Source organism: Myxocyprinus asiaticus, chromosome 1 (genome assembly GCF_019703515.2).
Source record: "Myxocyprinus asiaticus isolate MX2 ecotype Aquarium Trade chromosome 1, UBuf_Myxa_2, whole genome shotgun sequence".
Taxonomy (NCBI): Eukaryota; Metazoa; Chordata; class Actinopteri; order Cypriniformes; family Catostomidae; genus Myxocyprinus; species Myxocyprinus asiaticus.
In genome coordinates this window covers 14,520,719-14,592,807 of record NC_059344.1, presented here as the reverse complement: position 1 = coordinate 14,592,807, position 72,089 = coordinate 14,520,719, and the positions used below count along the sequence as shown (strand labels likewise).

At 37.4% G+C, this 72,089-nt stretch overlaps 3 protein-coding genes across 4 annotated transcripts; 2 read left to right on the top strand and 1 right to left on the bottom strand.

The window, feature by feature from the left end:
* Positions 1 to 8,482: 8,482 nt before the first annotated feature.
* On the top strand, positions 8,483 to 25,423 carry e2f8 (E2F transcription factor 8). 2 transcript variants are annotated; one of them, XM_051704334.1, is made up of 14 exons: positions 8,483 to 8,766; positions 9,788 to 9,857; positions 10,095 to 10,346; positions 11,252 to 11,408; positions 11,502 to 11,813; positions 12,653 to 12,814; positions 13,761 to 13,898; positions 14,079 to 14,282; positions 16,583 to 16,667; positions 16,752 to 17,211; positions 18,846 to 19,163; positions 19,313 to 19,448; positions 19,867 to 20,189; positions 24,418 to 25,423. In XM_051704334.1, the coding sequence occupies exons 2-14, from the start codon at positions 9,795 to 9,797 to the stop codon at positions 24,577 to 24,579; spliced, it is 2,772 nt and encodes a 923-aa protein (XP_051560294.1). In that variant the 5' UTR covers positions 8,483 to 8,766; positions 9,788 to 9,794; the 3' UTR covers positions 24,580 to 25,423. The 2 variants fall into 2 exon arrangements, with proteins under 2 accessions (XP_051560294.1, XP_051560289.1); XM_051704329.1 differs by having other exon boundaries at positions 9,788 to 9,878.
* A 1,570-nt stretch (positions 25,424 to 26,993) lies between these two features.
* On the top strand, positions 26,994 to 38,436 carry LOC127444924 (cysteine and glycine-rich protein 3-like). Its single transcript, XM_051704592.1, has 6 exons — positions 26,994 to 27,117; positions 28,028 to 28,159; positions 30,706 to 30,874; positions 32,834 to 32,966; positions 36,460 to 36,553; positions 38,295 to 38,436. The coding sequence occupies exons 2-6, from the start codon at positions 28,048 to 28,050 to the stop codon at positions 38,363 to 38,365; spliced, it is 579 nt and encodes a 192-aa protein (XP_051560552.1). The 5' UTR covers positions 26,994 to 27,117; positions 28,028 to 28,047; the 3' UTR covers positions 38,366 to 38,436.
* A 144-nt stretch (positions 38,437 to 38,580) lies between these two features.
* Positions 38,581 to 63,942, bottom strand: LOC127444948 (putative palmitoyltransferase ZDHHC13). The gene is made up of 17 exons (XM_051704631.1): positions 63,807 to 63,942; positions 62,895 to 63,091; positions 61,589 to 61,711; positions 61,061 to 61,138; positions 60,590 to 60,734; positions 57,694 to 57,758; positions 56,675 to 56,837; positions 54,484 to 54,609; positions 52,302 to 52,435; positions 48,873 to 48,973; positions 48,138 to 48,262; positions 45,750 to 45,812; positions 45,560 to 45,653; positions 45,387 to 45,470; positions 45,115 to 45,272; positions 44,288 to 44,385; positions 38,581 to 39,805 (listed from the first exon to the last, which is right to left on the bottom strand). The coding sequence occupies exons 1-17, from the start codon at positions 63,828 to 63,830 to the stop codon at positions 39,661 to 39,663; spliced, it is 1,923 nt and encodes a 640-aa protein (XP_051560591.1). The 5' UTR covers positions 63,831 to 63,942; the 3' UTR covers positions 38,581 to 39,660.
* Positions 63,943 to 72,089: the final 8,147 nt, after the last annotated feature.

Sequence of the window (72,089 nt, the reverse complement as noted above, 5' to 3'; positions counted from 1 at the left end):
CATATGACATACAAAACATACAATAGTGCAACATAACAGTGCAGTGCAACAGTAAACTGTCTGGTATATTTCGGTTGTATGTAGCTGTATGTGTGTATCAGTATGCTATGTTAGCTGATAACTAAGTAGTTTTAGTTTAGTCTCAAAGTCTGTAGTAAAACAATCATTACTGTGTAATTTTAATTAAGCTACCTCATCTGTCAGCATGATGCCAGTGAATCACGTTCAGTCTCTTTGTACGTTATTGTTTTGGATGCTCGCTCGCTCGCGTCCCTGTGGAGTGTGTGCACGAGTACGAGCATGAGCAACAGGTAGCTGGCTACAGTTCACTTAACGGCCACAGGTGTCATTAATAACAAGGGTTTCTGAATCTTACACACTACACCTTTAAGTACACAGTTGATAAAGATGCCTAATATACAGTGGGTCCCAAACATCTGTTTATAGAAGATATAAGATATGGATTCATCTAATCCAATAATCCAGTATGATGGGGACTTCCCTGATTTTGTGCTGCGTGAGTTGAGCGCATTGAACACTGGCAAAATTAACCGCTTTAAAATGGGTTACTTACCTGACTCAAATACATTCTATTTATACATGAGATTAATCAAGCGTAAGACATAGAAGACATAGAAGTGAATTAACAGGTGAACTTCAACTAAATAACACGCTCGTCATAATATATGTAAATTGTGCTGCACAATTTATGTTGTGAATATGCTGATTCGATAAAATAAGTGCTTCATGCAATGCAATATCCTAAACTGGCTAAACTAGGAAAATCAATAAGAGTATCTAGAACATGAAGAATTCAGAATACAGTAGGTTAACTTCTAAAGAGTAGCTAATTTTAATAGACATCTGTCAAAAGATGAGTGTAGAACTCATCTATTCATTGGTAAAATACACTATTCTATCCTAGCTAAATATGCAGAGACAAAAAACTATAAGAAAGTCATTAATTCGTAGGCTGATTCCCTCGAAAGAGTAAACACAATGGCTCTGTGGGATCAACATGATTTCGAAAGTTCTGGTACCCTAGGATCGGTGACAGAATCACTGATATGCGACACTTCCAACCAGACATTTTTGCATCGGTTTCAGTGCGTTTACCCATGCGGCTTGACCGGCAGCGCATTGTGTCAGCAGCATTACAAAAATCGAGAGTTAATAGCAAATTTGCTGCAAATTCGCCACTGATCATTTTCACATGCAAATGAGCTTTGCAGTACACTTGCAGCAAACTGTCCATTGTTGCCAAAGGTTTGTTGCAGGTTCACCAGTACCGGTGAAGAGCTGCAAACTTCTGGAAAACATTTGTGGTGAATCACAAGCTCATTTGCATGTGAAACTGAGTGGCAAGTTTGCAGCTATTTTTCCATGTATTCTCGATTTTTTTAAGGGAGACCCGGGTTCGTAGCCACGTTGAAACCAGGAAGTGATTGCGTTCGCTTAATTATTAATGAGCGTGATTCGGAGGATGCACTTTCCCCCCTAACATTAAATATTTACTCCACTAATGGTTAGGTTTAGGTTTGGGTATGGGTTGGGGGATAGAGCCCATAAAATATGCATTCCTCTTCACTGTATTACATCCTGCACATCTGAAAGGAACTTGCCTCACAAATAGCTTTTGGCGACCTCTCCTGGACATAAATGTAGCTCACACGTGCCACTATGCCCAACAACACTTACCGCTTTGGCCTGTGGGGGAAGTGTTTTAAATTTCGGTAAGCAAATACCGATTTTTGCTAAAAACAAAGTCGACCTACTCTTTCCGATCTCACAGTGAATTGGTCTGTGCTTACTGAAATTCAAACCCACTGCCCCCAGTGACTGAAACTGGAACTGTTATTGAATGCATGTGTGAGCTCCAGTTTCCGGGTGAAATGTCCAGAGCGTGGTGCCAAAGCGAGTTATAATTTTAGTCTTAAATGATGTAATAGAGTCAACAGGCATGAGCATTTTATTAACTTTACACCCGAACCAAAACCTCAACCCTAAACCTAACCGTCAGTGGAGAAAATTTGTCATTTTAAAGAGAAATTGCAATCTCAGAATGACGCTCATCATTGTTTATAAGAACATGATTACTTCTGGTTCCCACAGGCCCAGAACCCGTGTCTCGAAAGCTTGCTTACACAACACCCTATCAGTAGCACTAGAGGGAAAGGTGATCACATCTGAATTGATGCAAAAATGTCTGATGGGGTATGCCGCTTGTCAGAAAATGGCAAATGTTTTCGATTTCATGGTACACAGGAACTCTCGGAAGATTCATTTTGGTTCAGAACACCTGTTCGAAACATCTATTTCGGAACACCTATTTTTGCGATACCGTTTGATGACGCTTGTGGCACAGAAATTACAAACCTTCCCTTAAACAAAACACTGAAGAACTCATATGAATCTACAATACAAAAGAAAGGAAGCTTTCACACCAATGCTACTCAGTATGAGCCATTATACCTTTTCAATTGTACCGATATCATTAATGTACTTTGATTCATCCTTTCTTCTGTCAATGATTGGAGGACTATGGAGGTTCACCAGGTCACTGTCATTACAAGGCCCTAATCTAAAATTCATTGCATCAGATTGAAAAAGATATGTGGGTTTCACCTCAATTAGCAATTCCATGATGAAATGCATTAGCCTACCTATATTTCTGCATCTCTCCCAGGAAATGTCATTTGATGAACACATATAATAAAACAAATCTGTGGCAATAATAGAGAGAAAATCCAATTACCCAACACAAAGACAACTCTCTGGAAAACCTTTATACTGTAGCAAGAGGTTATTGGGAAACATCTAGTGTTAGTTCCAGGGAGACCCCCGTTATTCCAAAAACAATGATCCCAATGCTAAAGCAGCTGGTTGGACCAATTCAAAACCACTGGTGTCAAATAACAGAGAATTTTGTGCAATACTGTTCACAGTGTCACATGCATATTGTGCAAATTTCTGATGTATAAACCCTTTAGAAAACTCAAACATGTAATTAATTACTTCCTTTTTGATTGTGCCCTCTTTATGCCAACAATCTTCTTTATGTCAGGGATTGTGTTCATCACAGCAAAGGCATAGCGTTCAAACAAGAGTTCATCATGCTGGAAAATTGGAAAACAGCAGCTGTATTTTTTGCTACTTTAATTAATTCATGTTCTTCTAGAATCCCAGGTGATCTATTTAGCATATATAATCAAGACAAACCAAAAGGATGGTAAAAAAAAAAAAGAGCTATCCACCCAATGGGGTTTTTCAGCAATTTCAGTGTTCAAAATGGTTGTGGCATTTAATAGTCCTCCAAGGCTTTTCTTTAAGTCTGTCACAATCCAAATGCCCCTGAAGAATCCAGCCGGGCACCAGACAGCACAAAGCTAGTCTCCTTTCTTCATGCTGGGATTTACAGCAAGCAAAGCATGTCATACTTGGAGAGGCAAGCAAATGGATATCCGTTTACATGAAAAATCAGATTCCCAAAGACGGAAGTGAAACGAAGGCCTTGAGAAATCTCTAAGCCAATTAGTTTGGCTTTTGAGAAAATGATCCGCTATTTCTGAGGGGGGAAATTCGATCAGATGCAAAGAAGGAAGAAAAAAAAACAGGTTTGTGATGCCTGTTCATAAGTTATTGTAAGTAATTGCCAATATAATTCTTGACCTCTTTACAAACAGTTTCTCCAGGAAATCACACCTCAAACTGCTTCCATTCAAGATTGTTCAACTACTTCCCTCTATTCATGACAGCACACATTGAAGCTAAATGTGTCAATTACTGCTGCTGATGGCTTTACGGAAACTGACCATTTCTGGCTCTTAATAAACCATAATAATCTCTTTAAAGAGGCTTAGAAAGCCAAGATTTCTTTTTTTAAATACCTCAATACATCAAACTGCAATCTCACTCAACTATGATAATAAATTCTTACATGCTTCACTTTTATGAAGTCTAACATTATCATCAGTACTGTGGTCACTGCATGCATACAAGCTGTCATAAAGAAGACGCACAAATTTCAGCACAAGTCAATTAAGCAGCCTTTGCACCTGGTGCATTGCTATTAGGCCATATGCCAAGAGACGAACATGGCCTCAGCTGACCATAAATCATTGGATAATGTGCAGCATGGCCAAGGTGATAGTGTTCCAAGTTTCTCCTTCAGCATGAAAGCAAAACTGAATGCATTTAAATATATAAATTGGACATTTCAATTAGTGATTCGAGAATCAAATCCAGCTACAGCACATAGTTTACTTCAGAGATTTGTATAAAATTTAGGGGAAATGTTAAAAAGCAATTTGGAAGCATTTGGGAACATGCTTTCCTCGAAATATCACACCATCCAGTCTGAAAAGAAACAAAGCGGCACAACTCACCTTTTTCTGATCTTCCAGACCATGAATCACCTGCTTCCTCTTCTGAGGCTGTGATGTAGACGCCTCGGCTCCAGGCTCAGACATCTTCCAGACAAACTCCTCAAAGTATCCACTGCACTTCTTCAAATACAAATCCAACTACCTGTTCTGGTCTCCCCAAATCCAAAGTCCCTTCTTCTCACTTTGCCATCAGAGCAATGCAACCGAGCTAATTCCCTTTGCCCTAGTAATGTCCATTCATTCGTGTGAACCATTGAGTCTGGGGTAAGACAGATGTGTGATCACACCATGGTGCTTTCCTTCAGATAAAGCCCAGCACGGCTGCTCTGTGGCAGGCATCACGAAGGGGGTAAGGGCCTCTGTGACCAGCGACCCCAACTTCATAATTACACATTTTTTATTCACACTGCCATTTGCCTGGTGATTGGAAAACTTTTAAATGACATGGCTGCATGTGTTAGCAACATTAAATCGCAGTTGTCTCATGCTTTATCCTCAAAAAGTAGAAGTCCAGTGATTATTTTTATTCCGGAACTGGTCTTCTTTCCATAAGCAGGTGCATGTCTGTCAGGAGGAAACAAAATACAAAGCAAATGATCTTTCATTGTCATAGAAAAGAGACTAATTAAGAGCAAAATAAAGCCTCTTAGGATTTAACTTTAAGCAAAATAGAGCAAACTTTTTCTAATACTGTCACATGTAAGTGCATTACATTTTGCTCTAGCTGCATACTACTTTCATAAGAAACTTGAGACTGGGGTGCTGTTAAACAATGTTTGAATACACCTGCCTTAAGCCATCCAGCATGTTACATATGGGACATTCAATAAACAAACAGTCTTAAGCCACATGCATATAAATAAACTTTCACCCCTTAAACACAAATACCAGATCTGACACATTGTAATTAATGCATTATGAGCCCAACTTTGATTTTTGGCTTCTGACTTCTGTTTGCATGCATATAGATAAATACTCTTTTCAAAATAATTGAACACATTTATTCTGACTTCTGTTTGCATGCACATAGACAAATACTCTTTTCAAAATACTTGAACTAATTTATTGCTACTTCTGTTTGCATGCACATAGATAAATGCTCTTTTTAAATAGGTAATCACATCTCTGGCAACCAGCCCCTCCTTCATCATATTCACACGTATTGTAGTCGAGGTCCCCTGATTCTTAAGTGATTCAATTAAAAAAAAATCTCACATTGCACCACAATTCTGACCCCGACGCTTATAAATAAGGAGTGATAAAACAGATTAAACTGCGAGCACCTATTGAAGACGATTAACAAGAAAATAAAAGAAACAACTCACCTTAAACAGGAGCGCCGAGTCTCCGCTGAAGGATGCGGGCTGTGTTCCCCTGTCTGCGCGAGAGGAGCAGCAGTTGCAGACAGTGCACGCGGGACCAGCTTCAATCCATCACATTACGTCATTCCGCGCACACTAGTCTTTTCTCGTCTGTTTCATACCACCAAACGTCTCCAAGACAACGCGCGCAGCGAATGCGCACGCTGCCATCTAGCGGCAGACATTGGCAGTGCATGTAGCGCTATAATATAAAAAAGATATACAATGCTGCAGGAATAAGATAAAGAGCCTAGATATTTTTCTTATAATTTTTAAAGGTGAATTCAGTATTTTTTTTTTCCTTTACTAAAAATGTTACTTTAAAAAAAATATTAGTAATTTTGAAACATGTATAAAATCATGAAGACTCACACAAGAGGAAGACTTCAGTCATACCAATAACATAGACCTTTTTCACAGACTGTGATGACACGTTTCCACCTTATTTAGCAGTGTAAATCTAGTAAACTTTTTCTAGAATGATAATTAAAAAATATCTAAAATGACAAAAAAAAATTATATATATATATATATATATATATATATATATATATATATATATATATATATATATATATATATATATTGGGTGTAAGTAATTATTATTAAGTTGTTACACTATGCTTTGTGTTATAGTACCCTGAAATTAGTTTTAAAAAAATGAATTACCACAGCTGCGAGGGGGTTTCTATTGCAGCTGCTGAGAGAGTGACAGTAAATTTGGCATCTTCTCCCATTTTACTGTCTTAATCCACCGCTCTCTATTTTTTTTCCTCTTCTGGAAAGTCATTCAAACGTAAGAGTGGATTTTTTTCTTTTGGCCTTGGAGCAAATGTGTAAGTGAAAATAATATTTGCTGTGATCTCCCATTCACTGCTGTCGAAGTTTACCCTGCAATCGTTTACTTCCGCGTTCCAAAACCCAGAGTGTGAAAAAGGTCTGTTTTAAAAGCTATTTTATACACAGTTTTCCTGAGCAACCACTGTGTGGTGCCATGGTGATTATAATAGCCTCTTTTCTGTTGCTGGTCTTGAGAACAACAGATGGAGAACAACAACAATTTAAGTGTTATTTGGAGTAAAAATGAACTTCAGGCTCAGCTTCTGTTGGCTGTCATAATAACTCAAAGTAGTTCATAATATCAACGTAACTAACCTCGGACCATCACTTCATGATTTCTACGCAATCAGTTGAGGCACTGTCAAATAAGTAAAATGGTCAGAGTGAAAATACTGGAGACCGAAAACTGAAAACAGGTGAAAAGGCGTTCAGGAAAAAGGTGGATTCTACCTGGAGAAGGTCCCCACATGGGGGCTGCCATCTTAGGATCACATGACCAGGCAGAAACTACTAGCTTAATTTCAGTAATCGCCCTGTTATTGGATACTTTCACTCATGGATTAAATTCATTATGGCTGGATGTGAATAGTGAATTTCTACAATGACATCAGTAACTAACAAACCATTGTGTTTGAATGATGCTGCACCCATGCCACAGTGTCAGAGTAAGTCCAAGACAACATACCTAAAGTATTGAGTGCACCATTAATAGTTGTTAGTTATATCATGCACAGTTTAGTGCCTTTTCTTTTCTTGGCCGAGTAGAACTGTGTCAGCAGCTCCTGTGGCTGGTTGAACTTCCTCAGCTGGCAAAGGAAGTACAACCTCTGCTGAGCTTTCGACACCCACATAGACATTGTGAAGAAGGCTCAGCAGAGCTTGTACTTCCTTCGCCAGCTGAGGAAGTTCAACTAGCCACAGGATCTGCTGACACAGTCCTACTCAGCAGTCATTGAGCCTGTCCTGTGTACATCTATAAATGTCTGGTTTGGTTCAGCCACCAAATCAGACATAAGGAAACTACAATGGACAGTCAGGACTGCTGAAAGGATTATTGGTGCCCCCCTGCAAACCCTCCAAGATCTGTACATCTCCAGAGTGAAGAATAATGCAGGTAGAATCACTCTTGACCCCACACATCCTGCCCACTCCTTCTTTGAACTGTTGCCCTCTGGCCGGCACTACAGAGCATTGAGCGCCAGGACACCCAGGCACAAGAACAGTTTTTACCCTAAGGCCATTTACCACATGAACAATTAAACTGCCTCAGGGCTCCCCCATAGTGCAATAATGTAAATAAATATCTCATGTACACATGTAAATTCACTCATATTTAATTCAATAAATGTATATACCCTTACCTTGCACACACATTACCACTTGCACATGTACATATGCCATTCTATTTATATGACCTATTATTTGTGTCTATTTATACTCTAAACTTGTTTTATATTCTGTGTCTCACTGTAATGTTCTGTGTGCATTTGTTTCTCCTATCACCCCAAAAAATTCCTTGTATATGTGAGAACACTTGGCAATAAAGCTCATTCTGATTCTGTAGGATTTGTGATATATATATAGCACAAACATTACATTGTCAATATCAGCAATTACTTCTGTATGTCGTTTTGTTGTGCATTTGAAAAATAACCTTTAAAATAAACTTGATAAGTACTAAATCCTTTTCTTTCATGAGAGTATATGTACCCTTTGAAACTAGAGGGGGGTCGTTAAACAGATGTTTACTGATGCATCCAGGACCACGTACACCCTGGATCACCTTTAGGTTTTTACCTCCCAGCCAGACTGTCCTAAGTCTAACTCCTCCCTCAGTCTGGGTTCCGCCAGCTGTGATTGGTGAAGAGACGTACGGGGGCGTGGCGTGAAGTAGCGCGCTGTGTCCAGTAACTTGGCGGGACAAATGGTCAGACTGATCAAATTAACTTTTTTACTACTTTAAGTTGGTCGCATAAAACTTTTCGTCAGCTATGCCTCGATAGCAGCCTCTTATTCATTCACGTCTACGTTGATGTGACGAGTTAATTCACGGTGGTAGTGTTTAATCCGTTTTTCTCTGTAGAATTGTGAAATATTTATCTATGAGGAAATCCTACGGATATATACAAGCACGTCTGGATTTGAGCTGAGTAGTATGTGAAAGTGGCACATTTCTCTGGGTGAGTAGTGTTTTATATTTTGTCATGTTTGTAGTTTTAGTACATGGAGGCAAATGTTATTTAGGATGGGATGTTATTTAGGTAGCTGTGAGACTTGCTGGTGTCATGCGTGTTTGACTTAAAAAAATAAAAATACTGTGTGTTTGGCTAAATTCATCATAAGCAAACATTTCCCCTTTATTATGTATTTTACTTGAATCAATATGATAAATTTAAGCCACAGACCGAGTTGGCGGCTGTTGGAGGACTTGAACCCGCGCTAACAAGCTATGAAACTACCAGTTTTCGTGTTATGAACAAATATGGCTGTATTCTTTGTCTAAATACACTCGAATATTCCGATATAAGCACATGTTTGGACAATTATGTAGTAATGCTTCTACAAATTGTATTATTAAGCATGTAAGCAAATGTTAACTGTAGCTGCCGGTTGGTGCTCTAGTAATATTTATGTGTGACTTGAAACTGAGATGTTGAAACTGGTTTCAGTAAATAGTGTATTTATTTTAACTTTAAGTTATACTAAAGGTGGACCACTGTTAGATTGTTTTGGGGGCTTTTGTCAGTTTCATTAGTCTAGTAAGTTCCGGGTTGAATCATCTGCAGTCGAGATTCCGCGCCAAGATTTAAAAAAGTGTGGAGGCGCGCGGGACACGGTGAAGTCCCGCCTCCAAGCGCCGTGCTCATTGGTCACTGTCCGTTAGGGGCGTGTTGTTTTAGAAATTCTCCGTCAGGATTCGATGGAACGCTTGTCAGTTATCGCTAAGCGCACAAACGCAATACTGGAATTTTAAATCAAAATACTTTTTTTGATTTATGCAGATGTATAAAAATCTGTTAAATGACAAAATTCAGTTTTAGCTGAGCCAGACGTTGTTTAGAGTTACAACTGAAACAAATATTCACGATGCTGTCTCCAAGATTGTATAATGCTGTTAAGAAACGGTAGGGCTCGTTAGTTCATTGTAAATATTATTGCAGATGGACGTTGTAACGTTGCATTGTGTGTTTGATTCTTTAGGTGGAAGATGAACAGCACATTACCAGACGAACATAAGGTGGTCAAGAAACCTTTAAAAAGCCCACTCAAGGCAAGATCAACAAATGAAAATGTCAGTTATGTATATTTTTGCGTAAACAAATGTCACCTTGTTGGTTATCTTACCAAAGTAAATAGGATGTGTTTACTTTGAAAAACATACAGTACGTCAGTGCTGTAATAATCTAGCTACCTGCAATCATTTTGACAGAAATCTGCACTGTCTTCGAAGAAATAGTTTTTATTATGAGCATGCAAATCTAATATCCATGTCTTTTCTGTGAAATAGGGGCATGTTTTTGTGGAGCCACAAACACCATTAAAAAACTCAGGGAAAGCTTCAATATCTGAAGCTGCATTATTGGAGAGCCATAAGATCATGGGACCTCTGACAACACCCACTAAGGGCCATGAGGCCCCATCCAGTGAGCCTTGGACGCCCACTTCCAATTTGAAAATGCTCATCAGCGCAGCCAGCCCTGAAATTCGCATCCGTGAAAAAGAGCGTGCTGTGGACAGCGGCGAATCTGAAAACTCACAGGTATCAGTAAAAGACAGCAGAAGAGATTTAATTACACTTCAGTAGCAAATCAGTACTAATTGCTGGGTGAGTCCCACTGGACCAACCTAAGGTTAAAGCAACAATTCACCCAAAAATGAAAATTCTCTCACCCTCATGCCATCCCAGGTGTGTGTGACTTTATTTCTTCTGCAGAACACAAATGAAGATTTTTAGAAGAATATCTCAGCTCTGTAGTTCATTTCAGTGCAAGTGAATGGTGACCAAAACTTTGAAGCTCCAGAAAGGCAGCATAAAAGTAATCCATAAGACTTCAGTGGTTTAATCCATGTCTTCTGAAGTGATCCAATCAGTTTTGGGTGATAACAGACCAAAATATAACTTGTTTTTCACAAAAAACCTGTAATAGACTCTTTTTCAAGAATGAGTACACTTCCTAGCACCATCTCGTGCTCTGTGCATGCATCAAGCACTAGGAAAGTGTAATCGAGCTTGAAATCATGATTGTGCGTAGAGATTTCAATGGCACGATGTACAGTGAACATTGGTCTGTTTTCACCCAAAATTGGTTGGATCGCTTCAGAAGACATTGATTAAAACACTGGAGTTGTTGGAATTACTTTTATGCTGCTTTTATGTGCTTTAAGAAGCTTCAAGGTTTTGGTCAACATTCGCTTGCATTGTATGGATCTACAGAGCTGAGATATTCTTTTAAAAATCTTCGTTTGTGTTCTGCTGAAGAGAGAAAGTTATACACATCTGGGATGGCATGAGGGTGAGTAAATGATGAGAGAATTTTCATTTTTGGGTGAACTATCCCTTTAACCATGTGGCTACCACTGTTTCCTGGATTAAATCTACAATCAAGCAAACCAATGCTCATTTGCCTGTCAGTGTTCATATATTTGTTTTCCTTTCTCACACAGGAGCTTGAGCAAGGGGAGGAGGTCGAAAAGCTTCAAATAAGTCGTAAAGACAAAAGCCTGGGTTTGCTGTGTTTCAAATTTCTGGCAAGGTATCCAAATTACCCCAATCCTGCTGTGAACAACGACATCTGCCTCGACGATGTGGCAACAGAACTGAGTAAGTTGCTCATAACACAACTACAGTTCTTTCAGTCATGAAATCAAATTATGTTTTGTTTGATCAGTCCTAATTGTTGCTATTGTCTCCAAGATGTGGAACGTCGTCGCATCTACGATATTATGAATGTCCTTGAAAGCCTTAGCATGGTCAGCCGATTGGCTAAGAACCGCTACACCTGGCATGGGCGGGCAAAACTCGCACAGACACTTTCTGTCCTCAGACAAGCCGGCAAAGACAACCGCTACGAACAATTGATGCAACAGATCCGTCAAAGGAGCCTAGAGCGAGAAGAGAGAGAGTTCGACTTGGATGGAGAGGAAAAGGAGAATGAAGAATTGGCCAGTTTTGATATGGATGGAGACTCTGGTCAAGCAGAGCTTTTGGGAACAGATCCTAAAACAGGTGTGTGAATGTGACATGTCTGGCACTCTGCTTAAAGGAATACTTCACCCAAAAATGAAAATTCTCTCATCATTTACTCACTCTCAAGTTATCCCAGATGTGTATGACTTACTTTCTTCTGCAAAACACAAACAAAGATTTTTAGAAGAATATCTCAGCTCTGTAGGTCCATACAATGCAAGTGAATGGGTGCTAAAATGTTGAAGCTCCAAAAATCACATAAGTCAGCGTGAAAGTAATCCCTAAGACTCCAGTGGTTAAATCCATGTCTTCAGAAGCGATATAATAGGTGTGGGTGAGAAACAGAACAATATTTGTCTTTTTTTTTTTTTTTACTCTAAATCTCCACTTTAACTTTCACTTTCAGATATGAAAGTGAAACTAAACAGGCTCCACATGAGATGTTCAGATGTGAAAGTGGAGATTTAGAGTAAAAAAAAGACAAATATTGATCTGTTTCTCACCCACACCTATTGCTTATGAAGATACGGATTTAACTACTGGCGTCATATGGATTACTTTTATGTTTCCTTTATGTGCTTTTTGGAGCAACGAATGTCTGATCACCATTCACTTGCATTTTACAGAGCCGAAATATTCTTCCGAAAAAATATGAATTTGTACTCTGCAAAAGAACAAAAGCAATGTTTCTGGGATGAAATGAGGGTGAGTAAATGATGAGAGAATTTTCAATTTTGGGTGAACTATCCCTTTAAAGCAGTCAGTACTGTACTGTATTGTGTTAGTAATGTGATATAAAAGATAGTAGTAAAATTTCCTATTTTGTGGTGTGAGTGAAGCACAGAACACAGATGTATTGACCTTGCCCTTTTCTGTAGCTGCAGCAAACAGTCGAAAGGACAAGTCTCTGAGAGTGATGAGTCAGAAGTTCGTCATGTTGTTCCTGGTGTCCAGCCCTCCTGTGGTTAGTCTGGAGATTGCTGCCAAGATCCTCATCGGAGAGGACCAGGTGGTGGATCAGGACAAAAACAAGTTCAAAAGTGAGTGCCCTATGTATTAAAGGGGTCATGACGTGCCTTTTTTTATTATTATTTTAATGTGTTCCTTGAGGTTCACTTACAATATTACTAAAGTTTTTTGCCACAAAAAAACTGTCAAATATTTGTAAAACATGATATGTGTTTGACCCTCTGTCAGAAACGCTCAGTTTTGGTGCTGTGTCACCTTTAAAGGAATAGTTCACTCAAAAATGAAAATTCTCTCATCATTTACTCACCCTCATTTCATCCCAGATGTGTATGACTTTCTTTCTTCTGCAGAACACAAATTAAGATTTTTCAGCTCTGTAGGTCCATATAATACAAGTGAATGGTGACAAAAAATTTACACTTCAAGAATCACAAATCAAAATGATGAGAGAATTTTCATTTTTGGGTGAACTATTCCTTTAAGGCTTGACAGTAAACACCCACTGATATGATTGGCTCTCTGCTCTTGACCTTGAATTGACCTGCTCTCTTCTTGTTATCTCACTGCTCACCAATACTGGGCAGGGCTATGGAAGTAATAAGGTAAAGTAGGCATTGATGTTTTGTTGTGGAGGTGGTCAGATGCAAATGCCTACCACAGAGTGACATCACAATGTAGAGGAAGTAGAGAACAGGTCATTTTGGCAGCTTGGTTTCAACAAATGCTCTTTTTGCAGTGAGGAGGAAGTTTTGAGTTCTGAAACTTACAGTATGTTTTTATAGTTCAATGAACACTTACATGTCAAAAGATCAATTCCTCATGTCATGACCCCTTTAAAGTTCTACCCTAAATAACAGTTTGGAATTTGTGATTATGGTGACGTTATTATATTATTTTAGTTGGTGGTTAAAAATCAGTTACAAATGAAGCACATAAGTGAAGTCGATCTGTAAAAACTAACTAAAACACATCTGTATTTTTACTGAAAGCCTCATTCTTGTCTTTTTCTGTTGCCAGCTAAGATCCGCAGACTTTATGACATCGCAAATGTTTTGAGCAGCCTAGAGCTGATAAAGAAAGTGCATGTGACTGAGGATAGAGGTAGAAAGCCTGCTTTCAAGTGGACCGGGCCGAATGACTTGCCATCTCCAAAAAGTTAGTGTTCCTTACACCATTGTAATCTTTCACTGTTGTGCATGAAATTTGTTCTGATCACAATCAAAAATATTTTGCTTTAATTTAAGCATTGTATCTTTATTCCTGTATCAAAAAAACATTTGTGTTTGAAGTTGATGTTTCATCATTTACTGTATGTGTTTATGTGTGTTCTCACAGATCTGGAGGTCTCCACTTCATCATCAGCATCAAGGCCTCTGGAGTCTCGGTCCTCCATAGACAATTGTGCTAAAAATCTATTTTCCTCCCCTGGAACAAAACGAGGTTTTACTCGCCATCGTTCCTTGGTCAAGCTGGTCAAGAGCATACAGGACGACCGCAGAAAAATCAATTCTGCGCCATCTAGTCCCATTAAAATGACAGGTGAGCCAACGGGTGAACCAGTTGCTAGTTCTATGTCGATGTCTCTTTAAAGAGCAGTGAAAAAGGATGGGTATCTATGATGATCTGTGTTCAGTAAGTAATATTAAATTGTTTGCAGCTTGTTGTCAATATATTTAGCTGCATGTTATACACTGCATTGCTAGCATTTGTCAAGAACTAAACATTACAGAGGTCCGAAATCATTTAACGGTCATCATCTTCTAGTAATATTTTTTAACTTGTACATAAAATTAGCTAAACATTTACATAAAGTAAAAATGTAACGTTTTTAACTAAAATGAACCTTCAAAAGCACAAAGCACTCAGCACTAACAATTTAAAGTAAAAACATTCCTAGACTTTTTTGCTTTTACTGCAAAAATTAAAAGTTTTTACTAGGGATGGGCATTTTCATAAACTCTGAGTTCACATAAAGTTATCACAGTTTTATCATTTTACATGTTATTATTCAGAGGAAGAACAAACTAGTGGTGAAAGTTTGCTTTTTAAGAGATTTAACACACATTCTTGCCTTTTACCGTATTTTCCGGAATATAAGTAAAAAAAAAATTATATATATCAGCATCTGAAAGGTCCTACAACTTATAGTCTAAAGCGTCTTATATACATTTTTATACGTAATTGATGTCAGCCGAACAAACGCACGCACACCAAAACACAAATGCTTACCTATAAACAGAAGAAAACAGTCGTAGTGACGGTAAAAGCGGTTTAAACAGGGTTCCCGCAGGTCCTTAAAGTCTTAAAATGTCTTAAATTCAGTTTTCCAAAATTTAAGGTCATAAAAAGTTTTAATATGTTAAATCATACAACAGAAGTCTTAATTTATTATTTAAAGAGGTCTTAAATTTGGGAGAGGACAGGAATGGTGATATGACCTAATGTATCAAACTTAAAAAGAATACGATTTTGTGAAATAAATGCATACACTGCGTCCTTCAAAGTGAAAACAGGACTGTTGTATTTTCTCCAAGCACGTGGAGGCTTGTGAGTGTTTTCAGCTGTTGTGGAGCACTTCATAATCATTTAGCCATATCGGAAATTTATGAAAAGCGATTACTAATGATCAACTGTTGATGATGATGATATAGTGTTGAGGAAATATGACAATGTATACTTTTGTTTATACAGGGCTCCAGAATGCGACCAAAAATGATTGATTGCGACAATATTTTAAAATCTAGTCGCCATTGACGACAGTCGGGTTGTGTGCGTTCATATGCGGTTTCCTCAGATATCATCTTGTGAGTTATTGAATACATCTTTAGAGCGCGCACCAGCGTGTCTCGCGCCGCTTTTCACCCGTTCTGTTGTGATGAAGAGCTCGCTGTACCGCATGCAACAACAAACCCAGCGCGAGAGTGTCGTGAACAAATGACTCTATTGAACCAGGTCTTTTTCATGAATCACCCGAAAAGAACCGAGGGTTTTAACTCAGTAGCTCAGGTTAGCAATTTGAATTGATTCACTTTCTCAGTGAATCAGCCATTAGTGAGCTTGCAGACATTTCAAAATAAGAGTCCCATGTGTATTTCGGGCTTCTTTATAATTAAAAGTCCCGTATTGCGTAGCACTTTTTTCTTCTTCTGGTAATTATTGATTAGGATTGGAGTAGCACAATAAACTGCATCTGGGATTTCATTCAAAGTCTCTGGCCATCCGGTAACAGTGAGGCATTATTTTAAAACAATATATATATATTTATATATATAACTTTTGACACTTAGGACAATTGAGGGACTTGTACACAGCTATTACACAAGGTGCAAGCTTTCATTGAGGCTCAAGAAGACAACATACTACTATATGCATACTATACTTTATGTAAATATGTGTAATGCAGTTCTAAATAAAAAAATCTTATCTCTTATATTTGTATAAATTAGGAAAGTGGTGTGAACATTTATGAGACAAAAGGGAATGCAGTCTTATCTTCTCAACTATATATATACTATTTATTAAACCTCAGATTAATGAGTTATCAGCTGTCTTCCTTTTCTTCTGCTTTCTATCTTGTTTCTGAACAGCAATCTAAATCAAGCAATTCTGTGATTTGGCTACTAAAAACATCCATTTGGCTCCTTAATGCCTTAATTTGGTGAAAGATTCAGAGGGAAAGTACAGCATGATCCAGCAATTCCTTTGGCAGGCAAATGCGCAAAGGAAAAATGTATTTGTGATATTCCAGTAGTGTTTTTAATGGTCGACTAGCTGGTGCAGAATGAGATTAGTCATTTACTCGTGCACATCCCTAGTTTTTACCTTCTCTTGTTTAATAGGTGATTCTGCAAATGGTGAGTTCTATGCAAGCAAAATGGCCCACCTTGCTGCCATCTGCAAAAGGCAACTAGATGAGCAGTCCATGTAAGTAAACTTGTGTTCCTTAGAGAAGATCAAAGGACAATGATATATCTGTCTGAGTGATTAACACTTTTACATTGATTATAGGCAACCAAAAAGAGAGGTGTCAGAGTCTCAGAATGGAAGCCCTTCAGTATCATCTGTACTATCTGAATCCACTTCTGCTAGCGATCATCAGCATAATGGGCCTTCAGGAATGCAGATCCCAGTTCTGCCTGCAGGGGCGATCTCGTACCTTCCGACCAAGTGTTCCAACGTCATCCCTGTTCTGATACCTCAGCATCAGACTGGCGGATCGTATGCTGTTTACATGCACCCCACCTCTCTCAGACCACCGCCCACCAGCCTAGCAGTGCGTTCAATGACGTTTGAGAGCCCAGGGAGCGCAAACACAAAAACATCACCCCCTGCCATGTGTAGTGCTAATAAAACCCTCCACCCATCATCACAAGGTCAAGAGCCAACAAGTCCCCAGAACCTTAAACGAGCATGTGGAGAAAAGAGCTTAGAGGGGAGTCCGTCCAAAGTCCAACGGACAGAGCCAAAGGTGAGTGTATATCTGTAAGAATATATCAGAAATGTAATGGTACAGTGTTAAACAAAGTGAAGCTGTTGACTGAACAATGGCAAACAGTGAAACTGGTGGTAGAAGTGTTTGGATAACCTGTTTGGATACAATCATTATTTTTGCAAATAATGTTTGGCAACACAGAAATGACACACTTCACATAAAACATAGTTTTAAAGTCCTTCAATGGGAAAATAAGTAATCATATGAACCAGCATTTAAGCCAGATTGCTAGTTTACTTTGCCCAAACAAATTGGCAGAAACTGACATCATTCAGGGTGTTAAATTGACACCAAATATCTGTACTTTTTGTGCATTGCTTATCTACTAGCCAATGTGGGGGGTAACCTGTAAGACATTTTGGATTTCCATTTGACAAGAAATGCAATGTTGAAAAAAACATTTACAAAAAAACAACAAGTTTTTACATTGGGTCAGTATGAATGCAAAGAGACCTCCATGTTTTTGGTCCATCACAGTTCATTTTGTTGTTGTGTGTCATTGTGTATCCACAATAATAGACTGGCGTGCAGCAACATCTCAGTTTAAAGTATCTACCATTTAAAACACATGAAATCGTATATTTTTTTTAAATGTTTGTGTAAAATTGAGTAAATATAGTGTTTAATAAAAGTTCATTCTTTATTTTTTTATAGCAATTTTATGTGTATGGTATTTACCATAGCTATTGAATTGTGTGATATATCGGCATTGTATCAGTCACCCTGCTCCCTGGATATTGATATTGGCCATTAAAGGGATAGTTCACCCAAAAATGAAACTTTTCTCATCATTTACTCAACCTCATGCCATCCCAGATGTGTTTGACTTTCTTTCTTCTGGAGAACACAAATGAAGATTTTTAGAAGAATATCTCAGCTCTGTAGGTCCATACAATCCAAGTGAATGGTGACCAAAACTTTGAAGCACCAAAAAGCACATAAAGGCAGCATAAAAGTAATCCATAAGACTCCGTTGGTTTAATTCCTATCTTCAGAAGCGATCCAGTTGGTTTTGGGTGAGAAACAGATCAGAATGTAACTCCTTTTTCACATCAGTAATCTCTAGGCATGATAATGATTTCAAACTTCCTGGTGTTGACGTATGCGCAGAGAGCTAGTTGGCACAATAGGAAGTGTAATTGAGCTGGAAATCATGATCACCAAGGAGATTGCTGATGTCAAGATTTATAGTGACGATTTAGTTATATTTTGGTCTGTTCTCAACCAAAATTGGTTAGATCGCTTCAGAAGACAAGGATTAAATTACTTTTATGCTGCGTTTATGTGCTTTTTGGAGCTTAAAAGTTCTGATCACCATTCACTTACATTGTATGGACCTACAGAGCTGAGATATTCTTCTAAAAATCTCAGTTTTTTGTTCTGTATATGAAAAGAGAATTTTCTTTTTCTGGTGTACTGTCCCTTTAAAAACCCAGTGTCGGTCGACTACTGTATAGTGAATTGTGTTATATTGTATGTTATATGAAATAATGAAAAAAAAATTATAATTGGGTAAAAAATATTTCCCACCCTGCCTGAACTTCTTAGCTATGCATTTTATAGCCTATACCAGCAAGGTTGACCCTTTCTGCTGTTGTGTCCTTCTAAAGAGCGCTTCTCCAAAGCTGTGTGAGATTCTCCAAGCTCGTCTTAAGGCCCGTAGAGGGGCTTTTCTCTCTAACCGCCCTTCCGCGAGAGCCCTGCATCTGGAGTTCTCCCAGCCCTCTGAGAGCCAGCCTTCGTCATTGCCCGTCAGCACAGCACCTCTGGAGCACAGCGTGGAAACCTTCCTGGAGAAGGAGGACAAGGTTCAGACCTCAGACAATGAGGCAGGACTGACTCCAGTCAGAACACCACAATCACAGGCCCAGAAACTCAGCGTTCCGATGCAGGATGTGGTGCTGCCCTCTGGACCCATACATACTGAGGCAGGAAAAACACTGCATGTTTTCGTATACAGAAAAACTGTACAGCACCATGTCCAATTAATCTTTAGAATACTTATGTAAGATTGATATAAAACTCAGTGGTTTAGATGTGATTTGTGTTTTCGTAATTCTTCTTGTTTGTTTTTCAGACTTTGATCCCTGCAGGTTATTTGATCCCAATCCCCCAGCAGTCTCTCGTGAGCTTCAGAGATGCACAATGCTCCACTGCAGAGAGCTCCAATGTCTCCACTCCAACTTATAATGTCTACCACACCCCAACAGCAGGTATGCTAGGGCCATTTTGCTTTCTGCCCATTGATGGTGTCTCAAATCAGTTTGGTTCCAGAGACAAATCTTGAGTCAATCACCTGAGCCATAAATGCAATGTGCACTGATCACTCCATTTTGAAAATCAGGGGGGGAACAGTTTAACGTTGTTCAGAGTCCTCCAAACTGGCAAAACATTTATCATAAAATCATGAATTATTTGCAATTTATATTTTGCTTGAAAAAATTCATTTTGCCAGAATAAACGGCTATTTTTATTAGCGGTCAACAGAGAAACTGTTTGCTTGCATAATAAAAGAACTGATCTTTTTTCCCTTTCTTCCTCACTCTTTCTTTCCCCTTTAGTTTTGGTTTATTTGTACAAGACCTTTTCATTAATGGATCAAACGATTACCCGTATTTCGTTCCTTCATAGGTTCCAGACCCGTTTTTCCTCAAGAAGTCACCCCCACCCGCCTCCCTCTCCATCGAATACCTCCTTTCTCTCCATTCCCTCCTCACGGCCATCGTATCCACAGCCCCAGTCCTGCCATTCTCAACTTCACCCTGCAAAACCTAGGTCTTATCCCTGGCACAACCACACCAAACTCTACTCCAGAGCAGGCCAGCCCCTTGCCATCCCCTTACCCAGGCCTGCCGCCACGGGGCATGATCTTTGTGAAGCCCCTCTCTCCTGCTCGAGCTCTGCAACCAGCCTCAATACACGGGCAACCCGTCACCCTCATCAGCATACCCCAGGTAAGTTCACTGAATGCTAGGGAGGTGCTAATAAGGAAAATTGGTGGGGGGCCTGGGTAGCTCAGCAAGTATTGACGCTGACTACCACCCCTGGAGTCACGAGTTCGAGTGACTCCAGCCAGGTCTCCTAAGCAACCAGATTGGTCCGGTTGCTAGGGAGGGTAGAGTCACATGGGGTAACCTCCTCGTGGTCGCTATAATATGTGGTTCTCGCTCTCGGTGGGGCGCGTGATAAGTTCCGGCCTCCACACGCGCTACGTCTCCGCAATAATGCGCTCAACAAGCCACGTGATAAGATGCGTGGATTGACGGTCTCAGATGCGGAGGCAACTGATTGAGGCGGGTCACTACGCCACCATGAGGACTTAGAGCACATTGGGAATTGGGCATTCCAAATTGGGGAGAAAAGGAGAGAAAAAACTAATTGGTACCATAATGATAACGAATAAGTGGGATGATATATAGTAAGCCAGTCATTATTGTGAAAAAAGAAAACAACAGTCTGATCGTACATTATTGCTGTTATTACATGGCTACTTGACAAATAAATGAATAAGCAAACATAGAAATATTGATTTGAGATGAAGAAATGTGATATGAGAGACTTGTAGGAAATCTGTTGCCTGAGACAATAGTCAATTATACAGTGTAGTGGTCATTATACAAAAATATTCAACTTCGACTGCAAATTTTTAGTCTAAATAGGAAAAAAAACGATTTTTTTCGCAATCTTCGTTTGCACAATCTCGATATCAACTCTTAAATCCCAAGAACGATCATTCACTCTATGTGAAACCCTCTACAATGCGTAAATCACACATGTTCGACCAAATTTCACGTAGTTGAAAATGGCAAGTGGAGAAAACGAGCCGTTGATAGAGAATCCCCCTGCGTTATTCAGGTCTCCTGTCTAGAAACATTATCTTTTTGCAGTCAAATACAACAGCGATGGTTAAAAAATCATTTACAAAACAGGCACTGTTTGCAGACATCGCTCGACATGAGTGCTGTATACTTGTAATACATCGACATATGATTATTTATGCAGAAATCACTGGGGAAAGATAGCGCACAGAGCCACAGATGAGCCGAAACTGCACACACTCCCTTTGTTTTTAAGCAGGCACTCAGTGATGATTCAGACAGGCATAAAACAATAACTTTTAAAGCGATTGGGGTGTTCATTGCCAATGATATGTTTCCGCATAAGATTAAAACACTTGAGCCGCGTCACAACATCCCTTGTATCCATTTTAATAGCAAAGTTCCTTCTATAGTGATGTACAGCTTCTGAATATTAAATATATGTGCAGTAGAGTTTGAAATGCATTTTATGTCAATGCATGTAGCATAATATTGTAGTAACCATGACTGCTGTCACCATGGTTTTCTTTGCAGAAATCATGGTTTTGATACAGTTAACTATGGTTTTACAACAGTAATACTGTAGTTTCCATATAGTAACCGTGATTACATTATATTGTAAACATGACAGAAACCATGTTGATTTGTGGTTACTATGTTTTTACTACAAATACCATAGTTAAACTATGATTACTGTAAAACAATGATTTTTATTCAGGGCAAACCTGTTGAAGTGTTTGTTACCAAATAGAGTATTCTTACTTTGGATTTGGCAGTAATATTTTTTAGTTCTTTTTTTGAAAAGTCCTTGTGGTGGCGTAGTGACTCGCCTCAATCCGGGTGGCAGAGGACAAATCTCATTTGCCTCTGTGTCCGAGACGTCAATCCGCGCATCTTATAACGTGGTTTGTTGAACGCGTTATCGCGGAGACGTATCACGTGTGGAGGCCCGCGCTATTCTCCGCGGCATTCACGCACAACTCACCACGTGCCCCACTGAGAGCGCGAACTACACATTATAGCAACCACGAGGAGGTTACCCCATGTGACTCTACCCTCCCTAGCAACCGGGCCAATTTGGTTGCTTTGGAGACCTGCCTGGAGTCACTCAGCATGCCCTGGGTTCGAACTCGCGACTCCAGGGGTGGTAGTCAGTGTCAATACTCGCTGAGATACCCAGGCCCCCTCTTTTTTCTGTACATTGCAAATAACGAACCATACCGAAACAGTGACCCTAAAACTGTGATACAAACCAAAACGTGAGAAATTTGAACCATTACACCCCTAATATTCATACAGTATATATACTGTAACACAGTATATGCATTAATATATATAATATTAAAAAATACATATTTATGGATGGAACACATAGATTTATACATTTTTAAAAAGATGAAATGTGACCACTATGATGAAAAACTAATGATAAAATATAATTTGTAAAATTAATATTTTCGTAATGTACCTAGTAAGAAGGTCCCCAGTAAAATGTAACAACACAATAGACATTATAAATGAAATATACCCAAATGAATCAATATTGAATCAAATCGAGAGCTTGTGAATCCCAATCGAATTGGATTACAATTTCTACACTTTTAATAAAATTATTAATTACATGATATGTCGATTAATTAGTCAAATTAATCCCAATTGAATCTCAACATATATAAATATTAGCAAAAATGTATATAAATATTTTTAAAATAAACATTATATATATTCTCTAATAACAATAATTAAATATATATAATGATTAAACAAGTTTAGTTATACTGTTTATAAATAAATATAATATATATATTATATAAATTCAGATAATTAAAATGCATAAAAAAATTTTGTGGCAGACAATCACAAAAGGTGACGTTAGAAGGCAATACATTGTCACAAATCATTGACCTACAGTCCACAGAAATTCATTTTGAAATTGTATTTGTCAGTCTGTCCATGATAGATTTATTATAAGGGCTTTTCTAAAGATGCATCAAAGCAGACATGCCTCAGACAGATGCTCTTGGAGCGTTTCTCTTTGGTTGCATTGCATCATAAACAAAGTTTTTAGGTCCTCGTGTCAAGTTAAACGTTCTGAAGTCCTTGCATTTGGAATTGAGCGCCGTCCATTTTTTATTTTTATGTAGAAACGCATCCTCATCTTGTGCTGTCGCTAGTGTCAAGCAAACCTGAGTGTGGCCAGAACCCTTCTACCAAGGGGGAGCCTAAACGGTTAGGAAAACAAAGCATAACGCAGGAGTTACACTAGCGAGGAGACCAGAGTCTTTGGAGGAGATGCATGAGTTCACTGAATAAACTGATTTTGTGAAAAAAAGAGCTTGTTTCTGTATCAACTGTCCACCAATCTTCAATATGTCTTACACTAAAGAATCCTTGTGGAGTGAACCATGTGCAGAGTTTACTTCCATAAAATGTTTGTTATTTTAAGAGAAGTCACGGACAATTGTGCGACAGTTATGTATCAGTTTACGGCTCAACCCATTCATTTGAATGGTATCTGCAAACTGTGATTTACTGGCATAACACTCTGAACACCGTTCATTGACGTCATGGCTATTATATAATTGGCTTAGAACACTCACGTGATCCAAGTTGACCGTTTTACTCTCTCCTATGGTAAAGCCGTGGAGGTTGATATCTCCAGGTAAAAGAATCTCTGGTGTGGTTTGCTGTCTGTACAGCTGCGCATTGCCTATACAGCTGGAGTTTCACTTACTGCCCCCTGTTGAAAACAGTTTGTACTTCAAGCTTGAATTGCTCTGATTGTAGGAATGTTCGTTATAATGGTCCGAGGACACGATGAATAGTGTTATTTTTTTTATATAATTAATAGCACCAAATTATTGAGTTTATTATTTCTATGTTCGGAATAGAACAACAAAATGTCCACTATAGGCATGCATTAATAAAGAACTTTTGGCGGATACCAATAATTATTTTTATGTTAAGGCAAATAACAATAAAATGGCCTTTATTTTATATATATGGATGTCTAGATTAATTATATTAATCTAGAATCTCACATTGTTTTAAATAAGGCTGAATCTGGGCATTCAATGTTTAAAAAAAAAATCATCAAAATGTCAAGCAGTCATATGTATCAGGGATGGCATGAGGGTGAATAAATGATGAGAGTATGTAGTATGTACCTATGTCATACTTTGACATTTAAAATGAGTTTTTCTATTGCTTAATAAGAATTCAGTTAATCTGTGATTGGTAAACAAAACAAAGTCTGGCCTAATTTCCAGGTCAGTTTCTCAGACCCTCCCTGAGTTTGTGTGAAAAGCCCTTTTGTTTTGTTTTGTTTAAGCAGTCATTTACATACTTATTCTCCTTCCTCCAGGCTTTAGTAACCACACCCAAAGGCAGTCAACCCCTCCAGCAGAGTTTCTTCCACACCCCCATCTCCTTCTCTACTGTAACCAACACCACAGCACCTCAAAATATCTACATCCCTCAGAGAAAGCTCAATATAAGTCCAGAAGACATACGAGGAGATTACTGAGGACAACCACGCCTGCAGTCCTTATGCTGCTAAAAATCACAGTTCATCTGTTTGAGCCATTGTGTGTGTGAGTGAGTGAGTGTGTGTGTGAGTGTGTGTGAGTGAGTGAGTGTGTCTTTTGATCAGTGTTTTATGTTTCCCCTTTTTCTATTATTTTACTATAGGGTCTGCATTAACTTCATGTGTATCTGTGGTTCTCAATGCTTTTCTCAGTGTTGAGACTTCGATGAAGGCAGGACAGCATGCAAACATGGTGCTATTCTTTAGCAGGAAGGCAGTTCAGGGTTTATCTAAAAATAAAAGCACAATCCAGGTGGCCTTTCAAAATGAGGTATTGCCTCAAAAATGCTGTAAATGCATGGTTAGAAAAAGACGAATGAACAAAAAAATGGTGCAAAGAATTGTATTAAATAGAAATCTAATTTCAGGGATTCTAGGAATTGCCAAACCTTTAATTGTTTATAAGAACCACAGAATATTAAATTGCCATACTTTGGTATTGTTATGATATATTAATATGAGAGAATGTTGTTAGATCTAGGGTGTTATGAAATATTGTAGATGTATTTTATGTTAATGAAATGTAGTAATATTTCAATCTGCACATCATTTATATAAGCTGTCTCCAGTACAATCTGGTTTCTATGTAATAAAGATAAATGAATGTGCACTAAAGATGCATTTACTTTTGTCTGTCACTGTTTACAGTTAATTGAATAAATAAGGGAATTTATTTCCCTATTATGTATTCCCTAAATTTTCCTGATATTCACAAACAAGTTAGCACTAGCATTGAGAAGTCTGATTCATTTTAATGATACAGTTCCAAAGAGAACCGGTTTAAGAACTGATTCATTTGAATCGTTCAGGAGTCACCATTGTTGTAAAATAAATGCAATACTGTTGTTTAATTAACTTTTTTTTAATTTTTATGTTCTTTATTGCTACATGTCTCCCAACTCAACTTTGTTCTACTTAATATTTGAATAATTGACAATAGTTTTGCCTGTTTCAAAAGAGCGATTTGTTTATGAATCAGACATTAGACCACACAATATGCTTGAGCTGTTGCCCGACTACTCCTTACACTTCACATTTACCGTCAGCTAGACAAATGTGTTTTTGTTTGTAATGTAGTTATTTGTGAAAAAAAAAGACAATTGTCATATTGAAGTTGTTGGAGAGCAGAAGAGAGCTTAAAGGGATAGTTCACCCATAAATGAAAATTCTCTCATCATTTACTTGCACTCATGCCATCTCAGATGTGTATGACTTTCTTTCATCTGCAGAACACAAATGAAGATTTTTAGAAGAATATCTCAGCTCTGTAGGTCCATACAATGCAAGTGAATGGTGACCAAAACTTTGACGGTCCAAAAAGAATATAAAGGCAGCATAAAAGTAATCCATATGACTCCAGTGGTTTAGTCAATTTAAAAGATCAATATTTAAGCCATTTTTACTGAAAATCTACAGTTTCACTTTCACATTCAGCCTCCTGCTGGTCAAAGATAAAGATTGATAGGAAAAAAGGACTTAAATATTGATGTTTCTCACCCACACCTATCATATGGCTTCTGAAGACATGGATTAAACCACTGGAGCCTTATGGATAGCTTTCATGCCGCTTTTATGTGATTTTAGAGCTTCAGAGTTCTGGTTACCATTCACTTGCATTGAATGGACCTACAGAGTGACTCACAAATGAAGGTTGGCAACATTTTAATTGGTGTGGGTTAAACACCATTATTCGGCCACCTTTATATTCTTAGTCTTGAAAGCCAATAGTTTCAGTTTTGAAAGACATTCATATCCACAAGTTAAATGCTTACACAAAGTAAAGTATAACAATGTTTCTAAAGATGTGACCCCAATCTTCTGATTGGAAATCAGACACCTTATCCATTAGGCCACGAGATCGGACGTTTTTCAATCGTTCTTCAATTGGTTTGTGCTTGTATCCCTTTGGGCAGCCTAATCATCTAAAACTTGATTTAATAATTGCTATCTTGATGTAATAACTGCTAAAGGCATATACATACTATATATACATTATATATATATATATATATGTCTATAAATGGAGTTAAAGTGTGTTTTTACAGTTAAACAGAATTTAGTTTAATTATGAATTTTCATAAAATTAGGGAAAGTATCGACCTGTTCCATCACTGTTTAGTGGCGTATATTTTTCAGTCTATTAAAATGGCCTTGCGGTCTGTCAACCCCTAAACAGAAAATGAGAGTTAAACTCACTGGAACACTCAAGCATTTAAAGAGCTGAAGAAATGTTTTGGAGCTTGAAGTATAACTCACCTCTGGATAGAAGACCACTATAACTGTATTTCATTTGTGTATTATCAGCATCTAATTTAAGAGGATGGCTTCACTTGAGAGTCGGCACGGCCCCCTGCTCCTTTCCAGTATATAAAGACCAACCAAAGAGGCTCAAAAATGGGCATTGTTAGGTACCTTTGCTTGAGCTTCAAAGAGGTGAAAGATTATTTCCAAAAGATTTTTTACTTACTCTGGGACTGAGTAAGTAGAATATAAATCTTTCATTTTAATGTCTTTCCATGGCTTGTTAGTTTGTGATTTATTGCAATTGCAAATATTTTTCATATTAGTTGTAAAGTCATTTTTTTTTTTTTTTTTAGTGATGAGAAATAGAGAATTTGAAGTTTTATTTGAGTAATGATAATTGGGTAACATAATTTTAGAATTATATAATGTAATTAATAGATCAACAGTTAATGACCATTCTACTGTAATAGATAAAATATCACAGAACTTTGATTTATACATATTCATTTATAATTTTATTGAGATACATGCTAATGATTTGTTTTGCATCAGATTTGTTTTTCTTTTTTAAATGTTATATATTATATAATGTTTTATGAGAAGGTGTTACTGATTATTGTTTACTAGCAATCTTGACATTGACATCTTATTTTATCCATACAAAACAGAGAAAATCAGCAGATTAATTTCAACATAGTAATAAAATGCATAAGAATATCAAGTTAATATTTAGATTTATTTTTGTATTATTATTTTGTATAACATTCTTTGAATGACAAAGCATACACTTATGTACTTGCATACGTGTGACCCAGTTGCAGTGGCATCAATAAAAGACCTATTTCTGGACTCTTATCATTACATTCCACACTAGTGAGGTGATACTCTGCCTGCTCAAAGAGAAGAGATAGAAAGAGACAAAATTGACTCGTTACTTTGAGATAGGATACTTCTATTCTTATATCTGACCTTAAGATATCACATAAAGCAAGGTAGTCAGCATTTCTCCAAAGTATTTCAAGAATTTCAAATCCCCCCCAGTAGGCATTGTTAATGAACTGATTCGAACAGTGATCCCATCAGGTCAATGTTTTTAGCATTTCATCTTGCTTAACTGTCTTCCTACCATCCCTGTACATTTCAGATTCATTCCCCCAGCCAAGGATGCCAAATTGGGGTGGAGGAGCCAAATGTGCAGCCTGTGAGAAGACGGTGTACCATGCTGAGGAAATTCAGTGCAATAGCCGGTGCTTCCACAAAACCTGCTTCATTTGCAGTAAGTCCACAAGAGGTTCCAGGTGCTATTGAGGAACATAACTGTGAAAGACAAACCATTTGCTCAGCATTGGACAGTGTGTTGAGTCTCTCTGCTGCAACATAACAGTAAAGGGTATACACAACATTCCCAACAACTTCATCACACCGGAAGTCGGCATGTTGTTTCCCAAAGTTCCAGTAGATTTAAACTAAAGTACTAATTCTTGTCAGATCACAAGAGAACATATATTGATTGGAGTTAAAGGTTCAGTGAATTGGGTCTAACCAGATGTCAAACATTCACATTCTCTTCCTGTGGGTCCATTAGTATCTTTCTTCTGCTGAACACAATCAAAGATTTTTAGAAGAATATCTCAGCTCTGTAGGTCCATACAATGCAAGTGAATGGTGACCAGAACTTTTAAGGTCCAAAAAGCACATAAAGGCAGGATAAAAGTAATCCATACAACTCCATGGCTTAAATCCATGTCTTCCGAAGCGATGTGATAGGTGTGGATGAGAAGCAGATAAATATTTAAGTCCTTTATTTTGTACTATAAATCTCCACTTTCACTTTCACCGTCTTTTGTTTTTGAGGATTCACATTCTTTGTTCATATCGCCACCTAATGGGCAGGGAAAATAATTTATAGTAAAAAATGGACTTAAATATAGTTCTATTTCTCACCCACACCTATCATATCACTTCTGAAGACATGGATTTAACCACTGGAGTCGTATGGATAACTTTTATGCTGGCTTTATGTGCTTTTTTGAGCTTCAAAGTTCTGGCCACCATTCACTTGCATTGAATGCACCTAAAGTGCTGAGATATACTTAAAAAAATCTTCATTTGTGTTCTGCAGAAGAAAGAAAGTCATACACATCAGGGATGGCATGAGGGTGAGTAAATGATGAGAGAATTTTCATTTTGGGGTGAACTATCCTTTCAAAGGTTTGGATCGTGCCAGTTTTTTTGAGACTGGTAACACTCTGGATGAGTTAACTCCGCTACAGATAGCTGTCATTCAGTGATCCCTTTCCATCTGATGCAGATGACATCGGACAAAAGTACTTTGGCCTCCCAGAGCCTCTTGTCCATCCAGCCCAAAATTAGACTCTAACTGAGCTCCCGTGAGCCTCTTGAGCTGCTCTGACAGCAGAGCAGCTGGCAAACACAGACAGGAGATGACAGCCCTCTGGAGAAGTTGTGAGATCATCACCCATATCTAGACTCCCTCTATCTCTAACAGTAGATTAAAGACTTTGCTTTTTGAGTTTTGTTTTTTTGTTTTTTTGTAAGTTTAAGGTGCACTTAGTCATTGTTGTTTAAAGGGGTCATGACATGAGGAATTGATCTTTTGACATGTAATAGTTCATTGTTCTATTAAACATACTGTATGTTTCAGAACTCAAAACTTCCTCCTCACTGTGAAAAAAGCATTTGTTGAAACCAAGCTGCCAAAATGACTTGTTCTCTACTTCCTCTACATTGTGATATCACACTGTGGTAGGCATTTGCATCTGACCACCTCCACAATAACACATTAACGCCTACTTATTACCTCCACAGCCCCGCCCAGTAGCGGTGAGCAGTGAGATGGCAAGGAGAGAGCAGGCCAGTCAAGAGCAGAGACTTCACCCAGAATCACTAACAACTGCATAGCAACACCCTGATGACCCTAGTAACCACAAAGCAACACCCTAGCAACTGCAAAGCAATACCCAAACAACCAAGGGCGTCTTTTATGTCCCACCCACCTTTGGCAATTTTGTCCCCACCACTTTTTGAAATAGCTTTCATCAGGAAAGTGTCTAATGTGGAAGTATCTCCAGTTCTTGAGCAGGAGTTTCCATTTCATTCATGTGTATTATAATAAGTGACAATTCAGCACTGGAGTTTGTTATAATGAGCACTAGTTGCAGCTGTTATCAATGACGTTGATTGACAGCTGGCAATGTTCTTGTGCAGCAATGCGCATTTGATTTTGAAACCACCTACTGTTCACCTATATGTTCACACATTATTTTTTCTGCCAGTGAAAGTGTTTGATAATTATGGGATTTGATCTCAACATGGGGGCCACCATGTGGAAGCAACCCACCCCATGTAATATAAAATAAGCAGAATAGCATACTACCATACTACTCAAAGCTCTGCAGTATATATTATATATAGTGCATAGTATGCTAATTGAATATGTGAATGGAATATCCAGACGATCTTCTAAATTTGATAGTATGTATAATATATACAATGTATAACAGAGCACACTGCGCTGGAGTAATATATCCCACAATGTAATGCACTTGACTTGAAAGTATTATCAGCCTCGATTTTCTGGAATGAATCATGCACGTAATGGCATCATGTGACAACACCTGTAGCATACTGCTCAGGGATGTAGATTCCAGGGGGGCAGGAACATGATTTACTGTTGCCATGTCAATTTCTTATGAATACTTTTTTCTTATGAACAAGTATGTGATCGTTTAAAGTCATGTCTTTTCAGTCATACTTTGTATGTGCGATTAATGTCCAGTCTAAACCTTTTCTATTTTGTAGTGGTTTGTCGTAAAAGTCTGGACAGCACAACAGTTGCAGCACACGAGTCTGAGATTTACTGCAAATCCTGCTACGGCAAGAAATACGGCCCCAAAGGCTACGGGTACGGCCAGGGTGCTGGAGCGTTGAGTTCTGACCCGGTGGATAATGAAGAACCCCAGCCTAAAGAGTATGTCGCAGAGAAAGTACCAGTGCCATATTCTTCTATGACTTACCATTTCATGCTAAATAAGGTCAGATCAATAGGCAGACATGCACACAGAGAAATATTTATTCAAAAATCATTACTGATGATATACTGTTGGTTGAAGTTACACATAGAATAGACATTTTCATTTCAAATAAGTGTACAAAACAATTTTAGTGAATACATGTTCTGAGATGATTAACACACAAAAAATAAAAAAAATACAGCATATACAGGTGCATCTCAATAAATTAGAATGTTGTGGAAAAGTTCATTTATTTCAGTAATTCAACTCAAATTGTGAAACTCATGTTTTAAATAAATACAATGCACACAGACTGAAGTAGTTTAAGTCTTTGGTTCTTTTAATTGTGATGATTTTGGCTCACATTTAACAAAAACCCACCAATTCACTATCTCAGAAAATTAGAATATGGTGACATGCCAATCAGCTAATCAACTCAAAATACCTGCAAAGATTTCCTGAGCCTTCAAAATGGTCTCTCAGTTTGGTTCACTAGGCTACACAGTCATGGGGAAGACTGCTGATCTGACAGTTGTCCAGAAGACAATCATTGACACCCTTCACAAGGAGGGTAAGCCACAAACATTCATTGCCAAAGAAGCTGGCTGTTCACAGAGTGCTGTATCCAAGCATGTTAACAGAAAGTTGAGTGGAAGAAAAAGATGCACAACCAACCGAGAGAACCGCAGCCTTATGAGGATTGTCAAGCAAAATCAATTCAAGAATTTGGGTGAACTTCACAAGGAATGGACTGAGGCTGGGGTCAAGGCATCAAGAGCCACCACACACAGACATGTCAAGGAATTTGGCTACAGTTGTCGTATTCCTCTTGTCAAGCCACTCCTGAACCACAGACAATGTCAGAGGCGTCTTACCTGGGCTAAGGAGAAGAAGAACTGGACTGTTGCCCAGTGGTCCAAAGTCCTCTTTTCAGATGAGAGCAAGTTTTGTATTTCATTTGGAAACCAAGGTCCTAGAGTCTGGAGGAAGGGTGGAGAAGCTCATAGCCCAAGTTGCTTGAAGTCCAGTGTTAAGTTTCCACAGTCTGTGATGATTTGGGGTGCAATGTCATCTGCTGGTGTTGGTCCATTGTGTTTTTTGAAAACCAAAGTCACTGCACCCGTTTACCAAGAAATTTTGGAGCACTTCATGCTTCCTTCTGCTGACCAGCTTTTTAAAGATGCTGATTTCATTTTCCAGCAGGATTTGGCACCTGCCCACACTGCCAAAAGCACCAAAAGTTGGTTAAATGACCATGGTGTTGGTGTGCTTGACTGGCCAGCAAACTCACCAGACCTGAACCCCATAGAGAATCTATGGGGTATTGTCAAGAGGAAAATGAGAAACAAGAGACCAAAAAATGCAGATGAGCTGAAGGCCACTGTCAAAGAAACCTGGGCTTCCATACCACCTTGCAGTGCCACAAACTGATCACCTCCATGCCACGCCAAATTGAGGCAGTAATTAAAGCAAAAGGAGCCCCTACCAAGTATTGAGTACATACACAGTAAATGAACATACTTTCCAGAAGGCCAACAATTCACTAAAAATGTTTTTTTTATTGGTCTTATGATGTATTCTGATTTTTTGAGATAGTGAATTGGTGGGTTTTTGTTAAATGTGAGCCAAAATCATCACAATTAAAAGAACCAAAGACTTAAACTACTTCAGTCTGTGTGCATTGAATTTATTTAATACACGAGTTTCACAATTTGAGTTGAATTACTGAAATAAATGAACTTTTCCACGACATTCTAATTCATTGAGATGCACCTGTATTTTAGTTCAAAACATTTTGACCAGTCAAACTTTCAAGAAAATGTATTCTTCTGTTGATTAAATTAATGATTGAGTTTTTGTAAGAACACAGTCAGTTATGTTATTGTTGGTTTATTGTTGTTTTGTGTTTTTTGAAGACCGAGACCACCTCGTCCCTCGTCCGCTAACTCAAACCCAAACAAGTTTGGACAGAAGTTTGGGAGCACAGATCGCTGTCCACGCTGTTCCAAAGCTGTATATGCAGCAGAGAAGATCATTGGTGCTGGAAAGGTAACAACAAGATCCAGAAAGCTTGCTCAGAGTGTTTGGTGACATGCAAGAAAAGCCCTGCTTTCCCTGCAATATACTGGGATATATATATGAACCCTTTTTCAGGACACTGTATTTTAAAGATAATTTTGTAAAAATCCAAATAACTTTACAGATCTTTATTGTAAAGGGTTTAAACAAAGTTTTCCATGCTTGTTCAATGAACCATAAACAATTAATGAACATGCACCTGTGGAATGGTCGTTAAGACACTAACAGCTTACAGACGGTAGGCAATTAAGGTCACAGTTATAAAAACTTAGGACACTAAAGAGTCCTTTCTACTGACTCTGAAAAACACCAAAATTAAGCTACCCAGGGTCCCTGCTCATCTGCGTGAACGTGCCTTAGGCATGCTGCATGGAGGCATGAGGACTGTAGATGTGGCCAGGGCAATAAATTGCAATGTCCATACTGTGAGACGCCTAAGACAGCATTACAGGGAGACAGGAAGCACAGCTGATCGTCCTTGCAGTGGCAGACCACGTGTAACAACACCTGCACAGGATCTGTACATCCGAATATCACACCTGCGGGACAGGTACAGGATGGCAACAACAACTGCCTGATTTACACCAGGTATGCACAATCCCTCCATCAGTGCTCAGACTGTCCGCAATAGACTGAGAGAGGCTGGACTGAGGGCTTGTAGGCCTGTTGTAAGGCAGGTCCTTACCAGACATCACCGGCAACAACGTTGCCTGTGGGCACAAACCCACCTTCGCTGGACCAGACAGGACTGGCAAAAAGTGCTCTTCACTGACGAGTCGCGGTTTTGTCTCACAAGGGGTGATGGTCGGACTCGCGTTTATCATCGAAGGATTGAGTGTTACACCGAGGCCTGTACTCTGGAGTGGGGTTGATTTGGAGGTGGAGGGTCCGTCATGGTCTGGGGTGGGTGTCACAGCATCATCGGACTGAGCTTGTTGTCATTGCAGGCAATCTCAATGCTATGCGTTACAGGGAAGACATCCTCCTCCCTCATGTGGTTCCCTTCCTGCAGGCTCATCCTGACATGAGCCGTACTGCTCGTTCTGTGTGTGATTTCCTGCAATACAGGAATGTCAGTGTTCTGCCATGGCCAGCGAAGAGCCCAGATCTCAATCCCATTGAGCACGTCTGAGACCTGTTGGATCAGAGGGTGAGGGCTAGGGCCATTCCCTAGATGTCTTCTAGCAACACAACTGATAAACAATGCTGCAGCGCTAGCATTTGTGCTTCAGGTGTACGATTATCAAAAGAGATTATAATGTTTTATACACCTGTTTCTGCAGGTGTTTGTTAAACAAGCTTTAATATCATGTAATGTGGAAATGAACTCATTTATTGATATTACTTAATAAAGTGAATGTTTATCACTTTGTATATCTCCCTGAGTGTCGACATGTTTGTGTGACATCATGCACCTGCATTTCGGCAGTTGAGAATTACTGCACGAGCCTGCAAGTTGTAATTCTGACTTCAAGATGCATTCCATTGCACTTTTCCTAGTAGGAAGTTGTAAAATCCGACTTTCTGCGTTGAATGGAAGGCAGCACTACTTTTCAAAACTTGATCTGACACTGAATGCTCAAGCAGCCTAATTTACACTTAGAAAACTCCTGATGTTGCTATAACAATGCAAAAAGCACTTACCAAATTACTTGAAGTGAAAATCAGTCCTCCTTTCCTGTTTAATTAATCAATCACACGATCATGCAGACCATCTCAGGTTTTTAAATCCATAAGGATCTCTTTCTCAACAGCAATACCAGCAGTGATGACAGCCGACTCGTTAGCTAGATCTCACGCTTTTCACTTTCAAATTACGTCACTTTAATCAGCTAGAAGGCCTCGACTGGAACATATCCTAAAGATCACACCCACCAAGAACAAATAAATCAATCTGATTGGCTGATGAATCTGACAATCTGACTTTAGTTGCTCATTCATTTGCACTGTTGAGTGATTCTGAAGAAATTCTGAAGGACTGAGGGGGTGGAGCTCAGACTCACGCACTGCTTCGTGCATGCCATTTGTGAAACAGTTGTCATGCTTCACTTGTAAGCATCAAGGAATAGATTCTGATTGGATAAACTTTAAATTTTTCGCTATTTGTTTGTAGATTAATTAAGAGTGGAAAGCGATTAAAAATACATAGGCAAAAATGTGATTGAGAATGAAAGGATGAAAAAGATTTATTTATTTGGCATGTCAGGCCAGCAGAGAAGGCTTTGCTGGCCCTGAGAATTCGCCACTGCAGTATAAATACATACATATATGTGTGTATGTATGTATATATATATATATATATATATATATATATATATATATATATATATTATTATTATTATTATTATTATTATTGTTGTTGTTGATGTTGTTAATATTACTATTACATAAGAAGATCAAACTAAATGTTATATGAGCTTTTATATTACATTTGTTTTAAATGAGGTGTGGAATTTTTACAACCCTGTTACCAAACTTTAGGACATTAAGGTTTAAAAACTATGCTTTGCCTGATTTGGTTATTTTCTAGCAAAACACATTAAATGAACATCAATATCAAACAAACAAAATGTATTTCATTGTAAAATAAAATAAAATATAATAATGACACCAGGATGGATAACAGTTGCAAAATCAGTCAGTAGTGGTCAGCTAGTTTGGGACCAAATGTTAATTGATATTTATTGATAAATGTATATTGTATTTCCCTTAAAGACAAATATTTGTTTAATAATGTTTTTACAAAACCTTTTGTATATTAAATAAACATTAATATTAAACTAAATGTACTTAATTGTAAAATAAAATAAAATAAAATAAAATAATGACACCAGGATGTGTAACGTGGTTGCAAAATGACTAAGTAGAGGCCAGCTAGTTTGGGATCTAATGTTGGTTTACAGTTATTGATAAATGTATATTTCACATAAATTAATGAAAAATATTTGTATAATATTTTTACAATAACTTTTGTAAAATGGCTGAAAGGTTTAACTTGACGAATGCAGTCAACATTATTGTAAAAACTGAGAAAATGGAATGAGATTTTTGTCTTTGTACCATGCTGTAGAAAGGGTCCAGATGATGTTACTTTTCGGGTGTCACAATTTTAAGGAATATTACATTTTTGCAAGGGGTCGGATGCATTTAAATCGACCTGATGGTATGTTAATTTTATGTTAGACAATTGTTCATACAGTATTAAATATTTGATGATTCTCACCTCAAAAGATATAGGATTTGTGCCTCTAAAGTTGTAAAAAAAAAAATAAAATATGGGAAACCAAATTGTGCCCTATTTGTAGGAAGTGCCTCATTAAACACTCAATATAAGCAGATTTTGAGAGAAATTAATTCCTCATTCTCAGCACTCCTGCAATATGCTGCTGTCACAGGTCAGTGCTGTGTAAAGCATATTTTACAGTAGTGATTTATCAATCTGTGACTGGTTCTGATTCAACAGGCCTGGCACAAAACCTGCTTCCGTTGTTTATTGTGTGGGAAAAGCCTGGAGTCCACCACAGTGACTGATAAAGATGGAGAGCTCTACTGCAAAGGTACCATTAATCACATCAGTCTGTGCCACCTCAATGCAAAGTCTCATAAATATAACTTAACCAATCAATAGACCATCTGTTTTAGATAAACAATTAAGCAGTAAATTGGCCTATCTGCCATTATAGTCTTAAGTCACTTAATGCAATCAACAACTCATATACTGTAGCCGTGATTAGAGCCTGAATGATGCTTATTACATTTATTGCATGTAGCAGAAGCAGCATGCTTACTGCTTTTGATATTGCCAACACCAATTAGCATTAAAGGGATAATTCACCCAAAAATTCTCTCATCATTTACTCACCCTCATGCCATCTCAGATGTGTATGACTTTCTTTCTTCAGCAGAACACAATGAAGATTTTTAAAAGAATATCTCAGCTCTGTAGGTAAATAGCTACAATGCTAGTGAATGGTGACCAAAACTTTGAAGCTCAAAAAAAGCACATAAAGGCAGCATAAAAAGTGATCCATAAGACTTCAGTGGTTTAATCCATGTCTTCTGAAGTGATTCAAATGATTTTGGGTGAGATCAGCCCAACATATAACAAAATTTCACATTACATCTTGCCATTGCAGTCTCTTGGCATGATCATGATTTCAAATTCGATTACACTTCCTAGTGCTTGATGCATTGGCAAAGCACTAGATGGCACTATAGGAAGTGCAATCGAGCTTCAAATCATGATCACCAAGGAGACTGCTGATGTCAAGGCTAATAGTGGAAGTTATATTTTTGACTATTCTCACCCAAAATCGATTGGATCGCTTCAGAAGACATGGATTAAACCACTGGAGGATGGATTCAAATATGGATTAAACCACACTTTTTTGCTGCCTTTATGTGCTTTTTGGAGCTACAAAGTTTTGGTCACCATTCACTTACATTGTATGGACCTACAGAGCTGAGATTTTCTTCTAAAAATCTTCATTTGTGTTCTACTGAAGAAAAGTCATACACATCTGGGATGGCATGAGGGTGAGTAAATGATGAGAGAATTTTCATTCTATCCCTTTAATTACAACCCCAATTCTGAAAAAGTTGGGACAGTATGAACAATGCTAATAAAAACAAAAAAGAGTGATTTCATCCGTCTCAACTTTGCCCCTGGTTTGAAATTATTGTACATTTTTGAAACAAACAAACAATGAAATTCAAAAGGTAAAACATCATATAATGTGTAGTTGTAGTGTTTTTAATATAGCAAAGGGTGAATATAATTTACAAATCACTCCTTTTTGTTTTTATTAGCATTTTTCATACTGTCCCAACTTTTTGGAATTGGGGTTGTAGCATTCATAATTAAGATGTGGTGGATGAAGAGTTATATTCAGGTTTCCCACACCTTTAGACCAATGAATTTCCCTGACTTTTCTTGTCATTCCTTATTACCGGAAGAGGATTATTAAATAGCATTTTATAGAGATTGCTCTCACAAAGAGCTGAGCATAACTGGAAATATATATATATATATTCATATTAATTAGTATAGAAATGTCTATGACTTCTAAAACTTTCCAGGCCTGAGTATCAGAATTTTAGCCTGATACACTCTGATATGTTCAGGTTTTCCATGACCATAGGAATCTTAATATACTTACATATATACTACTAGTCAAACTTTAGTCATTTTTTACTTTCTCATTTAAAACGTCTAAAATAACATTTATGGATTGGAAAGACAACATTTGAAACTTTTTTAAATTGATCTCTTTCTTTCTATAATTTTTTTTTCTTCAGTTTGCTATGCCAAAAACTTTGGACCAAAGGGGCGGGGCCTAGGGAACCTGGGCGTGGCCGAAGAGAGTTAATGACATGTTCAGACCAGCATGGGCAGTTTTCATTTGCTGTTGTTTTGTTATTAAACTTGTTCTGGTGGTGATGCTATGTACTGAGTGATGCATAAAACTAATAAGTTACACATTTATTAATGCAGTTTTAACTACACATTTGTCATAGCATAAAAGCGTAATGATGACATTAAGAATTAAAGACTTATTGATTCAAAGACCATCTGAAAAGGGTGAAAAAGTTGTTTCTAAGGAAGACCCTGAAGACTTTTATACTCACCCAGACAAAGTACATTCACACGCTAAAAAACATCTTTCAGTTTTAATTATTTATATATATTTGTGTGCACTAAATTTATTACAAGCCACTTTTTTTTTTTTTTTTTTTTTTGCCCATTAAGGATTCATAGATATTGTAATGTTTGAGGTCATGTTTGGCCTGTGCAGAACAAAAATTGGCAACAATAGCCAATGAATCTGACCAACATAAATACAAAAAAAGCCTGATTTATTCCAAATCACAGAACAGGTTTAAAGAACATTTCCCTTATGATGAAATATTAAGTAATAAAAGAAAGGATGAGGAATGTTATTAAGAATTACTTCAACGTAGATGCAATCAAACACGGTCATGTACTATACAGTGGTTAAATAATAATAATATCAAAATTGCTATTGAAAATCAACCTGATTGCTCAGGATAGATATGGTGGGCTATCGTTATACAAATAGCTAAGAAATTATTGTTTTTATTAATTATTCAAATTGTTCCATACAGCTGACGTGTCTTGACTAATGGCATCAACGTTTTGGTAGCTCTGCAGTGTGAAGATACATCTGATTATTAAAGTTTGATGTAATTTCAAATGTATCTTGATTCATCCTGTAGCAAAGAGATGTACGTTTCTCAAAACAAGTCAAGGAAATATGCTTTTCAGCTACTTACATTTTGTAATTCAGCATTTTTGTGTATTTGCCATTTCCAGTAGTTTTTATATCAACAAATTCACAGATTTTAAAAAAAGGGGCCATACAAAAAATTTCAATTCAAAATATACCAGTATACATATAAACATGTATTCATCCTCTTGTATAACATAAACGTTGTAAGGCAAAATCTAACCTTCATCAGCGTAATATACATTACATATATACTATATTTCAGATGAATATAAAAAGTTGATGCTCTTGCAAAAAAGAACAAGTGATCAGTCGAATCTTCATCTCCGTCATTTAAAAAGGTATTAAAATCACGTCAATGGCTCTATGGCTGGGTCAAAGTGTCCTGAAGGAGAAGTGTGCTCTCCCTGAGTGGGTCAAACAGCATCCGGGCCACTGAACATGGGATGTTCTCTGCTGAGACCCATAGGATACTGCTGAGTCCAGTCCAGCACCACTGGCTTACACAGGCCACAGCATCGACACTGGAAGAAGTTCACCAGGTTCCTCACCACTCCCAGACTACAAGAGAAAAAACAAGAGAGGAATGTTATGGCTGAAGAGCCCCTGTGAATAAATGATCAGATAGAATAAGAGTAACTTATTAAATGAATGATGAATGTCATAAAATGACCTATTGTTTTATTTTTTGCCCTCAAAAGTGAACAAAAGTTGAGGACCTGTGTATTTCTTTGAAACTTTTGGGGAGAGGTGACAACGTTATAATTCAATACAGCCTTTCCTGTTCTAACCAAATTCCTTAGGTGAAAAAAAAATACTGTAGTTGAGTGGAGATTACGTGTACATGTACAAGAGAGCATGCTGGTCTACAATATAACACGGTTTCATTAAATAAAATAGAACATTTTCAAGAAACAACTCCAACACTGGAAAAATTGCAAATTTTTTACATTTGTTAAAACATTTTTTTTTTTTTTTTTTAATGGGCCATTATCTAAAAAATGGAGACAAACATGTCCCTTGATTTTTAAGTCATGAAAAAGGTTTCAAATTAGGGATGCATCTTTATAAAATTTTGGGCCGATACCGATTTTAACAAAAAAACTATAGGTCGATACCAATACCAATATTTTGCCGCTTACCTCATTTTGTCATCAGATCACTAATATGTTGGAATTATGCTTTAAAAATGTACAAAGAGGTACAAAACTTTTTTACTGTTCTAACAATAAATAATTTCCACTGAACATGGATTGGATCTGTTGAACACCTGACAGGCAAAATGTTTAAGAGAGACACAATAAAAGATGAACAGAAGATAAAGAGCCAAAAAAGATGCAAAAAAATTACTAAATATGATAAAATGATGACTGATATCACAAAAGGTTATTTTGTACTTCTAAAACATTTTTGCATTTCTATTTTTGCAGTTTAAATCAACAGAACTCAGATTTTACATGCATGTACTGTAGATGATAAATCATTACAAATTCCTACTATGCATGTTGGGCAATTCCACAGAAATGTCAACTACATCATGGAAAACTAAAAGTTGTTACCAAAAGAACAAAACCCCCTTTTAAATTCTGTAATATATTGGTATCATGGATAATGCCGTCCAGACCGCTAGAGGGCGCCACTTGATCACACAGTGCTGACTGAAGTGCTGAATGATATTTTCAAATGCAGCCTTATAAGGTTGAGTTATCGCACAAGGCCATACTGCGATTTCAATTTTAATTCCATTAACTGTGCTGCATTAATGGATATATCATACTGATTTCTCAGATGTCAAAGTCTGCTGGTTTTAAAGCATTTTGAATGGTTTCCCTCATCATGTAGCCAACAGCTAAGTGACGCTTTCACATCTGTCATGTCCATATGACGGTTTTTAAGTATTAGTGTACAACCCCAATTCCAAAAAGTTGGGACAGTATGAAAATGCTAATAAAAACAAAAAGTAGTAATTTGTAAATTATATTCACCCTTTGCTATATTGAAAGCACTACAACTACACATTATATGATGTTTTAACCTGTGAATTTCACTGTTTGTTTTTTTTTTTTGTGAAAATGTACAGTAATTTCAAATTAGATGATTGCAACATGCTCCAAAAAAAGTTGAGATGGGCAATTTAAGACTAATAACAATTTGAGGAGTTGAAATAACAAGGCAATGTGAAACAGGAGATGTTAAACAGGTGAGGCAATCGTGTCATAATATATAAGGAGCCTCCAAAAACAGCCTAGTCCTTCAAGAGCAAGGATCATTCGAGACTTGTCAATTTGCCAACAGATGCTTCAGCAAATAATCCAGCACTTTGAGAACAATGTTCCCTAAAGACAAATTGGAAGGATTTTGGGCATTTCACCCTCTACAGTGCACAATATAGTTAAAAGATTCAAAGAATCTGGTGCGTAAAGGGCAAGACAAAGACCACTTCTGAATGTGCGTGATCTCTGATCCCTCAGACGTCACTGTCTTAAAAAACGTCATTCATCTGTAATGGATATCATGAACATGGACTTGGGATTACTTTAGTAAACCTTTGTTAATCAACACCATTCACTGCTGCATCCACAGATGCAAGTTAAGACTTTATTATGCAAAGCAGAAGCCATACATCAACACTGTCCAGAAGCTCTGCCGACTTCTCTGGGCTCAGTCTCATCTTAGATGGAAAGTAGAACAGTGGAACCGTGTTTTTTTGGTCCAACGAGTCCAAGTTTCAAATAGTTTTTGAAAAACACAACCATCGTGTTCTCCGGGTCAAAGAGGAAAAGGACCATCCAAGCTGTTATCAGCATCAGTCCAAAAGCCAGTGTCTGTATGGAACAGGGATGTGTCAGTGACCATGGCATGGGCAACTCGCACATCTGTGAGGGCACCATAAATGCAGACAGATATATAAACATTTTGGAGCAACAAATACTGCTATCCAGCATGTCTTTTCCAGGGATGTCCCTGCATTTTCCAGCAGGACAACACCAAACCACATCCAGCCCGGATTACAAGTGTGTGAGCAGAGAGTGAGGATGCTAGATTGGCCTGCCTGCAGTCCTGACCATATCCAATTGAGAATGTGTGGTGCATTATGAAGCACACAATATGGCAGTAGTGTAAGAGAACAGCGCAGATATGTAAAAGAGCTAGATGTGTCACTTTAAATTTATTTTTGTGACATCGTAGATTTTGGTTAGTGATAAAAGACTATTTTTGTGTGTAATATGAGCCAGTTGAAGTGACGTGCATTAAGTCAGTGTCAGTCAGTCAGTCAGTGATTTCATTCATCTACACACTATGATCACTGTTATTGCTACTACACTACTAAAGCTGGGAAAAAGCTTTAAACAGCTTTTAACTGACAACTTCAGCATTAAGGCTCATTACAGCTGAGAGACACAACAGACTGATTAATTACACAAACTCAAGGAGCTTACCTCTTACCAGAGTTTACACATTGGAGAGGACATACTGTTCAAAATGGCGGAGGACATTGAGGTTTCTATAGTGAGTGACTCTTGTGGCATGGCTACCGCAAAATAGGGAGAAATACCCCTGCTCAGACAGCTATTTTTCCACAGAGAAAATAGCATGCATTTGACCAAAATGACATTATCTTCAGAAAGCTGACTAACACACTACAGCATCTCTGTTTTAGTGTCGAGACAGACTAAGGTAATCGCACACACTCTCTCTCTCTCTCTCTCTCTCTCTCTCTCTCTCTCTCTCTCACACACACACACACACACACACACACACACTTGTTCTCCAATAACTTGTTAGAAACAGCCCAAGCCGTGATACTAGTTCTAATGTGACATTTTTGAGAGGCTTGGACGCATCATTTGGTTTGAACCAGCAACGGCAAATTCTGATCCGTCATTTAAGAAAGTAGTTCCATGCACAAATGCATTTTTTGTGACCATACTCAGTTTTTCCTCTTATTTTATTTTTTTTTACTAGTCCATTAAACTGTTGTATATAAGCAATATCACACTTGCAATATTGCTCGTGTGATATTGCTTAAATAAACCATTGTTTTTCATATCGGCATGCTTATTACCGATATACCGATTGGTTTCAATTTGGTCAATAATTGGCCGATAAATATCGGCAGCCGATATATCGGTTCATCCTTATTTCAAATAGTCAAGTAACCCCATTTAAGGCATCATTCTATAACCTAAACATTTTAAAATTAAATTAAATGCTCTGACTCTGTACTTAACACATTTTTAGAAAATATAATAATAATAATAATAAAATAATAAATAAAAAAACTCACCTCATCTGGTACACCATTTCTATGACATTTACAGTTATTTATGTGTTTATTTTGTTTTCTTATGTCAAACTTTAGTGCAAGGCATAACACGTGTGCAAAAGAGAAAAAAAAAAAAAAAAAAATAATTCATAATTTAAAAAGAATGTTTGTCCCTTGATTTCATGTCAGTGGTGTTGTCAATGATAAAAACTTGTATTTTGAAAATACCAAAAGTTGTGGAGAAGAACTTCCAAGGTCAAAGTTCAGAGGTCAAGTTGTTCTTTATGATTAACAATAATGTCAAGATGTTAAAAATGTTTTACCCTCAGCTTTTATGCGTGAAATCTAATCTGAACTAAATTGAAAATATCAATATTTTGTAAGTCAGAAAGACAAATGTTTTTGAGATTGACCAAAATATGTTTAAAAATGGTGTACACTCACATTAGATGAAGACTCTTGTCATATCAGTCTTAGAAAAAAAAAAAAGCAACTGTATTGTACACATGGTACTGGGCGCACATTCATGAGTGCCACCATGTTAAGATAATATGTCCAGCCAAATATTACTTGCTTTATCTCGATGATAGAATGCTTTTAGTAGCAGAATAAATAATGGCTGACTTCAAATAGGACATTGAGTGATGCTGAATTTACACCACTAGGTGTCAGGGCAACAAAATAATTACTGAGTGTAGCTTTAATTAAGTTCTTATTTAGCAGCATTGTTATAAACCTTCATTAGTTTCAACTAGGTAAGAAATTCTTCAGCTTACTTGAATGGGTTTTGTCTGAGGGAGAAGGCTTGAGGGAGCTTCCTCTGTCTGAGCGTCAGGTTCACTCTCTCGGCTGTCGTCAGACCCAGATAAGCAATCTGAAAGGAAAGAAAGCCAGTATGTTTAGTCTGAGCTACTGTCTAATTTATCCGCACATTAATACTTTTTATGTGTAACCACATGAAAACAACTTGAGAAATTTGGTCTCCTCCTGAAGTGCTTCAGGTGACTGAGTTTAAATCCTTCCTGTCAAGTGCATTATTCACATTTCTTTTCATAGTAAAACCCTTTAGTAGTATCTGTTCATCATTCAAAACAGCTGCTATGAGAACTAGGGATGCACAATATATTGGTAACCATATGAGTAATGGCTAATATTGGTACTGATCTGATTAGGTCACTATTGGAAGCATTCCAATTCAAACCGCATGTCAGGTTTCAAAAATATATGCCAAGGAGCCTGCAGATGTCCAAATTTATTGTGAAAAAGGAGTTACATTTTGGTCTGTTTCTCAACCAAAACCGATCATATCACTTCAGACGACATGGATTAAATCACTCGAGTCATATGGATCACCTTTACATTTTGTTTTGGAGCTTGAAAGTGTTGGACCCCATTGACTTGCATTGTATGGACAAAAAAACCTCATATATCATAAAAAAACAAAAAACATTTGATTGTGTTCCGCAAAAGAATGTCAGTCATACAAGTTTCAGACGGCATAAGGGTGAGTACGATAAATGATAAGACCATCTTAAAATTTTGGGTGAACTGTTCCTTTAAGGGAACTACAAATTAAACCCATATTGAAGGGGCTGTGGTTTACCTGGTAGAGCTGCAACACAAGAAGTATGAAGGCCCAGGAGATGTTCAAGAAAGCAAAGCAGAAAATGTAGAGCACCCAGGGAGAGCATCCCATCAGAGCGGTTAATGCCCCCCATACGCCATCCTCAGCATAGTGTAGCGGGCAGTGTTTTGACCAGTCTGCGCAAATACACACATTTTTTTATAGTTTATTTAACATTTTCTTCTGTACAGACCAAAAATGCCAGATGTTATTGTAAAGACATCAATTACTTGAATATATTTTGTACTTACACATGATACTGCCATAGAACATCCAGATGCAGAGGAAGTTCAGAGCCACCAGGAACAGCACAAAGAACGGGTGATTTCTGGCCCCTATGGAACAGGTGAGAAAACAGAAGAACAAGGGATAAGTAAAGAGAGAAGTAGTATATGGCAAAAAACTCTCAGTCTGTGCACGTTACCGACGCAGCCATTGATCCAAATGGAGTGGTGATCCTGTTTAGCGACACAGGCATTACATGTAAAGCAGTGACTGGCTCTCATTGGCTTCCTCATCTGCAAAACAAATGTATTATTACCTAGAGCATTTGATGAACAAACCTCCAGGAAACAATAACATTTTTGGGATATTACTGCACTGAGAAAACTTACCATACATGAAGTACAAAATATCCTGGGATCCAAACAGCCTGCCTCTGCCAGAACCATAATATTCTACAGAAAGACCAAAAAAAAAAAAAAAAAAAAAGTATAAGTAGAAAAAGAGTGTACACTATATACACCAACAGGAATAATGAATGAAGGCAAACGTTAGTATTTGGTAGCATTGCCTTTAAATTGTTTAACTTGGGTCAAAAGTTTTGGGAAGCCTTCCACAAGCTTCTCACAATAAGTTGCTGGAACTTGTGTAACTGAGTCAGATTTGTAGGCGTCCATGCTCGCACACGCTTTTTCAGTTCTGCCCACAAATTTTCAGACAAAAAGCCTTAAGCCATTTTGCCACAACTTTGGAGGTGTGGTTGGGGTCATTGTCCATTTGGAAGACTCATTTGTGACCGAGCTTTAACTTCCTGGCTGATGTCTTGAGTTGTTGCTTCAATATATCCACATCATTTTCCTTCCTCAAGATGCCATCTATTTTGTGAAGTGCACCAGTCCCTCCTGCAGCAAAGCACTCCCACAACATGATGCTGCCACCCCCATGCTTCACGGTTGGGATGGTGTTCTTTGGCTTGCAAGCCTCACCCTGTTTCCTCATAACATAATGATGGTCATTATGGCCAAACAGTTCAATTTTTCTTTCACCAGACCAGAGGACATTCTCAAAAAAGTAAGATCTTTGTCCCCATGTGCACTTGCAAACTGTAGGCTTTTTTATGGCAGTTTTGGAGCAGTGGCTTCTTCCTTGCTGAGCAGCCATTCAGATTATGTCGATATAGGACTCGTTTTAGTGTGGATATAGATACTTGTCCACCTGTTTCCTCCAGCATCTTCACAAGGTCCTTTGCTGTTGTTCTGGGATTGATTTGCACTTTTCACACCAAACTACGTTCATCTCTAGGAGACAGAATGCATCTCCTTCCTGAGCGGTATGGTGGCTGCGTGGTCCCATGGTGTTTATACTTGCGTACTACTGTTTGTACAGATGAGTGTGGTATCTTCAGGCATTAGTAAATTGCTCCCAAGGATGAACCTTGGCTGATTTCTTTTGATTTTCTCATGATGTCAAGCAAAGAGGTACTGAGTTTGAAGGTAGGCCTTAAAATACATCCACAGGTACACCTACAATTCAGTACACTCCTATCAGAAGCTAATTGGCTAATTGTCTAAAGGCTTGACATCATTTTCTGGAATTTTTCAAGCTGCTTAAAGGCACAGTTAACTAGTGTATGTAAACTTCCAAAACCCATTGGAATTGTGATATAGTCAACTGAAAATGAAACAATCTGTCTGTAAACAATTGTTGGAAAAATTATTCATGTCATGCACAAAGTAGATGTCCTAGACGACTTGCCAAAACTATAGTTTGCTAATATTAGTGGTTAAAAAATTAGTTTTAATGACATCAACCTAACTGTATGTAAACTTCTGACTTCAACTGTAATTATAGATCATTGTTACAGAGCCAATTCTCTGTCATTTCAAAATAAGAGTCCCATGTGTTTTGGTGTTTTTATAATTGAAAGTCCCACGTTATACACCAAATCTTTTTTTTGGGGGGGGGGGGGGGGTTAATTATTAGGATTTTGGTTTAACAATAAACTATAAAAGGATAGATTATTTTTCTTTCTTTCTATAAATCGATTTAAAAACTATCACCTGATTAATCATTTATCAGACTTTTCCAGCACCTTAGTTTTCGGTATATGCGAAATCTACAATGAGTCGACCTCTAATTTCTAGTCCACTAGGGAAAATGCTTCTATTTTGCATTTTTCAAACTACTTTTTTCAGCATAACAATTTGAGTGAGAAGTTAAACTTAAAAATGTACATGATGATTAAATGATTTACATTCATAATGTCAGTATTTGGTATGTCCCCATTTTGCTTTAATAATGACAGCATGCTCTTGAGCAGAAATGGTCTGACAATCCATGTTATCCCAGCATGAAATGAGAATGTTCCAAAGAGCATCTTGTCAAAGCAAGGAGTTAACATCGTCAATGCCACAAATCTGCTTATTTGACTGGTGATCTAGAAATAATACAGCCTAGTTTCTTTGTTTTCAATTTTCAAATTGCTAGCTTTTAAATCCCATATTTTCAATGTGTACTCAATTTTTATCCCCTCTCTGTCACATCACATAAAAAATTAATTGTTCAGAAATGTAGAACTGTAAAACATCTTTTATATAAACACTAATCGTAATAATCTTTGTCATCTTGCCCGAGTTGATTTAGTGTAATTCTGTAAAAAATGAATCACACAAAACCACACAGACAAACCAATCAGAATCTCACTACAATTAACTGATAGTATAATAAATTGATCAGACAGTAGCGTAACAGCAGCAAATCAGACAATGTCAAGTCATTACCCTTTTCTTCTCCTCCTCGGTTGCCCTAACGATGCCAGGGTCTGTCCTGCAGGAGCGCAGGTAGTAATACAGCAGAGCTGTGACGTTCACTGTAAAGAGTATCTGGACTGTAGCGCTGGGGTCATGTAAACAGCACATATGTTAAGGCCATTCCGAAAACCAAACAGAAATAGCATTTTCTTTAGACTATTAATGTGACTTCTTTTCTTTCTAATTAATGAGAGAAGAGCAGAGATCCAATTCATTTAACAAAACAAATGTAAAGGGGATATAAAAATCAGTGCAACAATGCTAACATGCACAAAATATAGATAAATCATTTTTTTTTATTATACAAAACTGCCATATGGATATTTGTTGTTCCGTAGAGAATAAACCCATTTGTTCATCATTAGAGAAATTATTTCACCATGTCAAAACAATGGAGAGGATTATAGATGTTCATATTTTATCTTAGTAGTAGGAAAAGTTACAATGGCAACAATTAGTGATAATTAACTTCATAAAGCTTCAACCCCTTGTGATGCACTAAACTTGCCCCCGGCTCCATATTTCTTTAATTATTCTGTCATTAGGATTAATCTGCATTGTCTTAAAGGCAGGAAAACATGCATGTAAAATCAATGTATTTATTTGTGAGACGTTTTGCATGTAGAATATGCCATGGCTGACATGAACACAAGTGTATGCGTGTGTGTGATTGGAGTGGGGTGTCTGGGTTTTATATAAGGATATCAGGCAGAAACCACAAGCCCCAAGTGACCACCATCCAGAAGACAGAGGCCATGAGACCTGTCGAGGGAATCAAGGACTGTACTGCCACAGTCGCCAACTGCCTGAAGAGTCAAACCACACATACACACAAATGGAAAAGCATTGTTAGGGCACTTATTGTAGTGGGAATAGCAGCTCTTTAAAATCTTCCTGTGCCTCTTTGTAGAGGTAGACCGATGTATCGCTTTTACAGATTAATTTGTGCCGATAGTTGCTTTTTGGAACTATTGGTTATCGGCAAAATCTATACTGATAGTTGCAAATAGCTTTTTTTTATTTAATTTTTTATTCCTAAGTATTACACTGTAGCCAGTGCTGGAGGATTCTACAGTTCTTAAAACAGTGGCCTCATGGGGATTTGCTTTATTTAAATCTTTTATCATTGACAATATTCATCCATATTTTTATCCTCACTTCAATGCATCTTTTTTTTAAAATGTTTTTATTAAATAATCAAGTGTTCTGAAGTGAAGCAAAAACATGGAAAGAAAATGTGACTGTATGGAAATGTGTCTGTCAGCACATACATTGTGTCTCAAACTTCATATCTCGTGAATACTAAACCTTATTCCTCATTAAACCTCATCGGATGGATGGATGGATGGTGTCCCTTCAATACTTATGGGATGGATGGATGGATGGGTGGATGGACAGAAACAAAACCCTTACTGGGTTAAATAGGATATAAAAACCTTATTTTGTTAAATACTTAAACATAGAGCATTGTATCAGTATAGGGCGTTTTATCAGAGCAAAGTCTTGGTCAATTCAAAATAAGAGTCCCTGGTGTTTTCCGTTAAAAGTCCCACGTTATGGGGGCCTGGGTAGCTCAGCAAGTAAAGACGCTGACTACCACACCTGGAGTCGCAAGTTGGGATCCAGGGTGTGCGGAGTGACTCCAGTCAGGCTTCCTAAGCAACCAATTGGCCCTGCTAATGTGGGTAGAGTCACATTGGGTTAACCTCTTCGTGGTTGCTATAATGTGTGGTTCTCGCTCTTGGTGGGGCGCGTGGTGAGTTGTGTATGGATGCCGTGGAGAATAGCATGAAGCCTCCACACGCGCTAGGTCTCCACGGTAACGTGCTCAACAAGCCACGTGATAAGATGCGTGGATTGACTGTCTCAGACGGAGGCAACTGAGATTCGTCCTCCGCCACCCAGATTGAGGCGAGTCACTACGCCACCACGAGGACTTAGAGCGCATTGGGAATTGGGCACGCCAAAATTGGGGAGAAAATAGAAAATAAAAGTCCCACGTTACGCACCAACTCTTCATTTTTTTTCTGGTTATTATTATTATTTTGGTTGAACAATAAACTGCATGTGGGATTGTATTCCTTTTGGACTCTTGTAGCCTCTATGTCTGTGCCCGTCATAGTAATGAAAGATTTTTATTTGTATTTTGTGTTGTTGTTGCATTCTAGAAATCAATTTTAAAAACTATCGGCCGATTAATCGGTTATCAGACTTTTCCAGCACCTTAGTTATCGATCTGCAAAATCCACTATCCATCCATCTCTACCTCTTTGTGCCAACCTGAACTGTTCCCTAGTACAGACAATCAAAAGCTCACTCTCAGTGCTTGTTAACTGTGTTTACAGTGCCCTCTTGTGGAGGTCAACATCACTGCAAACTCATTTAGTTGCCCAGTTCAAAAATGTACATTCAACAGATGAATCCAAAGCCAATGAAAGTTAAACCACCATATTCCAGAATTCAACTTGCAATATCTCACATAAAATCTCTGATGAACCTTGAATGTTCATACTAACAAGATGGCAAAAATGCCTGCCTAGGTTGGTGTGGGTTTTGCCAGGTTTTTGCAATGCAGTTGCTAAGATATTCTAACACATTGCAATGGGTGGCTAGGCTGTTTTGGGTTTGGGCATCACCAATTACAGAATTAACTAATCAGGCTTATTCACACTAAATGCAAAACAAGATTTTAAGCCAAAACAATGTACCCATATGAACTCTTTCATAACAACAATACCATACTGCATTGGTCTGTTGTTTATTATTTGGAAGCCAGGGCAATTTTTTTTATATTGCTTCAATGACTAAACGTTTATTCAATTTTTCAGACAATTATGAAAGTTCAGCATCACACTTGCTTTAAAGGGATAGTTCACCCAAAAATGAAAATTCCCTCATCAGGAATGTTCTACAGAACAAAAATGAATGTTTTTAGAAGAATATCTCAGCTCTATACGTCCATACAATGGAAGTGAATGGTGACCAGAACTCAAGAGGTTCCAAAAATAATAATAATAATTGTATTTATTTATCACACATTATACATTTGCACATATACAGTGAAATTCTTTTTTTCCACATATCCCAGCTAAGCTGGGCTCAGAGCACAGGCTCAGCTATGATATGGTGCCCCTGGAGCAGATAGGCTCAAGGGCCCAACAGTGGCATCTTGGCAGTGCTGGGGCTTGAACCCCCAACCCTTCTGATCAGTAACCCAAAGCCTTAACCGCTGAGCCACCACTGCCCCAAATAACAATGGTAGCATATAGGTATCTATATCAATCTCCACCTCTGACCAGGTCAGGACCAGTAGGTGGCTGAATGTGAAAGTCACTTCCATGCCAATATGTGGAAGAGAAAGTGAAAGAGTAGATTTACAGTAAAAAAGGACTTCAATATTTATCTGTTTCTCATTGATCATAGTAATATGGATTACTTTTCTACTGCCTTTATGTCCTTTTTTGGCCTTCTGAGTTCTAGTCACCATTTACTTGCATTGTGAGGACAAATAGAGCTGGAATATTCTTCTAAAAATCTTCATTTGTGTTCAGCAGAAGAAAGGGTGAGTAAATGATGATCTTCCCCTTTAAATAGTTTTGGTGTCAAAAACAGTTGTGAACATCTTTGTTGTTTTGTCAGACTTTGTGTGAACAAGCCTTTAATCCATGCAGCATACTGTGTGAAATTATACAGATAATGCAATAAATATCAACATTTTATGTAGTATTCCTAAAAGAAGGAAAAAAAAAATGCATTTGTGTTGGGTTCGGAAATTAGAGTAGATGATGGTAAAGTATTTTATAAGTTAACGCTAACTTTGACAGCACTAAATGACATTTTAAGGTATTTAAAAGATACTTTTTTTAGGTTACAAACTGGTAATTACAAAGGTATTATGCTATAAATGTGGTACATTTCTGAGGACATTTCTAGTGTCCCCATAATTCAATTCACTTAAATGATGTTTTTTTGAAAATGTAAAAATGCAGAAAGCTTTTTGTTAGGTTTAGGGGATAGAATCTATAGTTCCACAGTACAAAAATCATTATGTCTATGGAGAGTCCTCATAAGGATAACCGCACCAACATATGTGTGTGTGTGTGTATCTGTGTGTGTTAGAGTGTGTTTGCTGACCTTGAAGTGAGGTTGATCACGGCTATAATGCAAGCGAGTAAAACTCCCTTCAGTAACCAAGACTCCGTCCTCATGTCCAATATGGCACCGAAGGCCCCGACCACAACAACACTAAACACACACTGTAGATAGACCTGAAATAGAAAAACCACAGATAGCTTTTTTTTATTTTATTTTTTATTCCTCCATGTTACACTATAGCCAGTGCTGGAGGATTCTACAGTTCTTAAAACAGTGGCCTCTAGAGTCACAACACACACATTTTCACCCATTCATCCTCTGAATAATGAAGTCTTTTCAACTGCAGTGCAAGTCTAAAATCAGGGTTAAAGCAAAGGAGGAATGTGAGTCAAATAATAAGTGGAATGTTACTTTCTCGTTTCATAAAAGACTATAAATGGAGAATTCTCCAGGGCCAAACACGCATTATGTGAGAAATTGGCTGCTGTTTTTTCAAGGCTCTGGGATTTCAAGTACTCCCCTCATGTCTTTCTTAATAAGGATAGTGAAAGCAGTGTGTGTGTGTTTGTGTGTATTAAGAGTGTTTGCATGGAACTTCTGAGTAACAGATTTTAAATACAAACCACAGAAAAGCTGGGAATTGTATGAGATGCAACAACATTTTTTCCTTTAAATAATAAAAATAAATATTTTAAATATTTTTTAATAGTTCACTTCTGTGCTTCCAATGCTTCCAAATATTTACTTTGATAACAGCACTAATAGTATTTTAGTCTTAAATAAGGAACAAAGCCTATGTTTGGAATGGAATACTAGCGTACAGCGTTCTGAACACTGTGCGGTATATACACTGCCTACTATTTTTAAGACCCCATTTACACCTGGTATTAAAGGGATAGTTCACACAAAAAACATTCTCTCCATTTACTCACCCTCATGCCTTCTCAGATGTGTATGGCTTTCTTTCTTCAGCAGAATACAAACGAAGATTTTTATAAGAATATCTCAGCTCTGTAGGTCCTTACAGTGTAAGTGAATGGCGATCAGACCTTTGTAGCTCCAAAAAATCACATTAAAGGAAACATAAAAGTAATCCAGTGGTTAAATCCATATCTTCAGAAATGATATAATAGGTGTGGATGAGAAACTTAACAATAGTTAAGTCATTTTTTGTTTTTACTCTAAATCTCCACTTTCACTTTCAGATGTGAAAGTGAAACTAAACAGGCTCCACATGTGACATTAAGATGCAAAAGTGAAAGTGAAAAGTAAAAAAGGACTTACATTTTGATCTGTTTCTCACCCACACCTATTATATTGCTTCAGAAGATATTGATTTAAACACTAGAGTCTTATGGATTACTTTTATGTTTCATTTATGTGATTTTTGGAGCTACAAAGGTCTGATCACCATTCACTTGCATTGTGAGGACCTACAGAGCAGAGATATTCTCTTAAAAATCTACGTTTGTGTTCTGAAAGAAAGTCATACACATCTGAGATGGCATGAGGGTGAGTAAATGATGAATTTTCATTTTTGGGTGAACTGTCACTTTAAGATGCGTTTTGGGTAAAAGTAGTGTGTGTGTGTGTGTGTGTGTGTATCAACAAGTGCGTACTGTGCAAAGCTTCAATGTTTCAAATAGTATTTTTTGTCAGTGTGATGACTTCCCGTTGCATGCTTAATTCAGCTAGCAGCGTAGTTATCATCTCTGAAAAATGAATTAAAATTTAAATGAGTCACGTAACCGATGTTAAAAACTGTGGCTGATTTTACTCTCCGTTCATTCATTCTAAACTGTAAATGGAAGGTCAAGCACATTGCACACATACAGACAATCTACATACTGTGCACAGTATACATACAAGATAATACAGAAATAGTAAGAGTAGCATGATAGTATGCAATTCCAAACATATTTAACATTTTAGAAGAAGCCATATACTTTAATCTAAAGTAATCAACAGTGATAGGCCAAGAATCCACTTAAGACGAGAACATACACAAACAAATTGTTAAACGAAATACTTAGAAAAATACTCTAGATATGAAAGTATATAATTAAGGTCATAAAATAAAAATAAAAATTTAATGTATTTTTTTTTTGCCTGTGTAAATTTGATATTAAAATAATCAGACTTTAAATACAGTATGTACACGTAACCCTGAACCAGGCTTTAAGCCGAACTTGTTGGTGTGAGCTCGTCCGAGCATGAATACCTTGTATTTATTAAGCACTTTCCGACATGCGGAGTTGGCTTTGACTCTTTCTGTCTTCACTACGTTGAGCATGTGAATGAGCAGAGGGCTGTGCACCTGGTGCGCAAGGTCGATGGGAGTGTGACCCTGAAAATAACAAAAAAAATGTCAGCAAAAATCCCGACACAAGGTAACTCTCAACATACAAGCTGAATGCCTGAGTATGCACGGAGCACAATGTTTTAGAGCCAGTTTGACACATTTGGAGAAACACTGCTCTTTTGTTCTGCTTGTTCAATTATCACCATTACAGCTTTGGATTTAGTGAGTGGACACGAAATAACATGCAATGATGTCACAACATACCATTTAAAGTCTATGGAATAAATGTGCAAGGTACTTTCAGAAAGAAATTGGAACTGCATATGAATGCAATCATCTTATTCTCATACTGAGCTTAGAGAAAACATGAAATTACAAAATGTACAGCATTTACATTTACTCTATATATAAATGTTCCTGGTCTTATTCTACACAATTCATCTGAAAAAAGGTTTTGTAATAACATTCTCCACCTTTTAAATGACTTTTCTGCTGATTTAACCAATGCAATTCGGGCAGGGAATAATAATACTTACCAAATAAACTTCTACATTTTCTGAAGTAAATGTGAGTAGTGCTTACATGTGTAAAACTCCTCGTCATGATACTAAATTGTTCTGGGACATTGCTAGGTGGTTGCTAGGGTGTTCTGGGTGGTTGCTTACTTGTCTAAGTCAAAACAGCCCACCCTATAGTCTTTATAATACTCTGGTTTCTATATATGGCACAAGTAGCTCTTTCAATGCAAGTCTATGGGACTTTTTATCCTGTTTTATCATCTGCCGAGTGAAAATCGTAAGACCAGTCGCTTAGATAAACAACAGGACACTTCTCCTCAACAAGCTGCACAATTCAAGGTATAAAACTCTACATTATTTCCAACTAAACAGTTGAAAATATGCCACATAAATGGAAGTTAAAGCTGAAATGAGAGTTAAAATCTTCCCCTATCCCAGCCTAGAGACAACTTAAAGGGATAGTTCACACAAAAATGAAATTTCTCTTTATTATTTACTCACCCTCATGCCATTCGAGTTGTGTATGACTTGTTTCTTTCTTCTTCAGAACACAAATGAAGATTTTTAGAAGAATATTTCAGCTCTGTAGGTTCATACAGTGCAAGTGAATGGTGGTAAGAACTTTGAAGCTCCAAAAATCACATAAAGGCAGCATAAAAGTAATCCATAAGACTTCAGTGGTTTAATCCACGTCTTCTAAAGCGATCCAATCGATTTTGGGTGAGAACAGACCAAAATATAACTCATTTTTCACGGTATATCTTGCCATTGCAGACTCTAGCCACAATCATGATTTTAAAACTTCCTAGTGCTTGATGCTAGCGCAGAGCACTACATGGTGCTAGGAAGTGTAATCGAGCTTGAAATTATGATCGCCAAGGAGATTGCTGACGTCAAGATTTTTTTAGTGAAAAAGGAGTTACATTTTGGTCTGTTCTCACCCAAAAATGATTGGATCGCTTCTGAAGACATGTATTTAACCACTGGAGTCATATGGATTACATTTATGCTGCCTTTATATACTTTTTGGAGCTTCAAAGTTTTGGTCACCATTCACTAGCACTGTATGGACCTACAGAGCGGAGATATTCTTCAGAAATCTTCGCTTGTGTTCTGCAGAAGAAAGAAAGTCATACACATCTGGGATGGCATGAGGGTGAGTAAATGATGAGAGAATTTTCATTTTTGGGTGAACTATTCCTTTAAGTAAGCCATTCGTTTATTTTCTCAAAATGGAAACACTCATAAATTCCTATTTGTTTTCAGCGGCTCAACAAGCATAACACAACAACACTGACTCAACCAATGGTGTCAGCTGGGGGCAGGACTATCTGTTTCTTTGATCCACAGCAGATGGGGGCCGGTTTTGGAAAGCTGTTTGAAAACAATGTTTTTTTTTGCAATTCTGTTCAGTGGTGCATAAATTACACACCGGATCTAAATGTATTATTAATCATTCAAAATGGAATGCTGCTTTTGATCACCCAGACACTTCTAAAATCTGGGTTGAAACTTTACCATACCCAGTTTCTCTCTAGTGCTATTCTAAATCACATCCACACAAAGATTTATTTCTGTTAGTGCACATTTACATTGGCATTCTCCAAGTCCACACTGGCTCCAGCATCCAACAGGATCTTTGCAGCATCTACGTTGCCGGCCAGCACAGCGCAGTGTAGAGGGGAGTTTCTGTTTACTTTATCAACAGCATTCACTGAAGCGTTGCACTTCAGCAGGAAGTTTGTGGGCTCAGATCTGTATTAAAGAAAACCACAGAGACAGAGTGTGAGAAGAGAGAAGTATTACGGAAGGAAAGAGTTTTTTTAACTACAGCTCCCGAGATATACAAAATTTCAAGCTGTGTCTATTACACTAGTCTTTGGTTTTGGTTTGCTTCAGGACCCAGATGAAGCAGCTACCCAACAAAGTACCAAAATTGTTTATTTGACAAAAAATTTCCTTAACATTAAACACTGAAATTATTAAAATTACAACGGACTGCATAGGCCGAACGATATGCACAAATATCAACACGAAAGAGGTTACTTATTTTTACTTTCTAAAACCGTGATCAACCTCGACCAGATGAAAAATATAAGGATAGACATGAAACTGTGTTTTTAATTCTTTCAAATAAATCATATAAAATCAAACAAATTATTCATGAACTGGCCAGAGAATTTAAGGGGGCTGCGTTAAATTAGAAAACATACATTTTAACATTAGATGTTAAATTTCGATTTTAAATTCACTATTGTTTTATATAGAATTGTTCTAGAGTCTATACAGTATTTAACACAATTATATCAGAAGTAACTAATTACTGAAAAGTTAAGAGTAATACCTTACATTACTTTTTAAATGAAAAAGTAATTTAATTACAGTAATTAATTACTTAGTAATACATTACACCCAACACTGATAAAATGGTTAGTTGGACATTATTATTTGCATTTCTACTTGTTTTTTATCTCCTGTCCTTGATCCTATCAAAACAGTCCTGTGACCAACCAGCTGAGAACCCTTGTATTATACTTTATGATGTCTGAGAAAAAGGTTTTTGGTGTTAATAACTGCTACTGAAGTCTGTCGAGTCAATCAGAAGTTTTACCCAATGATTTTCTGTGCTGCCAACATCAGTGTAGTCTGTCCATTTATATCTGGTGAATCCACTTCCTAAAACAATGTCAAAACAACAAGTAGATTCAATACAAGCAAATGTTTTTCACATTGCCATTGTTAACCATGTAAGTTTTAAAGGGATAGTGCACCCAAAAATTAAAAAATTCTCTCATCATTTACTCAACCTCATGCCATCCCAGATGTGTATGACTCTCTTTCTTCTGCAGAACACAAATTATGATTTTTAAAAGAATATTTCAGCTCTGTAGGTCCATACAATGCAAGTGAAAGCTCCAAAAAGCACATAAAGGCAGCATAAAAGTCATCCATACAACTCAAGTGGTTTAATCCATGTCCTCTGAAGCAATATGATAGGTGTGGGTGAGAAACAGATCAATATTTAAGTCCTTTTTTACTATAAATTCTCCTCCCTGCCCAGTATGTGGCAATATATGTATGAACAGTGCTTGAAGTGGGGCGGTACGCAGTACCTGCACTTCTATAATTTACTCTACAGAGTCTTGCATACCACCACTTCTCAGAGTCTCCTGGTACGATGTAATGTCTTTATTTAATGTAAGTCAGTGATTTGATGAGGCTCTCCAAACACCTTTATCTGACCTTCCAAATTATTTTGATAAAATCGTGCTAGTATACATCCGAGCCCTCTCTGCGCAAAACTCAGCGGTGAGTTTAACAACACTCGACATGTGCAACAGCAGCCGCGGTCATCAAGCGATCCATGGTCCAGTTCCAGAGGAGCGCCCATGTTTAAGCTTGTCAGGCCATAGTTCAGTTTCACTCTTCTCCAAAACATGAACCAGCAACTTTTGGGTGAGCACATTTTATCACGTCTTATTCACTCAAATGTTTTTATGCAAATGGCTTAGCTGCTGGATGCAGTCGAAACTACAGACTGTCAGTGATGTCAGCTCATACGCACAACCTTTTTTCACAAGAGGCAAAACGATGATGAAAACAAAACCTTCAAAGAAAATACACAGGAAAATGTGCTTTTATTCTCCATTCTTTTCTGTAGTGCTCATAAAAAGATTACGTGAAATGACACTGAACTTGCCTATGCATATATCTTGACAGTGTTATTTCTACATCGTCCTCAATCTTGAACATCATCAAATCAGTTTGTTCACTGTTTCTTATGATTATTTATTATCTGCACAAGTATCTGGCTCCTGTGTGCAAATTAATGTGTGCAGGATAAGGAAGGCAAATTTTGCCCTCATTGAATGGGAGGATAATAAAAAATGTAAAAAGGAAAAACAGACATTATGCTCTTTTTCAGTTTTAGGCTGCATTTATTTAATGTGAAAAGACAGTTCTACATTAGATTGCCATTGTTCTCTTATGTGTGTTGATATTGTCAAAGATACAGACTTTAGCAGATCTAAATATTCTTTCTCAGTTTTCATAAACAATAACCATACATTGTATGTTTTTATTTTCAAAGTAAAGCTAAACAAAACCTATTTGTTAGTTGAGGATGTAAGGCCATATTTGTTCTTCAGCCAGATCTTAAGAAGGAATTTGACCTTGAAAATGTAATTTAAATACTATTTAAATGTAAATAAACACATAATTAACCGTTTTGTTTTTACATGTTAACATGTTAGTTATAATAAGTGTTAGGTAAGATAAATACGGATAAAAAAAAGTTTGGCCCCAGTTCAGTTTATAAATCCCCCAAATTATTTACTTATTTTTAAATATATGTTGCAAACAAAAACAGTCTAAGAGTATATTTTTTATATAACATTAAAAAACAACAAGGAAAGTACCTGCATTATTTTAATTCTACTTCAAGCACTATGTAGGACGAATGCAAATCACCAAAAACAAAAGAATGTGAAAGTGAAAGTGAAAGTGGAGATTTAAAAAAAGGACTTAAATATTGGTCTGTTTCTCACCCACACCTATCATATCGCTTCTGAAGACATGGATTAAACTACTGCAGTCGTATGGATTAATTTTATGATGCCTTTATGTGATTTTTGGAGCTTCAAAGTTCTGGCTACCATTCACTTGCGTTGTGTGGAGCAACAGAGCTGAAATATTCTTCTAAAAATCTTCATTTCTGTTCAGCAGAAGAAAGAAAGTCAAACACATCTGGGACGGCATGAGGGTGAGGAAATGATGAAAGAAAACTTCATTTTTAGGTGAACTATTCCTTTAAGGGGAAATTGTCATCATTCACTCACACTCGTGTTGTTCCAAACCAGCATGCCTTTTCAATACTGAGGAATATTCCCAGTTCAATAAAAGTAATATTTATAAGTTAAATAAAAGCTCAATCGACAGCATTTATGACATAATGCTGATTACCACAAAAAAATTATTTCGACTCATCCTTCCTTTCTTTAAAAAACAATGGAAGTGAATGGGGCAGTGTTTGGAGGGTTTAAAAGCAGAAATGTGAAGCTTATAATTTATGCTGTAATAAAATAATAATAATAGTATTATTAAAGTAATTGAAGTAATAATAAACTCATGTATTTATGCTGTAAAGTTGTCTAAATCATTGTTTACGTCGTTGCATCGCCATGGCAACACAGTTGAATAATTGGATATTAACTTTACACAGAAAAAGTTAATAAGCGATTTTATCACATTATAATCATGTTAACACATATTATTTACATCATGTGGCTAAACTTTTGAAGCAGTGAGTATTTTATCGTTTACGGATTGGCCCCAGAAAGAGCCTCACCGTAACCCGTAACTTCGATTTTTGCTTTTTGTTTAACAAAAGGAGGGAAAAGTCTAAATTACTTTTTATGATAATCAATATTACGGCACAAATGCTGTCGATTGAGCTTAACTTGTATTGAACCTGAACTATTCCTTTTAAATGACACTGTTTGTCGCACCTGTCCTTTGGCCATAAGGTAAGCAGTGATGGGCATATGCTGGAAGAGTACAGCCAGATGGAGCCCACGATACCCCTCTGCATCTGCTAATGATGGGTCAGCTCCATAACGCATGAGCTGAATGACCATAGACAAATGTCCCTGTCTGTTCAGAGATAAGGGGGAACAATGTAAGCAGCTATACAGACAGAATAAAAAATGTAAACATTCCAAGTTAACAAAAGAATCCAGCATTTGTTGGAACATACATGTTTTGTTTGCTTTGACCTGATCTAAGTGATGGTATTTTTTAATTTTTTTACAAAAACGGCACAAAGCACATTTAATTGGTAATTGGATGAGAAATCAATCGTAATAAAGTATTTAATCATATGCTTTTGCCAATTTCCATGTCATGCCCTGTCATAGCAAACTTTCCCTAATAAGACATAATTCGCCTGCGTTTAAATTGAGGGTTTATATAAAACTCACCGTATGGCCCAATGGAGTGGTGTAGAATTGAGGTCACCACCTAGTTGGTCTATGACGGCACCTTTAGATATATAGTATCTATGAAACAAATCAGAACACAGAATACAATTACGAAATTTTAAACAAACATTTACTAAACTTTTAACAAACCTTTATTTTTAACTTAAGTGTTATAACTGTTAATAAAACCTTAAAGGAATATTCCGGGATCAGTACAAGTTAAGCTCAACCAGAGTCCCCCGGTCACTGGGGGTTGCGTCAGGAAAGGCTTTCCGGCGTGTGCCAAGTCAAATATGCGGATCACGGATGTGCCCCCATTCACTTCCACTGTAAGTGCCTCACTGTAACCCAGATTTTTTGCTTTTTTTAAAGAAAAGGAGGGACTTTATTTTTGTGGTAATCAACATTACGCCACAAATGCTGTCGATTGAGCTTAATTTGTATTGAACCCGGAATATTCCTTTAACATAATGCGCAGTCTTGAACTTGTCAATTAAATAGCCATTAAACAACAGAAACACATCTTACTTGACAATATCTGCTCGATTATTGATGGCAGCCCAATGGAGCAGCGTAACATTCTCTTTATCAGGTTGTCTGACATCATAACCAGCCTCTATAAGCTCTTTACACCTCTCAAGAGCACCATACCTACAATTTAAAATCCCAATGGAAAGATTTAGTTTATTTTTGCATCAGACTTGACTTCCAAATATTAAGCCTCATACACTCAGGTTTCAATGCATGAACAACTGGTAGAGAAAACCTGTATTTTCTAATGAGAATGAACTATTTGTGCAAGTGAGACAACAGATGTAGAACAAAACTGTTAATGGAAACCTAGCTATTACAAAAGCACAACGCAATGCTGTATTTGAACTCTATATCATGTTTTGTCTGTTCTACAATGCAAAGATCGATGATCTGTTTACACACTTTCCTCACTCAATGCTCAGTGTCATTACAGCTTGATCTTAGAATAGATTGAGAATGTGTGAAACTGCAATACCTTGCAATCTACAGGTGTGACAATATACTGTATATTCCTAGTTAACGTCTATCAACATCAAGATTTTAGGTTAAAATGTGCATAAATGTTTAATGTTTCATGCAAGTGAATGGCGGCCAGAACTTTGAAGCTCCAAAAGGCACATAAAGGCAGCATAAAAGTAATCCGTACGACTCCAGTGGTTTAATCCATGTCTTCTGAAGTTATTTAATCAGTTTCTGGTGAGAACAGACCAAAATATAACTCTTTGCACTGTACATCTTGCCATTGCAGTCTCTAGGCACGATCACGATTTTAAGCTCAATTCCACTTCTTAGTGCTTGACGCATGCGCAGAGCGCTAAATGGCGCTATAGGAAGTGTAATCGAGATTAAAATCATGATCGCCAAGAGGACTGCTGATGACAAGGTTTATAGTGAAAAAAAAAGAGTTATATTTTGGTCTGTTCTCACCCAAAACTGATTGGATCGCTTCAGGAGAACACTAGAGCGATATGGATTTATTGTATGCTGCATTTGTGTGCTTTTTGGAGCTTCAAAGTTCTGGCAACCATTCACTTCCATTTTATGGACAAACAGAGCTGAGATATTCTTCTAAATATTTTTGTTTGTGTTCTGCTGTAGAAAGAAAGTCATACGCATCTGTGATACTAGGTGCGATTATTTTTGGGTGAACAATTCCTTTAAAAGTACAGGTCTCTCAATGAAGATCAGCTTAGAAGCTGCATGCACAATAATTGAAATGAATCATGTCACACCGCAGGACATGTCAACTACCCATGTCCAAGGTATCTTTACAATTAAATTTAATCCCACTGAGTCTTACTGTGTTGCCTTGATGATATCCCAGGAACTGCTGTCCTCGGGGTGTGAGAACTTCCTCGGCTGCTGTGTTGGATCAAGAGGTCCCGGGACGAGTGGGCCATGGAAGCCGGGCATGAAGCCACCGAATCCAGGACCTCCATGTTCGTGGCCACCGCCATGTCCATGACAACTGTCACCCATATGACCATGGGAGTGGCACTTCAAAATACAATATGACCATTCTCATCTAAAGGTTACTGCCCTAATAAGCTAACATTTTTAGAGGGTCTACAGTGTAATGATCAAACAGATTATTGTTGTTACTAAGATGTGTCACTAGATGGCGATGTTACAAAGGTGCATCTAAGTAATATACTGAGAAGAACACACCTCGGTGACATGAGGTAGTCTGCATGTGGCTGATTACACTATATTACAATGTTTATTAATTGTTCGAGCATTCTTCATTTTATATAAACATGTGAACATAACATACAGTACATGGCAGAAAGTGAACCTTCATACAGGTTGTCAGTAGCAAACTGACTGATGGTGCATGATTTGCTGTTTGATCCTCCTATGATCTCAAAACTGCAGTAAATCCATAAGCATGTTAAATAATTAGCCATTTATGGTCAGTAATAACCCAATGATTAGCAGGGCTATTGATAGCTATTAAACAGGTCTTACAATCATCACATCTGCTTCATATTACAATTTGACTCGTCTCTAAACCTTTTTACTTATCGATTTGTCAGTATAACTTGTGTATCTTGAATGACCGATCGATCTGCTCGACGTGGATATACGCACAAACACTTACAAAAACAAACAAATACACACTCAGGTGATCAGTTAGCAATAGAAGCTAATCTAGCTTCACAGGTCTGAGCAAACAGATGCAACTAGAATATAAATCTTTTTTCCCACTCACTCCGTCTCCTTCGTCCCAGTCCATCACTTATGTGTGAGGTTATCAGTGACTGATCATGAAGAACTGATCAATTACTCTGGTAACTGGAAGTCTGTCGTGTATTCAACGCATCTTCCACTTCCTGGATACGAGTAATGAATCGAACGCTCTGATTGGTACGTTTGTTTCTATGACGTTGCTCATGTTTACCTAATTTGTCGCGCTCAAGTCCGCCGAAAGAAGCACAAACGAGAGAAATGTCGTTTAATCAATTCATCAGTTTATCTTAGATGTCAGTTGTGTAATTTACCAGTTCAGCACGATGTTCCAGTTCCGTTTGTGAAACTTTGAGAAAGATACACAGAATATATGAATGATAATGAGAGTTTTTTCTTTTCAGGCATCGTGTGAATTCTTTAATCCCCAAACTTGAATTTGACAGCTTTGTACAGTTACTAAAAAAAAAAAAAAAAAAAATAATAATGTACCATGGTAATTCCACAACATTGTTTGAAGTACCATATAAGTATATAAGTATAATTTTATAATGAATAATTTTTGTTAAAAAAAAAAAAAAAACACATATGCCAAGAGAAATCCACTGCTTACATTCAGAGCAGTCTTGCGGTTGATTTCTGCTATTGTCATATCTATCAGAGCAAAAATATTGATTATATAATTGTAATAATCAAAACCATAGTGGCTACACAAGAATAAAGTCAGCATAAAAGTAATCCATAAGACTCAGTGGTTAAATCCATGTCTTCAGAAGTAATATGATAGGTGTGGGTGAGAAACAGAACAATATTTAAGTCAATATTTATGATTTTTTCACTATAAATTCATCTCCCTGCATAGTAGGTGGCGATATGCATAAAGAATACAAAAACAAGACGAATGTGAAAGTGATAATGATAGTAAAAATGGACTTAAATATTGATCTGTTTCTCATCATTATGCTTCTGAAGATATATATTTAACCACAGGAGGAATATGGATTACTCTTATGCTGCCTTTATATGCTTTTTGGACCTTGTGAGTTCTGGTCACCATTTATTTGCATTGTATGGACCTACAGAGCTGAAATATTCTTCTAAAAATCATTGTTTGTGTTCAGCAGAAGAAAGTCATACACATCTGGGATGGCATGAGGGTGAGTAAATGATGAGAGAATTTTCATTTTTAGGTGAAAGGCTATCCTTTTATGCAAAGAGTTTTGCCAGTTGGTCATGTGATCATAACATGGCAGCCCCCATAAGGAGACACTCTCCATGTAGAATAAAATTACTTTTATAAGGTTACTGATTTGACTGGAGTATTCATCTCATGTGAGTGTTTATGATTTTATATATATGTTTCAAAATTACTATTAAGTATTAACTATTAAGGAGTACAACTTTTTAAATGAGAAAAAAATAAATAAATAAATAAAAAATACAGAGTGCACCTTTAAAGATGCGAAGGATTAAGTGGTTTTTCTGTCCTCCAAATGACTACTTGATGAAAAGCAGGTACCTGTCCTATTACCTATGACTGTTCATTTCTTTAATAACTTTGACTTCTCACACGTCTTTTTAAGGAAAGAGCTACACTTAGGTTCTCTATCTATTCTAAGATCAAGCTGTAATGACGCTGAGCAGTGAGTGAGGAAAGTGTGTAAACAGATCATCGATCTTTTCATCAAAACGATATAGAGCTCAAATACAGCATTGCGTTGTGCTTTTGTAATAGCTAGGTTTCCATTAACTCAAGCTTCAGTTTTGTTCTACATCTGTTGTCTCACTTGCACAAATAGTTCATTCTCATTAGAAAACACAGTTCTTCTCTACCAGTTGTTCATGCATTGAAACTTCACCAACAGTGAGAGTTTGAGGTAATGTTAAATTTGATGGTTGTAGGAATGCTCTATCAACATGTGAGGGTGTACAGTAGAACATATCAGCATATCTGAGTGTAAATGCATTCCTCTGTAGTGGAATGCATGAACAAGTGATCACAAGATGGCAGTGTTCCCTGTAAGTTACTAATGGAAACTCCTCGGCTAGGAAAACCTCTCATAGCATTTGTTGCCAATAGCAGTACTATCGATTATGTTGCCACAGACCAACCAAAGCCTTAAGAGACCCATCGCTTCCCACTCCTGTGAATTACTGTCTATAGACCACAGTGTATTGTAGATTGTGTACAACTTAACAAAGGATAGTAACAATTAGTTATTACAGGAGCTATTAGGAAGTGTTAGAAGAACAGTTGAACCATCCATCCATCCATCCATCCATTTCAGTTCTGGCATCATGTTTCATGAGAATGATTGTTAGTCAATGGCAGCAAATATATAAAAGTCTATTTCGCTTTTTTAAAAGCCCCCCAAAAACAACTGGTTACTGGAAAAACATCTAGCCTGCTTGGGGGGAAAAATAGTCTGTCTGTCTATCCATCTCTTTGAGAAGTTAAGAATGGTAGTAAATCAACGTGCATACAGCTCATTAATACCTGTGGGAGACCAGAAGTTTATTAGCATAATTAATTTAATCAGCAGGGGCTCGTTCTCTCCTTTTTTCTAGGGCTGAGAGAACATAATTACATTGACCAGATTGATGTATTTACATTGTTCTCTAGCCTCATTAACAGTAGTGTATGCGACTGAGCGTTCAAACCGTTGTGAAATATCTCTGAAGACAAGGCTCTTTTCTCATAAAGGATATCCAGTATGCATTATGGATTTTTATGAGTCTTAAGAAAGCAGCCATGTCTGTATGACAAAGCGCTCACAAACACAACTCGCAGAACTATATTTGTTTCCTGCAGATATTCCACCCCTTTCCAGTTATCTAATCCTCCCAAAACCAGCACACTTCATGGAATCTCATTAGTATTTAATGGCAGTGCAGAGGGGTTAAAGAGAGTATGCAGGCATAATGCTGTGGCTTTGTCTCCATCTGTTTAGGGCTTTCACATGAGCATGTGCTGCAGGAGAGCTAATGAACTAATAAGCTAAAAAATGAGTGTTGCCACACTTTGAACTTTCTTTGTTCAATCACACCTTTCCCTCGTACACTTTGCTTACTGCTTGCAACAATGATTTCTATTAACTGTTAAACCTACCTACCTACTTACCTACCTACCTACCAACCTAATACATGTAACATCTACCCTTCATTGTTAAAAATATAATTATTTTCACTCGAATACTTCAAACAGAATGCTATTGAAGATCTTGAGAAATCTGGTGTCTTTGTGTGAAATATAGGCACTCTGCTAAGAGAAGGAATTTGGTTATTTATGAGAGACACAAACAAACCAAACAGATTTACCCACATACACATAACGATCTGTCTCGGCTTAGTGTTTTTGTATATATATGTGTCCTCGATGGCTGATGTATCATCCCCCTTTCATTCATACTTCAGCATAATCAGCCTGGTGATCCATTTTATGTGGACTGAAGTTCAGTGTGGGCTGTGCTGGTTGGATAAAAAGGGACACACATAACTCTGGGTAATTTGCCCAGACATCAAAATCAATATTTGCCATGGACTTGGAAATAAAGAATGTCAAAGCCTCCCTAAGCTGTGATAAGGTTTTAAGTGTTCTGCCCCCAAGTTCCTTTCAAGTTCAAAAGCATTTTTTATTTTATTTTATTGTTTGGGGGGAAAAAACAATTGGTGAATTCCCCACAAATGAACACAACACAGATTAACTGATTATTAAACTTACATATGAGGATGATTTTCCATGCGTATAAAAGGAGCGTGTCACTGTCATAGAAATATGCTGACAATCAATAACGCAGTTAATGCACAAAAGAACGTAATTTTCAATTCTTCTAATTTATTGCATATAGTCCATTTACACCTCCAATTTCTTATGAATGTGCTGTCTTTGTTTATATTGCTGGTGCTTAAGGGAATGGACTATATAATAGGACACAGACAGAGGAATATCCAGAGAAAACCTCAGAATTAAATTGCACTTGATCCAGCCCACTTGCACATTGTGCGGGCGATTTCGCCAAACCCACTTGCGCATAGATTTAGTGCATGCTTGCATGAAAATACCAAAACATCATGGACATGCCAACTGACTTTGAGGTTAAGACTTATGGCACAGCACTGCGCTTAGCGCTAGCAATCTTAAAATAGGGCCCAAAATCAGAAAGTGGAAGCACAAGTGTCAGTTTTTATTGAACGTAACTTCTTCACTCACCAAAAGCTGCATATGGACATACAGTACGCGTTCTGTGGCAAGCCCCGAAGGGATAAATACACAGTCACAAACTTTAACAAGGTAAAGTTACTCCATGAATCACATCCTAAATCAATCTTGTACAACTGTTTTTGCTCACACGGTACTCCTGTTGTTATTTCGGCAAGCTCCATGTGACAGGAAATCAAAGAGAGAGAGTTGCAGTGAGTCGGGGTGTCTGTTCCAAAACCTAGTGAGCATCCTCCGGAGGCAACATTTAAGACATCATAGGCGCGCTCCCAACACGAAGGCTGTTCAAAAAGGTAGGTATCTTAATTATGCTACCTCCTAAGATATCTCGTTTTGGCCAAATGATAAGGTAGCATTGCGTGGGTCTGTTCCAAAACTTAGTGAGCTGCTTTGCTGTCTCCTGCCTACATAGGCAGCTATGTAAGTAAAATAGTCAGTTTTCTATGTTATTAAACTATTTTTTATCGATCATTTTCCATATTGAATATATTATTTTTATGAATATATTATGAGTATATTTATAATCCAAATTTCTCTCGCTTCATCCGCCATCATGGATTTATTTTTCCACCAAGCTCATTACGGTGCATTCTGGGATTGCCTACCCAGGGAAGGATACATATGATGCTACCTTAGAATTCGGCAAAAATTAGGTATCTTATGAGGCAGCAAAATTAAGATACCTATCTTTTGGAACAGCCTTTGCGTCGGGAGCGCACCTATGCTGCCTCCGAACGAAGCTAACTAGGTTTTGGAACAGACCCCATGTATCCTTCCCCGGGTACTGGATAGGCGATCCCAGAATGCACCATGATGAGCTCGGTGGAAAAATAAATCCAATATGGTGGAAGAAGCGAGAGAAATTTAGATACTAAATATACTTAGAATCTATTCAATACTGAAAAGTATCTATAAATAACAGTTTAATACAATACAAAACTGACCCAAAATGTGTGTGGGCTGTGCGTATTTAGGCTCATTAGAGGATCGTGTCTTTCCTGTCACATCACCTGTATTGAATCCAGTTGCGAGTCGAGTCTCCTGTGCGCTGCGCTTGAGGAACGCTATTTGAATGATGTGCGGAGCTGCCGCCTATGTAGAACGTTCCAAATCGCTCTCTTATGAGGCATCATTTCAGTAAGGATGCTGCCATTTAAGACAGCTGCCTCTGTAGGCAGGAGACAGTGAGGCAGCTTACAAAGTTTGGGAACAGACCCGGTATGTCTCACACCCTCCACCATTTTGTATCGGCAAGTGTCATACATCTGACTGAAGAGAGCGAGATATCAGCAAAACAGTCAGCAAGTGTGAAGCCTTCGGCCAAATTCAAGTTGTTTTGAGTCTGCTAGTGTGACGCCGGCTTTAGTAGCAGTGGCTCTAGACATGTGGCCCAACGCTTATATTTTATTGATCAGTGAGTTTTTATCACTAAACAAAGAAATAAAATTAAACATACCTAAGAAAAAAACTTGTTCTGTCAACAGAGGAATATTCGTTCTCTCTGTGAATAACTCTAAAATCTTGTTTGTGCTGAATATTCATGGAGAATATTAGCATTAAGTGTAAATAGGCCTCATGTTGTATAACTAAAAACCATCTGTTTCTCCTCAAGAATTTGTTTAACAATTGTAACAAGCAAAAGAAAATGCTCAGAAATTCAAAGCCGTCAATTTGTTTCTTTCTATCATCTTTCACTTCTTTCTATCAATTTGCTTCTTTCTATTGTATACTATTAAGTTTTAACAGTCAACATAAATCATTTTGACCTAATTATATGAAGCTGCTTTTATATAGAATACATTCTAAAATCTTTAATGTCACACCATAGGACACACATAAAATTTTAATAAAATACAAATTAAATACCTGATAAAATAAGCTTTGGTGATAGCACTCCTATTGATAACAGAAGCTAAGAAAAGATCCAGCTGAATGTTAAATGAATGAATGTATACCATCAGCATTCTCCAGTGCAGCCATGGTTGTGGGGAGAAGGGCAGTAAAGCTCATTCATCAATCCATTAAAGAAGGTAGTATTCTCTGGTATTTCAGCACGTCAGTCAAGACATCGACTCCCAGAGGACAACCGCTCTCTCTTTCTCTTCACTAAGGAGGGAGCCCTTGACTCTTAAAGGTTCCAGTATGCCAAAAATTACTATTGACATTTCAATTTGGGTTGTATTTTTCAGACCAACCCCAATCCCCCCAAACCCCCCCCCCCCACGCCATCTTCCCCAGAGAAAGGAAGGACATTTACATTTGAATAAGCCAGACAAAAACATGGACACATTTGCGCGAGCGGCACTTTGTCCTGTCTATTCATTGGTTACAATCTCTGATTGTCAGTGTCAAGGTATATAGATGCCACAACATTACGATGCTATACTAGCTGTGTGCTTTTTCAATACTGCTGTTCTCACTTAAAGGAATAGTTCACCCAAAAATGAAGATTCTCTCATCATTTACTCACCCTCATGCCATCCCAGATGTGTATGACATTCTTTCATCTGCTGAACACAAATAAAGATATTTAGAAGAATTTAGCTCTTTTGGTCCATACAGTGCAAGTGAATGGGTGCTAAAATGTTGAAGCTCCAAAAATCACATAAGTCAGCAAAAAAGTAATCCATAAGTCTCCAGTGGTTAAATCTTAGGAAGCAATATGATTAATGTGGGTGAGAAACAGATCACTTTCAGTTTCATTTTGTGTTTTTGGAGATTCACATTCTTCATGCATACCGCCCTCTTCTGGGCAGGGAGAAGAATTTCAATCAAAAAGTTACTTAAATATTGATCTGTTTCTCACCGACACCTTTCATATTGCTTCAGAAAATATGGATTAAAACACTGGAGTCTAATGGATTACTTTTATGATGCCTTTATGTGCTTTTTGGAGTGTCAAAATTTTGGTACCATTTCACTTGCATTGTATGGACCTACAGAGCTGAAAAAATAATTTGTGTTCTGCAGAAGAAATTAAGTCATACACATCTGGGATGGCAAGGGGGTGTAAATAATGAGAGAATTTTCATTTTTGGGTGAACTTTCCCTTTAACTGCTCTAGAACTGTATTTTCCACATTTGTTCCAGCATTTGGTTGCTGTTTCACTGAAAAAAAGGAATTAAGCCCTCCCTCATCTCTGGTCAAGTCAACATGACAAATCTTTGTTGCACGGATTAGATTAATAAAGCGTGTGATGCAAATAAACTGCAATAGTCTGCTATGAGACCTCTTTGTGTGAGAGATGTTGACGAAGAGAGCTAAATATAAAACTTTGATATTTTGCTGAAATGTCACATTAACAGTTCTTGAAATTTAGAAGCAAACCATGTGTTGGGAATAAAGTTGGGTAGGGTAATACAAAGGCTTCGATTTAATCAGTTAAAGGGATAGTTCACCCAAAAATGAAAATTCTCTCATGATTTACTCACCCTCATGCCATCCCAGATGTGTGTGACTTTCTTTCTTCTGCAGAATACAAATTATGCTTTTTAGAAGAATATTTCAGCTCTGTAGGTCCATACAATGCAAGTGAAATGGTGCCAACATTTTGGTGCGCCAAAAATCACATAAAGGCATCATAAAAGTAATCCATAAGACTCCAGTGTTTTAGTCCATATTTTCTGAAGTGATATGAAAGGTGTCGGTGAGAAACAGATCAATATTTAAGTAATTTTTTGCTTGAAATACTTCTCCCTGCCCAGTAGGGGGCGATATGCACGGATAATGTGAATCACCAAAAACACAAGAAGAAGAATGTGAAAGTGATCTATTTCTCACCCACACCAATCATATCACTTCTGAAGATATAGATTTAACCACTGGAGTCATATACATTACTTTTATGCTGACTTATGTGATTTTTGGAGCTTCAAAAATTTGGCACCCTTTCACTTGCATTGTATAGACCAAAAGAGCTGAGAAATTCTTCAAAAAATCTTTATTTGTGTTCTGCTGAAGAAAGAAAGTCATACACATCTGGAATGCATAAGGTTTAATAAATGATGAGAGAATTTTCATTTTTGGGTGAACTATCCCTATTATGGCTAGTCTCACATGGCCAGAATTTTAACTGTTTGCATTAAGTC

Excerpts from the sequence above, each read along its gene's own strand:
- e2f8 (XM_051704329.1), top strand. The coding sequence starts at position 9,795 with ATGAACAGCACATTACCAGACGAACATAAGGTGGTCAAGAAACCTTTA. Across the intron at positions 13,899-14,078 it reads TGACTTGCCATCTCCAAAAA|ATCTGGAGGTCTCCACTTCA; the intron begins GTTAGTGTTCCT and ends GTGTTCTCACAG. Across the intron at positions 14,283-16,582 it reads TAGTCCCATTAAAATGACAG|GTGATTCTGCAAATGGTGAG; the intron begins GTGAGCCAACGG and ends CTTGTTTAATAG.
- LOC127444924 (XM_051704592.1), top strand. The coding sequence starts at position 28,048 with ATGCCAAATTGGGGTGGAGGAGCCAAATGTGCAGCCTGTGAGAAGACG. Across the intron at positions 28,160-30,705 it reads CAAAACCTGCTTCATTTGCA|TGGTTTGTCGTAAAAGTCTG; the intron begins GTAAGTCCACAA and ends TCTATTTTGTAG. Across the intron at positions 36,554-38,294 it reads TGGAGAGCTCTACTGCAAAG|TTTGCTATGCCAAAAACTTT; the intron begins GTACCATTAATC and ends TTTTTTCTTCAG.
- LOC127444948 (XM_051704631.1), bottom strand. The coding sequence starts at position 63,830 with ATGGACTGGGACGAAGGAGACGGA. Across the intron at positions 60,735-61,060 it reads CCACTCCATTGGGCCATACG|ACAGGGACATTTGTCTATGG; the intron begins GTGAGTTTTATA and ends ATCTCTGAACAG. Across the intron at positions 52,436-54,483 it reads AAGTGCTTAATAAATACAAG|GTCTATCTACAGTGTGTGTT; the intron begins GTATTCATGCTC and ends TTTCTATTTCAG.